The 72,089-nt window shown below is 46.1% G+C and overlaps 1 long non-coding RNA gene and 1 pseudogene across 1 annotated transcript; both read left to right on the top strand.

The window, feature by feature from the left end:
- Positions 1–2,886: 2,886 nt before the first annotated feature.
- LOC100057822 (large ribosomal subunit protein eL32-like) lies at positions 2,887–3,894 on the top strand (annotated as a pseudogene).
- Positions 3,895–29,159: 25,265 nt separating this feature from the next.
- Positions 29,160–56,567, top strand: LOC138918278 (uncharacterized). Its single transcript, XR_011427403.1, has 2 exons — positions 29,160–29,329; positions 52,179–56,567. It is a non-coding gene; the product is annotated as an uncharacterized lncRNA (long non-coding RNA).
- Positions 56,568–72,089: the final 15,522 nt, after the last annotated feature.

A 72,089-nucleotide genomic window follows, 5' to 3' on the forward strand; every position in this document is an offset into this window, starting at 1 on the left:
ATAATCAGTAGCCACGTGTAGCAGAAGAATGGCTGTATCAAGCGTTGGGTGACTTTTTGGCCCCTCCATCGGTTTGGTTGTGAGATAGAAGTTCCTCTCTCTGGTCTGGGAGCTCTGTGGTCTCTCCTTTGGGGTGAAAACTAACTCCATATATGGGGTCCAAAATGAAACTGATTTCCACAAGTGGGCAGAAAAACAGACGCCGTGATACTTCCTGTGAGGCTCAGTGGTTCGTCCTCTGCCCACTCTGCAGCCCCATGTGCAGCCCGCATTGTGGCAGGCGGGAATGGGGGTAGGGCGGAGGGGCTCTGGGTGAGTCAGCCGGAGGAGAGGGAGAGTGTCGTTTTGAGGGAGGCAGATTAGGACGATGGACTAGCAGTCATGCTCCGCGGCTAGTTAGCTTTGTGACCTTGGGCCGATGGAGTCACTCTGGCCCTTCGTTCCTCTCCAGGTAAGAGGAGGGGAGCTGAGTAGCTTCCTTCCAACACCAACATTCTGAGTCTATGCACCCCTCCCGGAGACCACATCCTCTGAAAAGACAGAAGAAACGCCGCAGGTCCTGATGGCCCTCAACTGACTCACATGCTCCTGGGCAGAACACCACGCCCCCCAAAGCCTTCCTCCACCAGTACAGCCCCACCGACTCAGGACTGAACCCAGGCTGCGCTGGGGTCGGGGAGCCGAGCTCCCCCGTGCAGGCTGGGGCTCTGCGCTTGGCGGTCGTCATTGCTGTCCTGGGCAGTTTTGCCTCATCTCTGAGAGCCCTTCACGGTGTTTACTCAGCCTCTTTTCCCAGCACCCGTTTGAAATGTGCTGGCTCATTTCTTCCTTTCCTTTGAGAAGTTCAGTTCCCCTTTGGCTTTAACTCAGAGCTTTGGTGATGAAAGAAAGGAGATCATATTTCCTCTAGTCAGAGCTATATTTTCAGGGCACAGCTGCCTAGACCCACCAGAAATAAAACAGGAGGAGATACGAGGTCATGGGCAAATCCCACCCAGCTCCCTCCTGGTGGGAGAAGAGCCCAGTGAGAACTTAGTCTCTGGAAGCTGGAGTCCAGACAGGCTTGTGGGGTGAGTGCTGTGTGCTGGTGTCTCGTTAGCTAATGGGTTGAAGGGAGGCTCTTTTCTGGGAGCTGGATGGAGCTGCCTTCAGCCCCTGCCCTACCCTCAAGCTCTCACGACTGCCCGAGGTCTGGAAGCTGCCTTAATCTCTGACTCATGGAACGTTGGAACTAGGGTGTCCCAGACAACTGTTGTCCAGTGTGACACCGAAGCCCCATTTGGTGCTGCCCTAAAAAGCCATAACACACAGGGCTGGTGTAGAATACACTGTGGGAGGCCTTCTGGGTGGATTGGGGCCTTGTCATTTCATATTTATGTTGTGCAACCAATACACACACACACACAGACTCATGCGCAAAGCAGGTGACTGGAGAATGAACGGCCCGTTTGCCAAGGCATTTGAAATATTCACTCTAGGACAGCAAAGAGCAGTAAGCGCGAGTCTTATGATCTGGTAATAATAGCTCTGTGTAGACAGTATTTATTGAGCTCCTATGAGATGCCAGGCACTTACCAAGGATTGCATCATTTAAAGTTCCCTGTGGTGTCCACATTTATGGATAGAGGCTTAGAAAATTTAAATAACTTTTCCAAATTCACACAGTGACTTCTCTGTTCACTCTGTGGTGAAAACAGAATTTGAATGGAAGTAGTCAGTCTACGGAGCCTGTGCACTTAGACTGTCCTACTTCGCTGCGTGTGGCCTCTGTCCCAACGGTGCGGTGAACACTTTTCATTCTGCATTGTGGGTTAAGAACCAGGCCTGCGGAGTTTTACTCTCTGGGTTCAAGTCCCAGTTCTGCCGTCTGTTGACTGTCGTAGTCGTAGGGGACCTGCTAACCTCTGTGCCTTGGTTTCCTGCCCTATAAAATGGGATAATAAGGGTAGCAAGCTCACGGGTTGTTGTGAGGATTAAATGGGATAACACATGGAAAGCTCTTAGAACACAGTGCTAGCCCTTCTTATCACATGCTAGCTATCATTAATGGCAAACATTTATTGATTGCCTACTGTATACCAGGCACTGGCAGGGAGGGACAGGGAGGACAGGATCTTGTGGTTAAAAAGATAAGTTATGGGGGGCGGGGAGGCAGATATTTAAACCAGTTATGATGTACAGTGTTACGATCCGTAGTGGATCACTAAGAAGGGAGTGACGGGCTGCAGAGGAAGGTTTGGGGCCAGACTTGGCAGGACAAGGATATTGTATGTGCTAAGGGGTGGGGATTTCATCCTGTGTAGGCAACAAAGGGGCTGGGGCATGTCATACATAGGGGGTGGCACAGTCCTTTAAGGGCTTCACTAACCTCCTGTCTGAACCGCGTTTAACCAGAGGTGAGTGTAAGAAAAGATCCAACAGGAAGGGAGTAATTCTTTCCAAAGTTTTTTGCCAGATTAAAAAAAATCTGTTTGGAAGCTGATCTCCTAGATTTTATATAATATAAAAAGATTCACTGTACAAAAAAAGGACTTCAAATCATTTTATATCCTGATCCCATATGCATCGTGCAAGTGACTCTCATTGACTTAACACATTTGGCACCATCTAGCATGTATAAAGCATGGTGTATAAATAGTAACATAGTCCATGCTGCCAGGGGCTCCTCTTGACTCAGGCAAGGATGACAGTGTGTTCTCCTAAGAATATGAGATTATGCGTGAGGCAGTTCCCTCACTCTGAGTGCCAGAGAGTGTTTGAGCGGGGGCATTATCTCCAGGGAATGGAATCATTTTCAGAGTCCAAGCTAGGGTTGGCTGGATTTTAGCGCAGTAAACCCAACCTGTCTCACCAGTTCCGATGTGCATGGCTGATTAAGTGACCAGCATGCCCAGCCAGGTGTTCTCTGCTTTGTATCCCCAGCTCCAACACAGAGAGCTGGAGGAAGTGGAAAAACCCAGGTAAATAACAAAAATAGGCAAGGCTGTGCAAAGGATTTAGCGTAAAACGTTCATTCAGGCTTGATTATAGGAGTAAGAATGTCCAACAATTGGTAATGTGTTTAAAAACATTGTAGCACGTGTGTAAGACTCACGACCATATAGTTACTATGAGTGAGGATGTGGAAGAGCTCGCCAACCAAGAGGGTTGTACTACATGACTATGTTCAAAAGCTTCCGAAATGGTGAGCACAATAAAATCTTATTTTTGTAAAAGAAAATAAAAGGCTCATATTTTAGTATTTTAATCTCTAGGTGGTGAGATTACAGGTGATTTTTGTTTTACTCTTTTGCTTATGTGTACTATATAATTTTTCTATAGTGGGGTGTCTATTAATTTTGTATCCAGTGTTATTTTTAAAAAAACAAACAAGAAAATCACCTTCCTCTCCTTCTTCCTGGATGCTGCCTGCAGAGGCGGCAGCCATCTCCTATGCAGCATCGTGATTGCCCTCAGAACTCTCGTGAAGCCCACGATCATCAACAAGGGACCAAGAAGTTCATCCAGCACCAGGCAGACCGATACGTCAACATTAAGTGTAACTGGCGGGGACCTGGAGGCTTGACCACAAGGTCCAGAGCAGATTCAAGGCTCGGATTGTGATGCCCAACGCTGGTCACCAGAACAATAAGAAAACAAAGGACAGGCTGCCCAGCGTTTTCCAGAAGTTCCTGATCCACAAAATCATGGAGCTGGAGATGCTGCCGACGTGCAACAGACCTTATTGTACTGAGATTACCCAAAAATGTTTCCTCCAAAAGGCCATCGTGGAAAGCAGCCCAGCTGGCTATCAGAGTCACCAATCTCCACACCAGGCTGCACGGCGAAGAAAATGAATAGACAGCTCATATGCATGTTTTATTTGTGGTCAATAAATCCATGAAAACTCTGCCATTTGGCATTTTCCTCCCTTAAAGCAAAAAAAACAAAACAAAAACAACGCAGAAAAGCTGGATAAAATGAAGTGAAAATAATTGTAGGTTCTTCCCACGCGTTGCTCATTTAGTCCTCAGGACAATCCTATGAGATGTTGAGGCTGAAACCATAGGTATTCCACCAAATCCGTGTGTTTCAGGGCAGTCCCCAGCCTCCTTGAAGTTGGGTTAATCATATAACCGACATCTGGCAGACGGAATATGGGCAGAAGTTATGTGTCCCCTTCCAGCCCGGCCTTTTTGCTCTCTCTTCTTCATCTACTCAACTGCTGTCAAAGGACTCCAAGTTGTGCCCAAAGAAAGGGACCCCGATGCTCAGAGAGCACTGCCCAGGAAAGCCATCCGTCTGCACCCACCTAGGGAACGAGAAGTCAATTTTGCCCACGTGAAGCCATCGAGACTTTGGGCTGTTTGTCGCAGCAGCAGAGCCCCGTCCTACCTTAATTAATACAGGTTCATTCTGTTGTCACCCAGTTTTACACACAAAACAAAGTAACTTTTCTAAAATTGCAGAGTTTTACTGAGTAGAACTGGGGTTTAAATCAACGCACATTGCACTCTAAAGCCACAGAATAAATGACCTCCCTATAGAGAGTTACACATTTCTCCTGTGCTCCCTGGGTGGGAAGGTGACAATGCTTCCAACAGATGCCGATTTTCAGAGTGTTACCAGGTGTCTCCATGAGCTGCTGGGGTATATATTAAAGTGTGAGCTACATAAAAATCACTCGAGGTGCTAAACCCGCCAGTTCCAGGCCACCCTTCTCATAGACTCTGATTCGGTAGCTCACAGGCAGGGACATGGAATCTGAATTTTGATTAGCTCTGAAGAAATAACCTCGTGCCGCTGTCAGGGCTTGTGAGGCAGTTGACCTCAGTGGTAGACAATGCTGACCTTCTGGCTCCCCAGCCTGTGACCTCCTCCAATGTCTGGAGAAATTCCTCCTCCTTTTGGGTCAAGGGGTCGGAGAGAGCCCACCACCCACCATGAAGCTGAAATGACAATTACGTGCTTTCCCAGATCTCAGGTGTGTGACCCACACATGACCTCTCAGACAACCTGCCCAGACTTGGAAGCAAAGTTAGTAACGGGAAGGAGACTGAGATGTGGCAAGGCTGTGAGGAGACCTGTGGCGAGATTCCAGGATCACTCTGCATATAGAGCCCCAAACCCAGTTCTTCTTCCCTGCAATTTCTTCTGAGAACCACCCCTTTAGTAAATGCCACTCGGCTTAATTCCACCCAAGCGGATGGCTTGCTGTTGCTTCCTATTAAGAACTCTGGCTGCTCTGTCGCTGTGATCCTGTGGGAACTGCAGGCAACAGGGGTACAGCCTCAGCCATCTGAAAGTGATTTCCAAATGTCTGGAGTTGTCTCAACTCCAACACAGTAAAGGCGAAACCCGTCCATAGCAATGATTTGCAAAGCTACCTTTTCCTCTCCGCCCATTTGCTTCGCTCCCTGCACATCTGCAAACTCTCCCTGCCTGCTCCGAACTCCTTCCCCAGGCCTCTCCGGAGATCCCCTCCCTCTTCTCCGATCCTTCCCCCTCACCTCTCAGACTCTGCTGCAGAAAGGCACCTGGGAACTGCCTGGTAGAGGCAGGTCTGGAATGGTTTGCCCTGGAATGGTTAATGCTGGGTGAGGAAAGGCGGAATCCTCTTTATCGAGCTTGGGAGAGGAAATCTGAGAATTTGTAGATGTTTCTACTAGTCCGTCGCCACAGGCGAGTGAGGCCGCCTTCCCCATCCTGCTGCTTCGCAGGCGCCCTGGAGCCAGGAGCAGAGCGCGATTTTGCACAGGGAGACCCAGAGTCGCCAGAGAAGTCTTGTGCTGCTTATGAGAGTGTGAGAAGCAGAGAATTAGAACACACCACAAATGGAAGCTTGCACTCTAGAAAACCCTGTGTACAGACCTCAGGACACACACCCACTTGTGCAAGAAACATAATTTTCTTTGTTTTTCTATAACTGTGTTCATAGTTTAGCTTTCACCCTGTCTGGTGGCAGACACTTACTCTCAGTCAATCCTTGCTTCTCTCCAAGGTTGAGTCTAAGTTCCAGGCAGCTTATTTTGTGTCACAGCTTTGGGAAGGGGCGTCTGGCTCTTGATCACCGTCTACCAGGCTGGCATCTCCTCAGATGCACAGCATCTCTTCTCCTCCTTGGGCCACATGCGTGCTGTCATCTCATCCCCATCTACCTCTGGGCCTCGCCAAGGGTAGCTCCTTTTGCTCCTCTTGGCTCAATCTTGGGTCCACTTTTTGGTGCAGCTCCCTCTTCTGCTTGGTAGCACGAGGGAATTCTCTGAGGCTGCTGCAGGCCTGTCAACCCGGACCCCCCACATAACCATCTCACGCACTGCTCCTGCTTCCTGCCCAGTGCAGGATAAACTGGGGACGCTGATCTCCCCTCAGGCTCCAGTTGGGCGGTAAGAATAGACACCTTCTACACTTGGATCCCGAGAACCCATCTGGGTTTCTACCATGCCCACCTCCACGGCCAGAGGCAGCCCAGGGAAGGCAGGCTCCGGGGACCTCTTCAGGGGCCAGCATTTACGCCCGCCCTCCAGTCCTCTTTGCCCATCAACCCCGGGAAATTTGTAAGGCTAGTTTTGAGGGTGGGAAAGCTGGCTCTGAGTTGCTATGCGCTCTTCAGAATCTATTGTCCTATGCCCTGTGCTCTTTCTGGTCCTGTGGTGGGTTAAGGCTTTTAGAACTACAAAGGCGTCTTTCCCTCTCCACTGTCATTCCAGCCTGAGGGGAAGTGCAATGAGCTTGAGCGGGAGGAAGGGCCGTGGGAAAACCCTGGGGCCGGGGTGGGGCCCCGTGGTTAATATCTCAAAATATTATTCCACCACAGGGGTCCGATATGTAATACATGCCGAGGGCTTTTTTTGGCTTTTTATGAATTTTTAAGAACATCGGCTCTTACTCAGTCACCCCCATCATCGAGTGATTAGATTAGCAAGCCCTGCATTCACACGGTCAGTAGAACTGATTCCCTGGATCCTGTCCCTTTATAGGAGGGCAGAGATTATTTCACGTCTATGTACTACACAAGTGCAACTTTTGTGTACATTCGCGATTAATTTCTATAGGAGGAAGTAAGCCATTTTCCCCTTCTTGAATTTCACGTAAATGGAGCCATAAAGTGTGTAATTTTTTTGTGTCTGGATTCTTTTGCTCGGCTTAATCATGTTGTTTTGTGTATTTTTTAAAAAATTACTGTATAGTATTCCATTGTATGGATAGGTCAGAATTTATTTACCTATTCTCTTGTTGATGGATATTTGGGTTGTTCCCAATTTTTGGTTATTATTTAAAAAGCTGCTATGAACATTCTCGTGCCCATCTTCCAGTAGACACAGGCTTCCTTCCTCCCGGGTATATACCCAGAGTGGGATTACTGGGACATAGGGTAGTTAGATAGTTAACTTTAGTTTATAATGCTAAATAGCTTTCAAGGAGTTGTGTAAATTTATACTCTCACCAACAATGCATGAGAATTCCAGTTGCTTGACATCCTAATCAGTAAGAATTGGTATCAGCAAACTTTGAATTTAGCCATTCTGATAGACGTAGAACCCATTCTGATGGGTTATATCATTGTGGTTTTAATTTGTATTTCCTCAAGAAGTAATGATACTGAGCACCTTATCATATGTTTATTAGCTATTTGGATATCCTCCTTTGTAAGGTGTCTGTTCAAATCTTTTGCCCATTTTTTATTTAGGCGTTTGTCTTTCTCATTGATTTGCAGGAGCCCTTTATATATTCGGACACAAGTCTTTGGTTGGATATGCATTGCAGACATTTTCCCCTAGGCTGTGGATCGCCTTTTCACTCCCTTATGGATGTCTGACTTTTGATGAGCAAAAGTTCTTAATTTTAATTGTGCCCAATTTATTAATTTTTTTTTTAAAGATTTTATTTTTTCCTTTTTCTCCCCAAAGCCCCCCCGGTACATAGTTGTGTATTCTTCGTTGTGGGTCCTTCTAGTTGTGGCATGTGGGACGCTGCCTCAGCGTGGTCTGATGAGCAGTGCCATGTCCGCGCCCAGGATTCGAACTAACGAAGCACTTGGGCCACCTGCAGCGGAGCACGCGAACTTAACCACTCGGCCATGGGGCCAGCCCCCCAATTTATTAATTTTTTATGGCTAGTTATTTTTGTGTCCTGTTTAGTAAATCTTCCCTCAATCCAAGCTCATGAAAATATTCTCCTATGTTTCTTCTAGAAGCTTTATTGTTTCACTCTTCACATAGAGGTCTACTACCAATCTCAAATTAATAATTTGTGTTTGATGTGAGGTAAGAGGCAACGTTCATTTTCTCTGTTTGGATATATAATCACTATAACACCATTATTGAAAAGATGATTCTTCTGCCGTCGTGCTGGTGGTGTGCGTCAGGAAAATGTGTACATGTGGGTATATCTCTGGACTGCTGAGTCATCTGCCTGTCCTCAGGCCAGTATCACACCGTCTGAATCACTGTAGCTTTATAGTAAGTCTTGAAATTTGGTAGTGTAAACCCTTCAACTTTGTGCTTTTTCTTCAAGATTATCTTGGCCGTACCAGGCCATTTGCATTTCCATATAAATATTACAAATTTCCACCAAAAAAATCAACTAGACTTTCGATTGGAATTGCATTGAATCTGTGGATCAATTTGGGAAGAACTGACATCTTAACAATGTTGAATGGTCTAATCCAATTTAGCAAGAATACTGGATAATTCTGTGTATATTTAATCATAGCATCTGTGAATAAAAAGTTTCACATCTTCATTTCCAATCTTTACTTTGTTTAATTTTTTTCTTTCCTCTCGCACCAGCTGGATCCTCCAACATAAGGTTTAATGAAGTGGTGATGGTGGCATCCTTGTCTTATGTCTGGTCTCAGGGGTAAGGAGTTCTGTATTTGAGCATTTGTTGAATGCTAGCTGAAGGTATTTTATAGATACCCTTTATAAGGTTAACAAAGTTCCCTTCGAATCCTAGTTTTCTAAGAGATTTTATCTTGAATGACTGCTGAGTTTTGTCAAATGCCCTTTCTGCGTGTATTGAGGTAATTGCACATTGTTAATTTGATGAATTACATTGATTTCTGAGTATAAATCAATTTTATAACTTTATAAAACTTGACTTGGTCATAATGTATAGTCTTTCTTATTTATCACTGGATCCATGTTACTAATATTATTTTGTCTAGGATTTTAGCATCTATGCTCTTAGGACATAATGGCGTGTGACATTCCTTTCTCATAATGTTCCTGGCAGTTTTTGGTATCAGGGTTATGCTGGTCTTGTAAAACTAGTTTGGAATTATTTCTTCTTTCTTCTCTAAAAGAGTAATCCTCCCTTGAATGCTCAGAAAAAATCTACCAACAAGGCCATCTGGGCCTGCAGGGTTTTCTTGGGGCACGGGAGAAGGAAGGCTTTTAATTACAGATTCAACTTATTTAATCAATATAGGACTACTTATTTTTCCTATTTCCTTTGTGTTAGTTTAAGTAATTTGTGTTTCTTGAGGAATTTGTCCCTTCCCACTATGTTGTCAAATCTTTTGGCATAGAGTTGCTATTTTATGTTTTCAAATTTTTTTTTAATGTTTACGATCTGTAGTTATGTCCCCTTTCTTATGCCTGACATTGGTAATTTGTTTTTTTCCTTCTTGATCCTATGCTAGAGGTTTATTAATTTTTTTGATCTTTTCAAAGAGCCAATTTTTCATTACATTTCTGCCTTTGTTTCCCTTTCATTAATTTCTGCTCTATATTTCCTGTCCTTTTTTTTTCTTCATTTGCTTTTCTTTTTCCAGCATTTTGGGATGGAAGCTTAGATCACTAGTTTTCAAACTTCTTCTTTTAAAGCTAGAAATTTCCCTTCAGGCACTGCTTTAACTGTGTTCCACAAATTTTGATGTATCATATTGTTATTTCTTTGATTTATTATTTTTTGCATTTTTTCAATAGCTAATGCAACACATGAAAACATATGTAAAATATAAATGCAGTGAAAATATGCAGTTTCCATCTGCATCACTTAGAATCTGGCAAAAAACAAAAATGTTCCCAATTTAGATGCTTCATGTGAAGATACTTTAATAAGAAATTATTCCCAAAGTGTTGATAGGACTGAGAGATCAGACAAGGAATGTCACATCATTGTTATCATTGTCACCTCTAGGCCTGACAGAGAAAGTGAGGAAAGAGCATTTGTGGAAGCTGGTAAGAACCAGAACGATGGGGCGAGGCCCCCTGCAGGTGCCACTGTTACGGAGGGTGAGGACACTGCCAGAGCTGCGTCACCAAGCAAGAAGGAAGTAGATGAGAAATATCCTGGCCACTCTCCTATGTGCCTCCATCTTCTGCTATTGCTTTTTTTGGGCTGAATCCAAGCCAGTCTTTTTTTTTTTTTTTTAATGGAATTTTACCCACTAAGTTCTTTTTTTTAAAGACTGGCGCCTGAGCTAACTACTGTTGCCAATCTTCTTCTTTTTTTTTTCCTGCTTTTTCTCCCCAAATCCCTCCAGTACACAGTTGTATATTTTAGTTGTGAGTCCTTCTAGTTGCGGCATGTGGGACGCCACCTCAGCGTGGTCTGACGAGCAGTGCCATGTCCGCGCCCAGGATCCGAACCAGCGAAACCCTGGGCCACTGAAGCGGAGCACGCGAGCCTAACCACTCAGCCACAGGGCTGGCCCCCCAAGCCAGTCTTTAGGTGGAAATCCCTCGGAGAGAGCACGGGGCAAAGAAGGGCGGAGAGTGTGGGGCTGGGGGAAACAGGTGGAGAATGTCAAGCACAGGGGATGCTCAGAGGTGAAGGACGGGGGTGGAGGTATGACAGGACCCTGCCCTGAATTGCTGGGGACAGTTGTAAGGAGAGGTACTCTGAACATCCGGACGACCAGGCGTCGAACTGCCCTTGACTCCATTCCAAAGAAAACTAGGATTTGGAGGATCACAGAAGATCTTCTCAGACAGCGTATTGAATAAACTCTGCCGGTGGTGATGTGTACCAGGGCGGTACACAGCACAGTACAAGGACGCAGTGTCGTACAGTGTTCAATCACATGCTGAGAAATTCATCCCCTTTTGAATTATGTTTCAATACTTTTGATTAAATCAAGAAGAAAGTTTCCACTTGAAAGTTTTAACAAATCTCTACTAAGAACAGGCCCAGGTCCAGACTTTTTTCAAACAACAGGATTGAGCTAGAAGTTAATAATATTGTTTGGTTTTCCTGGCACTTGTCTTTGAAGTTACTTTCAGTTAATAGCAAGTAATATTGGTTTTCCATTATGGGAATGATGTAAGATTTCTTTTGAAAATCTACATATTTAGGTAAAAACCAAATCAGTTTAAAGAAAAATATTAAGTAAACAGGAGCCCAGGAGTCATCAGCTATGCAAGCACCGTGACAGGAGACTCCAAAGGCTAAGTTTGAGGAGCGCCACTCAACACTATTGTGGGGTGTTTATTATTATCCACCAAGAAGGTTCTGCTTCAGACTAGAGTGTTCCAGAGCCTTCTCTTTCATTGATACAGAAAACATTGGCATCTCGGGGAGACAAACCTTTACTCGGTTTGAAGATCGTGTCTTTTCCTTGTGCACTTCTCCAGGAGCAGAGCACACAGTTCAAACCAATATTCAGGCCTGTTTAAATTTTTTTGTATTTCTTTTGTTCCTGTTTTATTTCAGGACTTCGAATAATAGACAAGTTTCTCTTTCCTTTTCCTTTCTTTTTTTTGAAAAAACACATCCTTACTCTTTGTTCGTGTCAATGATGCTTAAAACAAAAACGAAATTCTCAGGTTTTCTTCCGTTGTGTTCTTGCCTAAATATGAAAATGTGCTTGGGGAAACCAGATCATTAAGATACTTATGACTGGTTTTACCAAATATATCTTTTCTGTATCTTTTTTTCTTTTTTTGAAACAGATGAGACGAGTTGGCAGTCAAGGTTCTTAGACATAACAGGCCCAGTGTGGTGCCAAAAAAAGCCTTCTTTGGTTTCCTCCTTTGTACATGTTGGTTGCCAGATAAACTATCTTAATAAGTGGCATGCAAGGCAAACTCAATTTTAAATATAACCCTGAATAGATGGAGAGACGTGTGATAAAGCAAATGTAGTCAGATGTTCATTGTAGAATCTAGGTGGTGGGTACATGTGTGCTCACTGTAAATTTCTTTCAAGTTTTACATATGATTGAAAGTTTTCATAATAAGATACTGGGAAAAAAATCCTTAAAAGATCCATTTAGGAGCTGGTCCCATGGCCAAGTGGTAAGGTTCACGGGCTCTGCTTTGGTGGCCCAGGGTTCGCCGGTTCGGACCCTGGGCGCGGACATGGCACCACTCATCAAGTCACGCTGAGGCAGCATCCCACATGCCACTACTAGAAGGACCTACAACTAGAATATACAACTATATCCTGGGGGGGCTACAGGGAGAAGAAGAGAAAAAAAAAAAAAAAGATTGGCAATAGATGTTAGCTCAGGGCCAATCTTTAAAAAAAAAAAAAAAAAAAGACCCATTTAGTGTTTTGCACAGAAAGGATGTAGAAAATAGGACCATTCAGATCTGTGTGCAGTTGGTGATCTGTTTGGGCCCCGCTGCAGTGTCCAGCGCATCATGGCGGTTCAGGCAGTGCTGCATGTTGGCAAAGGCCTGTTTAGGGCTTGCCAAGCCCTGTCCCTTTCCCAGCCGCCCGGATCCCACCGCTGAGCTGTGAGGCTGGCAGCTGAGGTCACCGCCACCATTTGTCTCTCTTTACAAATAAGGAAACTGAGTCTCGGAAGAAAGTACCTGATGACCCGGGAAGCTCAGCCAGACCTTCTGACACCCATTCTGACTATGCCTCTTCATTCCCATTCAGAATTTCTCCCCTTTTATTCTGGGTGCTGCTCTGAGTTATCAGGGAGACAAAAGTGATCCAATGAGCAAATTCAGGGCATCAGGCCAGCCAAGGTATTGGTGATTCCAAAGTGCTAACCACGCTTCTCCTTCTGGGGGAGTTTGCATCTCCAAGAAAGACAAATGAGCAATAATAAGCCAGTGAACACAGGAAACCCGTAACTGTGGGACACAGGCAGAGTTGGTGGAGACCGTGTTGGGGAAGGGCCAGGAGTCCAGGGTTGGGAGGGCACACTGGCCCCTTGCCATCATGCCCTGTAAGTGACCAGCTTCTCCATCCACACATAAAGCCAACTTTGTCCCCAAAAATCCTCCAGCTAGGATTTTCCACTTTGTGGTAGAACAATTATATTGCAGGTACAAACTGTTCATTCTATTTACCTTTTAATATTTGTATTTGTGACAGAAAATTCATCTTTAAGCTAATGATATTGATATCCATCTAGACCTGACACAGATTTCCAAATCTTATTCAGCAGTAAATAATAGCTTGCCAGCTCCTTGAGAACAGATAGAGAGGAGTAGGTTCCCGTATTTATTAAGTGGAAGAAAACTATCGTTTGTCTACAAGCAAAGTTTGTGTAATCCTGTGGCTGGCTTGGCTTCCAGATGTCCGTGGGCTCTAAGTGAGAAGTGAATTGTTCAAAAGCAAAGCAGAAAATGCCCACTGACCTGAGCTCCCATAGCTTCTTTAACGCAAACATGGCAAGCTTGTCGTCACAACACTGGTAACACTAATCAAAGTGTGCTCGCTCACAACTTCAGATAGAATGCTTATTTAATTAGATTGCTCTGGAAATTTTTCTAAGGTTTCATAATCTGTGAAAAAACCCAATATATCAGCACAGTCAAAAATCTAGGATGAGATTTCTTTAAATATAGATATATTACCAAGACCTGAGGGAGAACATGACGACGTGTAGGGTTTCCAGCAGGAGGAGGAGGAAGCACGCCCCCTGAGGGGCAAGGTACCACCAACTGGATGGAGGGCTTGCTCAAGACATGCTCCTCACCGCTCCACCCTACAAGATTTCTACCAGGTTTATTGAGCCATAATTCACACGTCACAAAATTTACCCATTTAAAGTATACAATTCAGCGGTTTTTAGTATATTCACAGAGTTGTGCAACTGTGACTACAACCTAATTTTAGAACATTTTCATCACCCCAAAAAGAAACTCTCTACCCAGTAGTAGTCACTCCCCATTCTCTCTCTCCTCAGCTCCTGGCAACCATTAATCTATTTTCTGTCTTTATGGATTTGCTCATTTTGGGGATTCCTTAAAGATGGAATTGTACAATATGTGGCCTTTTGTGACTGACTTCTTGCAGTTAGCATAATGTTTTCAAGGTTCATCCATGTCGTGGCATTCCTTTTTATTGCCAAATAATACTCCTGCAATGGACTGAGTATTTATATCCCCCTAAAATTGACATGTTGAAATCCTAACCCTCAACGTGGTGGTATTAAGAGGTGGAGCATGTGGGAGGGAATTAGGTGATGAAGGTGGAACCCTCATGAGTGAAATTAGTGCCCTTATAAAAAAGACCCAGAGAACTCCTTGCCCCTTCCACCATATGAGGACACAGCGAAGAGATAGCCATCTATGAACCAGGAATCAGGCTCTCACAGATGCCAAATCTGCTGGTGCCGTGATCTTGGACCACCTAGCCTCTAGAACCGTGGGAAATAAATGTTTGTTGTTTGAGCCCCCCCCAGCCGATGGTATTTGGTTATGGCAGCCTGAATGGACGAGGACAATTCTCTTGTATGCATATTTTATATTTTTTTATCTATTCATCAGTTGGTGGACATTTGGGTTGTTCCCACTTTTCAGCTATTATGAATAATGCAGCTATACGCATTTGTATACAGGCTTTTTTGTGGGCATGTTGTTATCTCTCTTGGGAGCAGAATCGCTGGGTCATATGGTAACTCTATGTTTAACAGTCTGAGGAACTGCCAGACTGTTTTCCAAAGTGGCTGCACCATTTTACATTATCATCAGCAATGTATGCAGGTTGCAACTGCTCCACATTCTTGCCAACTTTCGATGCTCTCTTTTTTATTATAGCCATCTTGGTGGGTATGAAGTAGTGTCTCCCTGTGGTTTTGATTTGTATTTCCCTAAGAATCAATGGTGCTGAGCATCTTTTAACTTTGTTGTTGAGTTGTAAGAACTCTTTATATGTTCTGGATATACCCACCTCCAGAGGGTAGCCCTTGCCAGCTAACTTAGTAATTACAGGAAAGAAGGAGAAGGAGATGTGAACGCTAGTCCATTGAAGAGTTACCTTACCTTGTAAGGTCTAAGGGTAGCCTACCTAAGTAGGGGTAGGCTGGGCCAAAGTTGTTCTCAAGAAGCATTTCGGGGTCTGTGCAAATACTTGGAAAGGAATTGAGTTTAAGCCTCAAATATCTGCACCAGCAAGACTGGAAGAAATGACATTGCCCAGGAAGATCCCGAGTCCAGAGATCCCCAGCTGCCAGCTGCTGCCATAAAAATCCTGTCCATCTCTGCCATTCAAAGTGTAGACCTTGGACCAGCGGTACCTACATCCCCTGGGAGCTTGTTAAAAATACAGAATCTCATGCCCTGCCCCAAACCTACTGAATCAGAATCATTTTAATACAAACGCCAGCGATCTGTATATACTTTATAGTGTGAGAATCCCTGCTGTAGGACACTTAAAATAGATGTTAAAACTGCATGGCAGAAGGCCTGCCTGGATACCTGTGCCAGACGGGGCTGGCTGGTACTCAGGACTGGATTGGGGAAAAACAATGATGCAGGCAAATTTATCTCCAGCATCCCTAAACCAATGCCCTCAATTCCAGTGCTTTCCTTTTATATTTAGAATCTCCCTTTCTTCTCCTCTTTTTATAAGCAGTGCTTTCCCTGGGTTACCCTCTCCTATAGCACAGTGTGCTCTGTGCAACACTCCAAATGCCGTCAGACTGCAGAGAACAGTGTCAATGGCGTCCACAATTTATGTTTTCTCCCCAATTAAGAAACGAGAATACCTAAGCCTTTTGGAGAAAACTAAATGTGCTAGGATGCCCAGGGATTTTTCCAGATCCTGAAAGTGACACCAGAGATTATCTTTATTATTTATATCCTATATCCTGCATTGTGCTGAAAAGAATTGAAGAATTAAAATAAAGATAGGAAAAAAATATGAAAAAGCTACCAAGGGTAGGGTTTGGGTACTAAATCTAGGCCATAGTGAACAGTATACTTTGCTAGAAACAGGTTGCAAATTTGGTCCTGAGCTTCCTAGCAGCCAATGAGACAGGGAAAATACTGTGAATTATGTGTCCAGTGTCCAAAAGATAAAAAGCAATCAGCTGCTCAGAGTTGCCTGGCCATTCTTGGTGCTGACGTGCAAGGGAATTTTCTTCTTTAGGCCTCCGATTTCCAGGTAAGAGCAGACAAACTCACACAGAGGAACCCTCAGTGGGTCAACATCCTCTTAGGAAAAGCACTCTAACGTGAGCACAGGAGTGAACCAAGGATAGTGTGTCAGGCAGGGCCTGGAGCTGGGGCCTCCCTAACATACCCACCAGCAGTTAACTGAGGCCTGAAAGGTTTATGCCACAGACAAATGTACCTTATAGGAGGCCCCCTGGATCAGGCCAATCTGGTGAACTATCCTTTTTTCCCCTTTCTCTTTTTTCTTCCTCAACCACTATGCTACTGTGGAAAAGACTCTTAAGGAGTCTTATCTTGAGTCCAGAAAACTGGGTCAAAAGATTTATTCTCCTTTACTTAGCAGAGAAATTTGCCTTTGCTTTTTTAGCTCAAATCCTCTGAGAACACTGGCAGTGACAGGGACCTTGCAGATCGTGTAGGTTATTCTCCAAATGTCACCAAAGCCAGAAAGCCCTGGAAATTGGCTGTTTCCATGGGACAGTCATCGCACACTTTGCCAGGTTGGCTGCCAGGTGGTTATGATCAAAGGGGTCAGGCTAGCTGAAAGCACGTGGGAAGGTGGAAGGGAGGGCACTGTGTGACTTACAGGCCAGGGGGCTGACTTTGTGCAATGGAAAGAGTGCTAGGCTAGTATTAGCTGTGTGACCTCGGGCTTGTCCTTAATCTCCCTGGATTGTCCTTCCCTGTAATAAATAATTAAAGCAGTTAACACCTACTGGGTTCTTAGTACTTTACATGAAATATTAGGTCGAATTTTCACAACAATCTATAAGATAGATCCTGCTATTTTCTCCATTGTACAGATGAGGAAACTGAGGCATAAAGAGGGTTAATTGCCTAAGGCCATTCAGTTGAAGCCAGGTGGTCGGACCCCAGGGTCTGAGCTCTGTCAACTGAGAGAGTCAGATTAGAGGAATACTAAAACTCTCTCCACCTCTGTTATTCATTTCTCTCTGGGTAAACTGAGATAATGACAGAGTTGTGAAGATGCTGAGATAACACAGATTAAGTGGTTGGAACAGTGCCTGGGTCACAAGTGCTCAGCAAATGTCAGCCTCAACTATTGTTCACACTTTCACTATCCCCATTGCCATTTTATGGAACAAATCACTTCTGTCATCTCCTCAACAGCTGCCTGAGTGCACAGCTAGCCCAACTGAACTGACAGGATAAATTCAAACAACGGGTCAATTCAGTCATAAAATCAAGCAAGCCTGAATTGATGCTGAAGTGAATTGCCTAGCTACGTCGTCTTAAGCAGCATTATCCAATGGAACTTTCTGTGGTGATGGAAATGCTCTGTGTCTGCACTGTCCAGCCTGACAGCCACCAGCGGCAAGTGCTTATAGAACCCTGGAAATGTGGCTAGTGTGACTGAGGAACTGAATATTTCATTTCACTTAATTTTACCTACTTTAAATTTTTATCTTGATGGCCGCATGTGGCTGGTGGCTACCATATTGGACAGCTCAGGCTAAGGCCTATCTGGCAGCCAAGAACCTTGATGAAAGGACTGTAAAGTGCCAGGCACAAGACAGAAAGTCGAGAGTTCCTCTGGCCACAGCTCCGTTTCTTACAGCTGTGTTAAAGAATTGTGGATAACAGGATGCTCCGGCCTCAGAGGGCTCCGTCCACCTAATAGGTGGGGAGGTGTATTTCATGGATGGTGGGAGGAAAGAAGACAATTCCACTTTTCTCACTGGATGCCCCTGGTTGATCGTGGGTGGAGTTGCATTCCTTACTGTTGTTAAAATTTTTTTGTGGGGGTGGACAGTTTATATCTATGTTATATGACAGCATCAGGACATTCCATCTTTCAAATACCTTGTTTTACTAAGTGCAGAAACTAAAAAGTAATTTCAAGTCATGGCTTGAATGTTTAATTAGGAAAAAAGATGACCAAAATGCATGAGCAAAGAATCATGGACTTGGAGGGGCTGTCCCACAAGCACGTCCGTGACAAACTGGCGCCTTAGGGCACCGCACATCTGTCCCCAGGACTCAAGTGGGACACTGCACCTTGCTTTTCAGGCTCACTGGCTGTGGATCAGGAGAAGAGCACAGTCAGCCAGGTGATGACAGCATCATCTCAACCCCCACCCTGGTCCTCTGAGGATCCTGACAATTTTTTTTTTTAAATGAGGGAATTTCCTAATGATATGAAACACCAATGAGCTCATTTTGATCTAAGTATATAAGCACGTGACTGCTGCCCTCGTACAAATTACTAGGCCTTGTACCATGTTCTGGTTCTAAAAATTTTGAGCAATGAAGGTCCCCCAGCTCCTCCTCACTCCCCCTACCACCGGTATTGGTTGGGTGAATAATTCAATGGCTGCCAAAATTGGCAGAAAACAAAATTGAAGTCTAATGAGTCTTGCTTGTGTTAAACCAATTTTTAAATGATAGTAATTAAGAGAGCTTTTATATAGGAAAGGCTTTGTTTAGATCGCAGCATTAAAAGCTACCACCAGAAACACGAGGGTCTTATGCATAAAGGATTCTCTCTTCGCTGCCTCAAAATCGTGCCGGCTGGGGTTTGAGCAGTGAATGCTAACACAGTGGCCCGCCCTGGCGCTCGCCCCACTCCACCACTGTCCTGTTGAGTCCACCTCCGAGAGTGCCTTGCGCCAGGGCTGCAGCCTCTCAGGCTGTCTGCAAACAGACACCAGGCCATCTGCCCTCTCGCCTTCCACCCAAACACAGCTGCTGGGCTCCATCCCAGCTCCCGCCATCTGGAGGAGGAACAAAGGCCCCTCGCCTTACCCTCCTCCTGTCTGCTGAGAGGGGACTGGGGAGTCTTGGCACTCTCTTGGCCTCAGTGAGGAAGGGAAGATGGAAGCAGCGGCCAGATCCGCTGCTAGTGGCAGGCAGCTCCTCCTCTCTGGTTTTTGGAGTCAGTGAAACCCTTCATTCATTCCCCAAACATACGTTGATCTCTTGCAAGTGTCAGACCCTGGACCAGGCTCTGGGGACCTGGACCTGGCCTCGAGGAGCTCGCCTTCTGGTGAGAGTGATGGACATGTGCACAGCCAAGTTCACAGTAGGCAGAGGTAAAGGGCTTGGAGGAGCCCAGCAAAGGGATGCTTGATGCAGACGGAGAGGATCAGAGAAGTCTTCCCACAGGAGGGGACATCAGGCCTGATCTCTGAAACTGAGTCCACACTGGGCACCAGCAAATCAGAATGGGGAAAGACTGGCCCAAGTGGGAACTGTGTGGAGCCCTGCATGGTGGGGTGAGGCGTATGAAGAGGGGCTGGTGAAAGGAGAGGCCGGACAGGGAGAGCCAGATTCTAGCGGGCCCTGACGCCCATCCGAGGACGAGGGGTAGACACGGGGCAGATGAAGGGCTGTGAGTGTGGGAGGGTCACAGTCATATTTGAGATTTGGGATCTCGCAAGATTCTTTAAATAGTAGCGAAGAAGAGGCAACAAGACTAATTAAGAGCAGGCAGAGTGGTCCAGAGGAGAAATAATGGTGGCGGATGAAGTTGTGGTGGAGATGCAGAAATTAATTGAAGGGAGAAATCTTTACTAAAAATGTTAGCTCTAAACCCTCCAAACCGTTCCGAAATAATTCTGAAGTTCATAGAAAGCTCTGCAGAGGAGCAACTCAAAACTGCTCTCGGACTTCTTCTCAGATAGGAAAGAGCCTGACCCCACAGGGAAGGCTAATAGCCTGAATGGGCCCAAGGACCCCTGCAAGGACTGCAAGGACCACCTGGCAGCCACAGATGGTGCGAGATGGCATGTCAGGCTACTCTCAAAGAGGATGTTTACCAAGAGACATCTGACCTGCTGAAATGGCTTGAACCCCAAGCACAGCATTTACCTGCCATCTGCACTCCAGTGAGGTCCTCGGAGCCCGGGGGGAGACCTCCTTTCTGAATGTAGGTTGTTGGGCTCATTGCAGTCAGCTCTAGGGTGCCTTTGGCCTGATGGGGAGAAATCCAGGGCAGTGGAGGGCAGCCTGAGGGAGGAGCAGGACGCCAGCCACTGCCTCTTCCCATAGGTGCAGATGCTGCCACCAGGTCCTGCATGTCACAGGCCAGTGGACTGTTCAGTTTCTGTTTTTAATTAAAGGCAAAGAAGGCCAAGGCCCTTTCTGTCCCAGTGCCCTTCGTTCCCAGCCTCCTTGTAGGACACACAGTTCATAATTTCAGGAGCACCCACAGAGAAGCAGAAGCCAAAAGGCAGGGATGGAAACGGGCTCCTCCTAGAAAGGCAGGGGTGAAACGCGAGTGACAATCTGACTTAAGATAGAAGAGGAAGCAAAAGATGCTCCATCCCTGAGACCCAGGCAGCAGACTGGATGCTGCTCCAAGAGAGAGAGCCTGAGGCCTGGCTCGTGCTTACAACCTCGGTTTCTGGTCATAAGAAACACTTCCAAAGCTCTTTGTTATTTGTAGACTTTGCCATTTTTAAAAACGTGAGGCGCGGAGCACCGCAGTAGGTCAGAGACCCAGCAGCTAGATTAAAACATTCTAAATCACTGAAAATCCATACTATTATTTTTCTTTCTCAATGATGAATCTTAATTTCCACTCTGAGGAATTCTTTTTTACTTTTAACACAAAAAATTTAAAAATTGCCACTGCTAAAAATAACCCCGGGTGGATTTTCCATCCCTTTCTCTCCGTTTCTCAGGCTTCCTATCACTGCTGCGTTCTTTCCTCGAAGGAGGGTTGTTTGGGTTTGTTTGGTAGGTTTTTAAAAAACATGTTTTCTAGTGCTTTCACTCTTGCATTTTAGAGCATTTTCGGTTATTAGTGTTACTGTAAATTAGACATTATAAAAACAGTAGATAAGGTTGTTAATTCAGCTGATTCATAATTTCTTATGTTAAAAATCATATCAGCAGTTTTAGAAGACAAGATAAATTGATACTATAACCTTCAAAACAGATTGCTGAAGGGCCCGAGGATTGCCACTTAGTGCCTTTGTTGGGAAAGTTTTTTTTCTTCCTGGTGTTATTCCCATATTTTAAAAGAGTCTTCTTTGAGTGTCAGTCTTGTTTCTAAAATTCACGCTGTTTTTAATCCTGAACGCATCCATCCAGGAGCACTGATGTGTGTCAGTCCCTTCACTTCCCAGACCTCAGGGTTGGCGCAGTGAGAGGAAACAGGAGGAGCAATGAGGTCTCAAGAGTTTTCACGTCCTGCAGCCTCCCCATCGAAATGCTACCTCTTCCTTCCGTCTAATGGAGTCCACCCTCTGCCCCCAGGGCAGTCCCCACGCCCGCCCTCCCTGCGGTGTGCTCTCTATTATTGTGGCCCTTCAATCACATTCTTTCAGCCACAGAACCTCCGAGACGCTTTGCCCTCCGAGAACCCGCATACTTTTGTTGGACCAGAAGGGCCCGTCACGTGACTTCCCTCCACTTGTCTGGAAATTCCTCAGTCAAAAGATTTCTCAGCATTTCTTTCACTTCATTTATTCCAGATCCTTCAAATCCCACTGTGTTCTCATGCTCGGAATTTCAGCAGATGGTCTTCTAAAAGGAAAAATATGTTATGGTGTTCAACTCCCCTGTCTTATCGCTCTCACTTACCTAGCCTTGAAGCCTTTCTCACATCCTTTCCTCTTCTAAGCTTGCATTTTTCCTTTGAAATGGTGACCCCCTCAACCACAGTTTCTTGTGCTTTCTTGCTTGAAATGGAAACTCGTCACTCCCAAGATAAATTCTGCAGGCGACACCGTTCAGCACCTCAGACAAATGCTGAGTTTTTCATTATATAATAGTCTTACTTGTTTTCTGCTAAAAGAAAAAGTGTTTTAGAAATTCCAACATCCAGTTTTCTAGGAACAAAGTGTACCAGCACAAAATCAGTGTATTTTGGAGGAAGAGGAGTCCTTTGAGATGATGCGATGGAGGGTCCCCATTTTACAGATGAGAAACTGACAGTCCAGAACTGGGAGGCTCAAGGTCAGGTTACAAGCTGTGGCAGAGTCAAAACCAGAGACAGAGATGACAGCTGCCTTCCAAACAGTCATCTCCACCACCATGCCTTCAGCTGCGAAGTGCAAAGCGTGACGAAACTGTCAAGTGAAGTACCCGGCTCTCTAGAGGATGTTCAAAGGTGAATGAGTTAACCCGGGCAAGTGCTTAGAACAGCGCCTGGCGCAGAGTTCACGCTCCATAAAGGTTCATTCTTATCAGCACAGTTACTGAAGATCGACATGGTAGGGAATTTTGTTAAAACTATTGCAATTCTTTATTCTATGGAGTATCTGCCAGAAATTTGGAGGATAGTATTTGGCCCAAAATGATGATGCTGATAAACAAATTTACCAGCATAAAATATAATTATAATAAAATAAAAATAAAAATGTCTTAGTATTAAAACATGTTTTATAAGGTAGGTGGTGTTAATAAGTGCGTAGGGAAATCCTTCACAATCTGCTCTTTTTTTTTTACTGTATCTGTTAACTTTCAGTTTTATGGTGATTTTCTCCAAAAATATAGACTATATTTTTAAATATCATGTCTTCCTCTACTTTCATTCCTCGATATCTCTTCGCTTTCTTCTTTACCATCCTGATTATCCTCTGCTGAGAAGCAAATTTAGGGCCTTCTGGAGCTGTGAAACGGATGAGGGCAGGAGTGCATCCTCTGCAACCCAACACTGCTATCTGTTCACCAGACACGCAGCTCTGTTTTCAGTTACGCTATTTGCTCCCTTATCCCTCTCATATTTTCATTCTTAAGAGGGAGTAGACACTGGATGGTGGTGAGAGATCTTCAAAGAGGAACGGCTTGAAATGAAATGGCTTTAAAATGTCAGTGTGTCAATACACTTACAACGTAACGTTTGTGGGATATAAACAGAAGGATCAGGAGAGGGATGAAAATAACTAAGTTACTTGCAAAGTGGTTGAAAATGTGTTATACATTTAGAATTCCCTTTCAAGTGCAAGTTTGTGAAAATATTTTAAAATGTGTGGCTATTTTACATACTCATCATAATTTATATACATCCTTAAGAACACTGTACATGTGTGTTTATTTTCCTGTTGGTCATATAAGCTCATCATTTCTTCTGAATTTAGAGAAATCCACAGACACCCACGGACACACACATACACACACACGTGCTTCCAGCATGGGCGTTTCAGCAGTAACTGGTGTTTATTTCAGCACAGTTTTTATTTCAGGTCTTATTTGAGACTGGGTTCCCTTGGAAGCACTCCCTGAGATGAAGGTCAGTGCGCAGGATGTGCATTCAGTGGTGCCCTTGGGCTCAACATTTGTGAAAGGAGGGGATCTAAGCGCAGGGAGAAAGCAGGCCCACTGCGCACCTGACAGCTGCAGCCAACCCCACGGAGAGCTCGGGAGCAAACATGGCCCTTCAGGGTGTCCCACGTGAGGTCAAAAGGCTGGGCTCTTCTACTCGCGCCTCTGTCAGTCATGGATATGGGCTGTCCCAGGTAGGGCCCGGCCCTGGATGAGGCTGCTCTAGGCAGCTCAGTCGAACCCCAAAGAGGCTGAGAGTTAAAGGCTGTTTGCCAGTCCGCCAGCCCTCTCAGCAGCAGAGGCGACAGGTCCCTCCTTTAAGAGACATCTGGGTGGCCCATCCCCAAGACCGCCGTGGATCTGGTCCTAACTGTGTGTGCTTGGGCAGGTCACTTTGCCTCTCTGGGTTTCAGCTTTGTCTCCTGCAGAAGGGCTGGTTGAATTAGATAATCTCTAAGAACTGGAAGCAGTTCTAAAATTCTAGATTTTTAAAAATCGACATGATTTTTCATAGCCTGACTTCTACCTTGTCTTTAGCAAACGTAAAACATAATCGTATCTTACATATATATATATATAATGAAAAGATATACACATGCGTACTTATAAATGGAAAATCTTCCTGTTCCTTTTGTCACAACAGGAATTGGGCCAGAAAGTACAGGCGAGAGGAAAGTGGGAGTGATCAGAGAAGAGCTCCATTCTCGGGCAGCGCTGAAGAGCGACCAAGGCTGCCATGTCACGCGTGTCTCTAGAATGGAGAACACGAGAGCAGGGCTATTTTCTTAAGCCTTCAGACCTCTCTCCATAACAGTGTTAAGAGTTCTTTCTTTCTCAAATTATGTGATTAGGCCCAATTGTAGGAACATTAAGGGGGAAAAAGTACCCTTCTCATTTCTTCCTCTATCAGTCAGCCCACAGGCTCTTCCACCTCCTCCCCAGCTAGATTTTTCAGGCTCGTGTGGGCATCTGCAATGTGGAAACCAGATGGCAGTTTTCTTGAATCTGCCTGTTCTACTTTCACAGTCTCTTTGCAAAAAGCTCCCCAAAAACCGTGCGCTGCAGGTAGGGTCTGCATGAGAAATGGTGGATTCAGGTCATCCTAGAACACGGAATCCCCAAATACCAAGCAGATGTGAAGACAGTTTCAAGGCAAGACTCAATGTGGAGACCTTCAAGAGCCTATCGCTGGGTAAAATAGGCAACATGGGAAAACGTATCCCAGAAATCCTAGTGTTTTCTAGTGTTTTTATTTGAGCTGTAGAAATGGTCACCCATTTGTAGGTAGGGGCTGGCTGGTAAAGGAAAGTTTTGATGTCTACTGGAGTTTATCATATTCTAGACTTAGGGGCCTATCTTTGTCTCACGGTGAAAATCTCACCATGAGACAAGGATGGATCAACTTGGTTGCCAGTGTTTAGTTGCTCAAAGAAAATGGTTAGGCCCCATGGAGGGTGGAGGGAAGGGGAAATGTTATAGGATTCTGTGGTGAGGAAACGTAAAGTGCTCCACGGGTCTTCAAATGCCCCTCTGCAGGCTGGGATCAAGCTGACTGCTTCAGAATCATTTGGGGGGAACTTGCTGAAAATAGATATTTCTGAAACTCATCCTCAGAAATTTTCATATAGTAAGAAGTTCTCCTGTTTGATTCTAATATATTTCAAAATGTATGCAGTTAGGTTTAGGAACTACAGGAGTAGTTAGAACGTAACACTTAAATCAATGGAATCCGTCCATTATTCAACTATATGGTTATTAAGCATCTTCTAAGGAAAAGTTGCTGAGTTAAGTTCTGTGGGGTTTATAAATATGAATAAGACATAGGCTGCTTCAAATCCCTTTGAACATGAGCAGAGGACTAGATAGGTGGGCAGGAAGGTGACAGACAGGGATGCTCTCAGACATCAGCTGACAGTCCGGTGGGATGGAGAGAAGAGAACGGAACTGTGATGACAGAGGAAAGTAAGCAGATGTTTTAAACCAAGTAAGGAAATAAGAGGGAGACAGCTTGGCAGATTTCCCAGAAATGGAGCCTAGTTCAGATTTCCAAAGGTTGGAGAAGACAAATATTATCAACCTCTTAAGTTTACAGAAAAACTTCAATGAAAACATGTATGTAGAACTTAGCACAGTACATGATAGTCATCAATAAATGGTAGATATTAATAATTGGAGGAGATTTAAAGTGCTATGCCCAAGCACCTTTTTCGGAAATACCTCCCCCTCTCTGCCTGTCATGGTGCCTACAATTCCTTTGCTGAGTTTTGAAGTCCTTTTTTTTTGGGGGGGGGGGGGGGAAGATTAGCCCTGAGCTAACATCTGCCAGTCCTCCTTATTTTGCTGAGGAAGCCTGACCCTGAGCTAACATCCGTGCCCCTCTTCCTCTACTTTACATGTGGGACGCCTACCACAGCATGGCGTGCCAAGCAGTGCCATGTCTGCACCCAGGATCCGAACCAGCGAACCCCGGGCTGCCGAGAAGCGGAACAAGCGAACTTAACTGCTGCGCCACCGGGCCGGCCCTGAGTTTTGAAGTCTTATTGGAAAAAGACTTTCTTGAAGAAATTACTTTGAAAGGTTCATACCTTAAGATTTTAATAGTTAGTCTAGGAAGAAGCAGAAGAAAAACAGGGGACAGTGGCCACACAGGAGGACAGGGGTTGAGGTGGTGTCAGAAGCTGACTACCACATAACTGACATCATTGCTGGAGAAGCCGCCTTCCTGGAAGCGGGTCAGCAGTCCAAGGCCACCTGCCCTGTGATCCTTCAGGGCCCAGGCCGCTCCACCTAATGGCTCCTTTCTTCTCAGCAGCTGGCAGATGGAGAACGAGAGTGTGAGGAAGGTTCCTCTGTTTCTTAACCACTCGGGTCTTCAGAGAACTCTTGTGCTCACATTCCTTTGGTGAGAATCAGTCACTTGGCCCATCTAGACAAGGGGGTGGGTGGGTGGGGAGGCTGACAAAGGTAGCCCCTGCTGAGCGGGGCCCTCAGGATTCTCTGGACTCGGGACAGACTCGGACAGCAAGAGAAAAGCTAAAGTCAAGAAACAGGTCAATGTATAGATGGCCCCCAAATAAATGGACTTTTTCAGGGAGAAGAAAGGTTTAGCTAGGGTACCATTGTGAGACAAGAGGACAAGGGAAAGCATTTGGACAGCTTGCAAGGGATTGAGAGTAGAAGCTTTGGCTGAAAAGATGAGAAATTATGCTAGAAGAAGGAAGAGAGGACAAGTATACAAGACTAATCCCCAGATGGAAATTTGGTCTTCGGAGGTGTGACAAATATGGCGGGTGGAACTCCAAAGATCCATGCTCCCCCTGGCTGACTAGAGGCTTCGTTTCGTGGCCTCCCCATCCCTTACATGAAGATGGGTTGTGTGATTGATTTGCACCAATGGAATGTAAGCAGAAGACTTTTGTGAAAGATCAAATGAGCCAAAGGGCCAAGAAGCACATGTGTCTCTGTATAGTCTCTCTCTCTACCTGCCAGCTGCTAAGAGGATGCAGAGGAAGACGAAGCCACAATGTAAAAGGGCCTGGGTCTCTGAATGATCACACGGAAGGCAGGTTTGCACAGGACTGCAATGAGAAAGGGAGAGAAACCTTGTTGTTTTGAATCTCTGAGATTTCCTGGTTTCTCTGTTTCAGCTCCTAGCTTTACTTAACACAAATAAAAGGTCAGAGGATGCCTACGGGGAGCAGAGGCAATTCAAAAAGCAAAGCGTGACTCCTTGAACTCCTTCCCCTATGATAAAAGACCAAAGGCTGATGAGCCCAGCTCCCCAACACGCCTCCTTAGGCAGTCGCCAAGGCCGAGGGCAGGGGACCTTCCCTCCCTTCCCAACTTCTACACTAGGCTTCAGGCTCCGGACTTTGGGGGCATTTATTTCTCTTCCTTAAGGCCTCCATCTGTCATCTTTTAAGCCATTTTCTTCCTAGACATAAATGTTGGAGGCTAGGAAGGACAGTGGGTGGTTAGCCTAACTTTTTAGGGGAAGAGGGAGGGAAAGTAACGGAATCAGATAAACAGGTGAAAATCTTAATTGTAAAGAAGAAGACAGTGCTACCATAAGAGAACATCATCGTACCTCTGAGCTTTGGGAGGGCTAAGGGAGGCAGTTCTTTAGTTTGGCTAATTGTTGATGAGTTTTTATCTTTTTTTTTTTTTTGAGGAAGATTAGCCCTGAGCTAACATCCGCCACCAATACTCCTCTTTTTGCTGAGGAAGACTGGCCCCGAGCTAACACCCGTGCCCAACTTCTACACCTTATGTAGGATGCCTGTCACAGCATGGCTTGCCAAGTGGTGCATAGGTCTGCACCCAGGATCCAAACCAGCGAACCCCAGGCTGCCAGAGCAGAACGTGCAAATTTAACCACTGTGCCACCAGCCTGGCCCCTGTTGATGGGTTTTAGACGAGCAGAGCTGGGCTTGGAGCTCAGTTTTGGAGGAGGAACTGGAGATGAGTTGAGTCACTCTGTGTGAAAGTGTGAGAAAGAGCTGAAATAGGAAGAAAGGTGGAAAGAGAGAAGTAGAGCAAAACCCTGAGATACCAGGACAGTCTGTGGGGTAAGCGCACCAGGGACGCTCTCAGTTACGAGGACGGAGACGGTACATGCCGCATCCATGAGACACTGATGTTCAGTGTTAAACTCTCTGATCACTTCTATGTAAGTCCCTCTTTCTTCCCAAATTTCCAGTGAAGGCTTTCACACCAAAGCCACTGTCTGTGGGAGGTTTTTCAGGGGCACTCAAGGAAGAGCTAGAGTTCCACAAATGAGTTGACCAGCTGAGGGACAGGGACATCACTGTGCAGGGTTGGAGAAGACCTGGAAACTAAACTGATCCAGGTGGAGCTTGGAATCGGGTGGCTGTCCACACCACGAACATTGATTCAGTACCTAATACGCACCGAGCACTACTTTAGGACATGAGGACAAATGCCTTGAACAAAATGGACGATGTCTCTGGGCAGTCACAATCTGGTGGAATGACTGACAATAAATAAGTGAACAAACAAATAAATGAGAAAATAGAGCAGAGCACGTGACGGTGAATGAGACTCTGCTTGAGAATGGATTGTCACCTCGCAGAGCCAATATGGAAGCTGAGACTGTTCCCATCAGGACTTTGCAAACATCTTAGGGTGCAAGTCTAGTCCCCCAGGAGCAGGGTGACCCCAGCACACGTGGGCTACAGCCCAATCCTTTACTCATTTCTCTTGCTGATTCCCTCCCTCTTCCCCACAATGACGTAATGTTATTTTTCAACGGATAATAAACACATAGTGAAGCCTTCTATGCAAGCCGTGGAGAGAGATTTGCTACTCAGAAGGATGAAATCAAGGCTGTCACTGAAGACGAGGTTCACGGATTCTGCCTCACGCGGGTCCCTGTGGAAGAGCCAGTGATTGAAACTATTGCCGGATTGAAATTATGTGAGCTCATGCTTGCCTCGAGGCAGAAGGATAAAGCTGACTGGAAGACCTCTCAAGCTCCTTGGGTGTCCTGCGGGAAAGACGCCCTCCACCCTCCCCCAGGGTAAAGACGCCCTGGTTGCCAGAAGATGACATCCTTGTAAAGCTGGCTGTGCAAGGGCACCAGATCGGTTCTGGGAAACTGCTGAGCCCACGCTGGCTGCCAGAGAGCCAGGAGGGAAGGAAAAGAAGGAGCTCCATCTAGTGTTGTTATGAAACAAGACCGAAGGCATCCTGCGTGATTTGTCAGGTGGACAAACACACCCATCAGTGTCAGGAAAATTGTACCACTGAAAAAGCCAGACCTGCTGGCCGTGGGAGCTTAGCACAAAGTAAGTCGGACTTCACCTTTGTCTGATAATGGACCTGGGGACGGAAAGAAGGCTATGTTGTCTTAAGATCTTGCTTATCAGTGACTATGCATCAAAGGTTTCCTCCCAGAAGGGCAGACCCCACCGCTACAGGCAGGCTTGGTTGTTGTTATAAAATTAAATTCTGGGGACTGACAACATCCAGAGGAATCTGGGTTGACACGTAAACGGGGTCCTGTAAATACATGACTTTTGGAGTATTCGTACAGGTACTTGTGATTCATGGGTTAAAGGGTTTGCATGTCTTCAATTTTAGTAAATAATGACAAACTGTTTTCCAAAGTGGAATATAAAGATTTACGCTCTCATCAACACTATATGAGGGTTCCTTTTGCTCCTTATTGTCTCTGAAACCTGGTATTGTCAGCCACTTTCATTTGTCCTTCTGATGGGCATGGTTGTGACACCTCTTGGTGTTTTAATTTGCATGTTCCTAGTTAGTAGCAACTTTTAGTGACATCAAGTGCTTTCCATATATTTCTTGGCTATTTGGTTATCCTCCTTTGTGAATTACCTGTTCAAGTCTAACAGCCATTTCTCCATGATCTGTTTTTTTCTTAATCGTATGCACTAGTTCTTTCTATATTCTGGTTAAGAGGCTGTTATTGGTTATGTGTTGAGATAGATCCCCCCTCTCACGGCTTAATGGTCTCTCTGGATGAACAGAGGTTCTTAACTTTAATGGAATTCAATTTATAAATTTTTTTCTTTTATGGTTTATGTTTTCTGTGTCCTATTTTTAAAATATTTCCCTACTGTGAGAAGAAAAAGATACTGTCCTATATTATTTTTCAAGAAGTTTATTGTTTTGCCTTTTGCACTGAAGTCTGCAATCTCCTCACACTGAAACTTTGTTGGAAGGAGGCAGCACTCAAGCTTTGTTTTCTTCCGTGCGCATTTCCAGTTGTCCTAGGTCCATCGATCAGAACGACGGTGCTCTTCCACTCTCTGTAGTACCACCCTGGTCCTAGACCAAGTGTCTGTTTCTGTGTACGTTTTGGAATGATCTATTCTGTTCCATTGTTCTACCTTGCCCCAATATCAAACTGTCCAAATTACTAGAAATTTATAATATACCTTCATGTCCTGGAGAGCTAGCCCTCTCGTCTTGTTCTTCAAATGTCTTGCCCGTTCTTAAAGCTTTGTATTTCTGCATAAAATTTACAGTCATGGGATTGCATTAAATCTATAGGCTACTAGAGGAGAATTGACATCTTTATAATATTAAGTATGCAATCAATACACATGGCTATTTATATAGGTCTTCTTTCATTTCTCTCAATAACACTACATAGTTTTCCACAGAGAGGTCTTGGGCATCTTTTGCTTGACTTATTTATTTATAGGCATTTGTTTTGTTATGCTTCTATAAATGTTCTTTTTTTTAAAAATAGACTTTGTTAGAGCAGTTTCAGCTTCATAGCAAAACTGAGCAGGAAGTACAGAGAGTTCGCCCAATCCCTCTGCCCCACAGGCACAGCCTCCCCCACTATCGACATCGCTCTCCAAAGTGGCACATTTGTTACAATTGACGAACACGCGTGGCACATCATTATCACCTGAAGTCCGTAATTTACATTAGGGTTCACTCCTGGCGTTGCACATTGTATGGATTTTGACAAATGGATCTGTGTCACCATTGTGGTATCATACAGAGTAGTCGTTTCACTGCCCAACAGTCCTCTGTGCTCTGCCTGTTCACCCCTCCTCCACCCCAACCCCCGGCAACCACAGATCCTTTTACTATCTCCATAGCTTTTCCTTTTCCAGAATGTCATATAGTTGGAATCATACAACAGGTAGCCTTTCCAGATGGGCTTCTTTCACTTAGTAATATGCATTTAAAACTTCTCTATACCTTGTCATGTCTTGATAACTCATTTCCTTTGAGCTCTAAACAACATTCCATTGTCTAGATGTATCGGTTTATTTATCCACTCATCTACTGAAGGACATTTTGGTTGCTTCCATGTTTTGGCAACTTTGGATAGAGTTGCTATAAACATCGTTGTGCAAGATTTTGTGTAGACATAAGTTCATAACTCCTCTGGGTAAATAATGAGGAGTGCAATTGCTGAATCCTATGGTACGAGTATGTTTAGTTTTGTAAGAAACCACCAAATTGTTTTCCAAAGTGGCTGTGCTGTTTTCATTCCCATCAGCAATGGATGAGAGTTCCTGTTGCTCCACATCCTGGCCAGCATTTGGTGTTGTCAGAGTTCTGGATTTTGGCCATTCTAGTGGTATATCATTGTTGTTTTAATTTGTAATTCCTTGCTAACTATGATCTGGAGCATCTTTTCATTTGCTTATTTGCCACCTGTATATCTTTTTTGGTGAAGCGTCTGTTCAGGTTTTTTACGTAATTTTTAATCAGATTGTTCATTTTCTTATTGTGGCACTTTAAGAGTTATTTATATATTTTAGATGACAGCCATTTATCAGATGTATCTTTTTCTCCCAGTCTATTGCTGTCATTCATTTCATTTATACCTAATATAAGGTATAATATAAGGTATAAATATAATATAAGGTATAATATAAGGTATAAAATAATATAATATAATATATATAACATGTCTTTATATATATATACACACACACACCCACACACACACATAAGCATACATAATCAAATACACTATTGCTATTATTACTTTGACAAACTGTTATCTGTTTTGAGCAAGCTGTTATCAATTAAGAATAAGAAAAATAAGAGTTTTTATCTTCACTTGCCCCTTCTCTGATGCTCTTCTTTTTATAGATCTGAGTTTCTGGCCCAGAACATTTTCCTTCTCTCTGAACAACTTCTTTTAACATTTCTTGCAAGACAGGTCAACTAGCAACAAATTCCTTAGATTTTTGTTTGTCTCGGAAAGACTTTATTTCTTCTTTACTTTTGAAGGACAGTTTCAGACGGTACAAAATTCCAGGTGGTAGGCTTTTTTCTCTCAGTACTGTAAATATTTTACTCCACTCTCTTCTTGCTTGCACGGTTTCTGAGAGGTCAGATGTCATTCTTGCGTATTTGCTCCTCTATAGTTAAGTGTTTCCGTCCTCTGGCTTCTTTCAAGATTTTTTTTCTTTATCTTTGATTTTCTGCAGTTTGAATATAATCAGCTTTGGTGTAGTGTTTGTGTGTGATTTTTGGCATTTATCCTTTGGCAGTAAGCTTCCTAGATCTGTGGTTTGGTGTCTGACATTAATGTGGGGGAAATTCTCAGTCATTATTGCTTCAAATAATGCTACTCTTCCTTTCTCTCTTTCTTCTCCTTCTGGTGTTTCCCACTGTAAGTATGTTACATCTTTTGTAGTTGTCACACAGTTCTTGGATATTCTGTTCTGTTTTCAGCAGTCGTTTTCTCTTTGTTTTTCAATTTTGGAAGTTTCTGTTGAGACATCCTCAAGCTCAGAACTGACTCCTTTATCATTATATAATTCCCCTCTCCATCCCTGATAACTTTGCTCTGAAGTCTACTCTGTTTGGAGGCAAAACTCACAAAAATTTGGAGGTCCCTAGGGCTGGGTACTCTCAGAGTTTTTAACTCTCAGACTTGTCCACACTGGACCTCCAGCAATTTGTCAGTCGCAATTCAGGTTTTCCCACCCAGAGCTGGTTCCCAGGGAGGTTTCTGCTTCAGCGAGTTGTGATTCCCTGTATTCACCCACCTGTCTCTCCAATTTGGGGGTGCTGGTTTGTCCTGCAGCCTCAATTCTCCGACAGGTCAAAGAAGAGTTGTTGATTTTTCAATTTGCTCAGCTTTTTACTTGTTGTTAGGACAGAGTGATGATTTCCAAGCTCCTTACATGCTGGACTGGAAACTGATAGTCCCATTGTTTTTTAAAGCAATTTAACAATCTTAGTCATTTAATTTGAAGATTTAGTTTATTCATAGTTACTGTAATTGATAGATACATTTGGATTTTATCTCTGTTACTCTTTGTACTTATTTTTGTCATATAGTGCCTTTCCTTGACTTCATCAGGTTGACTCAGTATTCTCAGTAATCTACCTAAAATTTTCTCTCTGTTTTTGCTGGGTGTCTATATATGTATTTCCATGTATTTATCCTGCTTGGGGTTAACTTGGATTCTTGATTCTGTGGATTGGTATCTTTTATCAGTTTTGGAAAATTCTCAGTCAGTATCTTTTCAAATATTGCCTTTGCTCCATTTTCTCTTCTTCTCGTTCTAGCTCTAATTTACATAAATTAGATCTTCTTACTGTGTTCTTCTTTAAAAAAAAAAAAAGAGTTGCTCTTTTTTTTCTCCACTGGGAAAGATTTGCCCTGAGCTAACATCTGTGGCTGATCTTCCTCTTTCTCTCTTTTTTTCCCTCCCCAAAGCCCCAGTTACATAGCTGTGTATTCCAGTTGTAAGTCCTTCTCGTTCCTCTACGTGAGCCACTGCCACTGCATGACTGCTGACAGACGAGCGGTGTGGTTCCACACCCAGGAACCAAACCTGGGCTGCCAAAGTGGAGAGTGACAAACTCTAACTGCTAGGCCATCAGGGCTGGCTCTGCACTGCTTTCTTTATGTCTCTTATATTCTTTTCTCTTTACTGCATCCTTTTGTGTCTCTGTGCTTCATTCTGTATATTTTCTTCTGACCTATTTCCAGTTCACTAATTTTTCTTCAGCTGTGAATAATTGACTGTTAAATCCATCCATTACAATCTTAATTTTATTGTTGTATTTTTCAGTTCTAGAAGTTCTATTTGTTTTTGAATTGGCTATGCATTACGTTTTCAGTTCTCTAACAAGATTTTCAATGTTTTTTTTTAATCTTCTTTTGAATGTAGGAAGTATAGTTATTTTAATGTCTGTTTCTAATAACTCCAATATCTGGAGCCACCATAAACCTCTTTCTATCACCATTATTTCTGCTGATTATTGTCCATGTTGTCCTTTCTTCTTGTGTTCTCAGTTATCCTCACTTGTGTGCCAGACATTGTATTTGAAGAATTGTTCGTTGAAATCATTTGAGGCCAAGATGATATTATATTCTTTCAGAGAGAATTTTGGCTTGCTCTGCCAAGCACCCTGAGTCCCCAGCATGACTGGATCCCTTGTGTGAGGTCTGTAAGAGGTCTGTGAGAGACTTTTCTTTTAGATTCACCCTTAGCTCCAGGGGATAGCTCTTTGTGTCCCAAACCAAAATGTGGGAACTCACCGAAGCTCCATCTTGGAAGGTCATTTGCTCCAACTTTTATCTCTCTTGCTCCTCAAATCTAACAGAAGTACTGCTCAGCCTCCTGACATTTCAGCCTCTTCCAAGTCAACAAAAATTCCAAGGCATTATCATCGTCTATATGGGTTTTGATTTTCTCCCCATTCGGCCTTATAAGCTCTCTCATGTTTTCAAACGTATCTATTTATATATAGTTTATTCAGTTTTTACTCATTTTTCTCAGTGAGTGGGTTACTCTTGTTTATCTGGTTCCCCATTATCAGATGTTGGAAGGCCAGAGTTATGGATTTTTAAACTAATTGTTGTAAGCTATTTCTAAGGGGAGAAAAAAGGAAGAAATTCTGAAACTTCACTTAATTACAAAAAATAAGGATATCTATGGAAAATATAAGTTTGAAGAAATGCCCTAAAACAAGTAATTAGCCTTAGGTGTAGCAAATAAACAGAACCATTATCAGCTTTTCCTCACAGATACAATATTTGGTCCACTTACATATTACCACACTCAGATATAGTGGAATACCAAGAGGTCAGTTCTGGTTTAACAAGACTGACTTTCATCTGCCCCGAGTTTTAAGGTCTCAGGATCTACAGGCAGATCTGAATATACTCCCTTCCATTATCCACCTTACCCTCACTCAATTCATATCTTAGAGAAAAAGTATTCAGAGTATTTTTCTCTTCTTTAGAAAGCACTTAGCTGGAGATATGCGTAAGACAATCTATGAGATAACTCTTAAGTTCCCTTCTTTGGTCTTATCTTTCCCACCCACTGATTAATCCACAAACCATGTAATGTATAGTATATGTCGTTCTAATGACAAAATACAGCTTATTATCAACAGTTTCATTTGATATGGGGCCACTAATCTTTTATTAGATATAAAAGTGGATTTTCATGCTTTTCTTTTGTATACATACCTAATGCACATGGAAGAAAAAAAGTAGCTAATGGCATAATGAGAGGTGGCTAAAGTCTATATATTTTGGGAGTTATGCTTAAGATTTAAGAAATACATTACAGTATAGGGCAAGTCTTTATTATGCCCACTGTTGAGAACCTAGGATTCTGTACCTACATGCTGATAGTATTTTTTTTTCCTGAGGAAGATTCACCCTGAGCTAACATCTGTGCCAATCTTCCTCTATTTCTTATGTGGTTCCCCACCACAGCATGGCCACTGAGGAGCGGTGTAGGTTCGCACCAGGAACGGAACCAGGAACTGAAGTGCAGTGTGCTGACCTTAACCACTAGGCCACAGGGCTGGCCCCTTAATAGTATTTTTTAAAGGACAATTACATGCCTGGTAACACCAGACCATATTCCTATTTAGTGTACGCTCTGGATTTAAATCCATGTCGATAATAATGAAAATGAAAGAGAAACCATACACAATTTAAATTTAGATTAAATAAAATCTGTATTTTGGAATCTACAAAACAATTTCTGGAATTAACAAGCGAGTTGCGCGAGTCACTGGATACGAGATCAATGTGCAAAAATCAATTGCATTTCTATATACTCTAATGAATACGTGAAAATCAAAATTAAAAACAATTTATAATCACTAAAAAAATAAAATATTAGGTACAAATCTAATGAACCATGTACTGGATTTGTATGCTAAAAATGCAAAATGCTGATGAAAGAAATTAAAGACCTTAAAAAAACGGAGGAATGTACCATGCTCATGGACTAGAAGACTCAACATAGTAAAGATGTCAATTCTTGCCAAATTGAACTATAGTTTTAGTCCAATTCCTATCAAAATCCCACCAAGTTTTTTTGTAAACATGGGCAAGCTTATTCTAAAATTTACAGGGAGAGGCAAAGGCACTAGAATAATTGAAACAATTTTGAAAAAGAAGAAGAAAGTGGACTGAATTCCTCTGCCTGGTTTTTAGACTTAGTGTATAGCTGCAGCCGTCAAGACAGCGTGGAGCTGGCAAAGGGGTGCACACACAGATCAATGGGACACAAGAGGTAACTCAGAAATGGACCCTGTACACAGGTACGTCCAGCTCATTTCCGACAAAGGAGCAAAAGCAATTCAAAGGAGGAAGAATATTGTTTTCAGGAAATGATGCCGGAAAAATTGAACGTGTATAGGCAAAAATAATGGACCTTAACCTAAACCTCGTATCTCCTATAAAAATTATCTCAAAATAAATCATAGATTTAAATATAAAACCGCAGAACTTTTAGAAGAAAATAAAGGAGAAAATCTTCAGGTTCTAGGGCTAGATGAAGTCTTCTTAGATATGATACCAAAGCAGGACCCACCAAAGAAAACAACCGGCCACTTGGACTTCATGAAAATTAAGAACTTTGCTCTGTGAAGGACTTTGCTGACAAAAGGAATGGACTAGGTACAGACTGGGAGGAAATATTTACAAACCACATATCTGACAAAAGATTTATATTAAAATACATACATATTTAAAAATTCAATGGTAAAAAAAATCCAAATAATTCAGTTAAAAAATGGGCAAAAGGCATGAACAGATATTTCACCAAAATGGATCCCAGTGAAATTATGCTGAGTGAAAAAAGCCAATCTCAAAAGGTACAATATAAGTCCATTTGTCCAACTTTCTCAAAATGAGAAAATTATAGTGATGGAGAGTAGATTGGTGGTTGCCAAGCGTTAGTAGACAATGGGAGAGAATGGTGAGCGTGACCATAAAGAAGAAGTGTGAGGATTCTTTATGGTAATGAAGTAGTTCCGCGCCTTGATTGTGGTAGTGGGTTCACGAATCTATACGCGTGATAAAATTGCATAGAATGTGCACGCGTACACACACACACACAAATGATGCGTGTAAAACTGGTGACATCTGACTAAGGTCTGTGGATTGTACGAAGGTCACTCTGCTAGGTTTGGTATTGTGCTGGAGTTACACTAGCTCTTCTCATTGGGGAAAACCGGGTGAAGGGTACACAGGATCCCTCTATACTGCAACTTCCTCTGAACCTGTAATTATTTCAAAATAAACAGTTTCTTTAAAAACTGCTTTTTTGCCATTGGTATTACTCTCCTTTTTTCAAAATCTTTACAGAAAATGCCAACAAGCGATTTGTGGAGTGATTTATGTTTGCGCTGCCTACTCTTCACGACTTAGTGACAGACACCTTGAACTGAAATGACACATCTGCAGAGTCACCCAGCAGAGAAAGAGGAAGAAAATCAAGAATTTGGGCTAGGACAGGGAAGAAGTATGCGCAATCGTTGCTGAAAGTGATGTTTTTCTCCAGGTGTTTATTTTTTGATGATCTTAGGCAAGCAGGAGCCAGGGCAGCCAGCCAGTCTGAGAGATGGGCTGCTGCAAGTGAATAGGCAGGAGGGGAGCCCTGGGGCAACAGGAAGACTGAAGGTGCAAGGGAGAGTTTAGAAGAGAGGAATTCCCGCGAAAGACAAGGTGAGCAGAGGAGGCTATAAATTCAAAAATGAAAATGATCCGACGAGGCAGTACTTGATAAAATTATGGGACATTTTAACTTCCCACCCACCAGCCAGACGTAACTGTCTCTGTTGTGGTTTCCACAAAACTCTGAATAGCGTTTGTTGAAAAGACAGAGAGCTCCATAGGATCCGGAAATATTTGACAATTGGTATTTACCATATAAATCTTAAGGGGAAAACATCCTGTTTCAACAATGTAATTGCTGCCTGATTGTGTTGTCTTTCGTTTCCAAGTGAGTAAAATACAAATTGTTTGTTTGCAATCCTTCTATGGTGTTCTAACAATATTTGCATTCCCCCCAGTAGGATAATTGGATAAAGACAAAAGTGGAAAAAGCTCGGGCTTTGGCAACAGACAGACTGGGTTAGAACTGCAGCCCCACCGCTCACCAGCATGAGGTCTCAACCTCCCTGAACCCGGGTCCTTTCAGATGGATACAGTGAGAACTTCCAGGGTTACTGTGAGGATTGGAAACAATGTATGGAGAAGCTTCTGGCACACTGTCTGGCTACTGTTGGCATTAGTCACTGATGACTAGCTTGTTTATTACATTATTATTATTGAGTGAATCTTCGGTATAACTCTAGTCACTATGCAGTGTCATCTTGTGTGCATTGAATCTTTCTTGGGCCCATCCAAAGGAGACTAGTTGCTGACGAATCACAAAGACCCCTGCAGGGAGCCAGTTTCCTTTATAAGGCTGTCTCCTAGAATGGATGCCAAGGATCACATTACAGGAGGTCTTACAGAATTGATTCCCCAAACAAATTACAAACCTTACACAGTAATACATTGCATTAATATACTAGTAGAAAGCATATACTACAAATCGTTTTGTTTTTCTTCTAGAAATCCAAATAACATATCCGTAACATAATCATGAAATAACTAACAGATTTACCCAGAATACTGTAGGAAATCAAAGTAAAAGTCATACGTATTTTTGTTCCTCAGAGAGAAACCCAGGTTTTCCCACCTCTTGACAAAGATTCTTTATTTCACCAAACGTTAGCCAGGCTCCTTCACCTTCTCCCAGGCCCGTCTGCGCTCTTCCTCATAAAATCCAGTTTTGGCCAGAACCCTGCTAAGTCAGTTTCCCTTGAATCCCCATCCTTCAGATCTGATCCCTCTGGCTATCCGATCAGGTTCCTCCCCCCGCAGCCTCCCCCGGGGGGTGTCTGACCACCTGGCCTGCCTCCAGCAGGAGTCCTCTCAGGCCAGTTTGGCCGGAAGCCCCCTCACCCCTGGTGTCCCCTCTTAGTAATCTTGCACGCACTGACTCCACCTGCCCCCTGCTGATGCAGTCCCACTGCCCACGCTGTGGTCGGAGCCGAGCCCGGTTCCATACTGCGGACTCTTGCAATAGGTCTGAATAAAGTCGGTTTTTACTGCTTTAACTACCGTCCAGCTTTGGTTTTTCTCTGACCCTCTCAAATCCCCGAGAAGCCCCACAGTGCTCCGAATCACTTAGGGGTTCCATGAATTCACTAGACAGTCCCAAATTTTTATGAGACTAAATTACATATTATTACTGCAAATCTTTGAGGTGGGAAGAAAAGAATAAGTTGCCTGGAAGCGGTAGCTGTGGTCACTTGCTGGTTACCCTTCTAGGCGTTCATCTCCCAGTCATGAAGGGGTCTCCTTTTCTGAACTGAACCCCAAGTCGCTCCTCTGAGGCTCTTGTTCCCACATTTTGTTATTAGGACTTCTCAGCTTCCCTGTGGCTCAGGAACCCCATGAACCCTGGCACACTGGGCCGCACTGAGCCTGCTGTCGGGTTCCAATGACAATGGAAACATTTTATATTACAATTTTAAAAAAAGAACAGCAGGGAAAGTTTGGAAAGAACAAGTTCTCAGGGAAATCAAATTAGCTGGGAAGATCTAATTTTCACAAAAATATTGCCTTTGCCCGGAGTTCTCTCTGAGGTCTGCTCTATAAATGAACTAAGCCTGTGAGAGAAAAGTGCAGTGGAATTTGACGACAGAAAAAGCATGTTATTTTTAAGAATTAAAGAAAGAAATCAAGACTCCAGCTCTTTTCATGGTCCTAACGAGGGATTACCTAGACCCATAAAACCTGACAATGGGAGAGACCTCAGGGACTGCAGAATCCAGCCCATCATTTTACTGATGATGGAACTGAAGCCTGAAGTTACCACTGGACTTCGTCCTGGCCACACAGATCCTTAGCCCCGGGCTGAAGATGAACACCCAGGACTCCTCATCTGTGGGCCAGGAGCTGTGTATTATCGTAGCAGCCACCTTAGATCACTGTGTTAGTCAGGGTTCTCAGGAGAAACAGAACCAACAGGATATAGATAGAGATACAGAAAGAGACCTATGATGAGGGGTTGGCTCGCATGATTACGGAGGCTGAGAAGTCCCTCAGTCTGCTGACTGCAAGCTGGAGGCCCAGGAAAGCTCGTGGTGTAAGTCCAGTCCAAGCCTGAAGGTCTAAGGACCAGGGAGCCAACGGTGCAAGTTCCGGTTAGAGTCTGAAAGCTCGAGAACCGGGAGCACGGATGTCCAAGGGCAGGAGAGGAGGCATGCTCCAGCTCAAGCACAGGGAGCACATGCGTCCCGCCCGCACCCCTGCTGTTCTGTTCAGGTCCTCAACGGATCGGACAATGCCCACCCTCACTGATGCCCAGTAGACACTCTGTGTGCCCAACAGATACACAGGGAGTGACCCTTAGGTCTGCTCCCAGAGTACGCCTGTCTCTTCTAGTCCTGAGATCAAACCTCGTCAAGGTCATCTGGAAGTTCATCACCCCTGTGGTGGATTAAAGATGGCCACAAACTCTTTGACGCTGCTCCAACGGGCAGGAAGGTCTGGAGCCTGGAGAAGCTCTCTAACGCTTGGACCAATATAATTCAGGGCAAGGGATGCTGTGCCTGCTTCCAGGCCCAGGTTTGAGACCCTGGGAACTTCTGTCTGTTTGGGACTTTCTGGGTGCCCTGAGACCATCGCTGGAGAGGCCAAGGGTAAGTGCTGCAGCTGCGAGACCCCCTGAGCCCTGATCCACAGGCTTCCCTGCCCAGGTCCCAGACACACGGGTGAAGCTCAGACCCTCGAGACCAGCCCACGCACCAGCTGAGTACCACCCGGTGACCTCACTCAGTGCCAGAGGGAACAGAACAAATGCCCAGCCAGTGCTGCCTGGATTCCCGACCCCCAAAGCGGAGAGAGGATAAAATAGCTGTTGCTTTTTAAGCCATCAGTTTTGGACCAATTTGTTACACAGTAACAGACAACCAGGATAGGCCCCGACCAGAACACAAAAACTCTCTCTGTGCCCTTATGGAGGGTCTCAGTTAGGAATACGTCTGACTGCAAATAACAAAAAACCCTATTTTGAGGCTTAAATAGATAACAGAAGTCCAGAGCTGGGTGTCCTGGGGTGGTACAGTTTCTCCTGGCTGCATCAGGCCCCTGGGCTCCTTCTGTCTTCCTGCTCTCTCCAGGATGGCTGCTGTGTCTCCAGCCATTGTGGCAGTATTCAAGACAGTAACAAGAGGTAAGGGCAAGGCAGTGAGGGGACAAAGGCCAGTGAGATTGCCAGGCAAATCTGGTCCTTTCGAAAAGTTTTTCTAGAGGTTTCATTCAATGACTTTCCTTACATTTCATTGGCAAGATCTGAGTCACATGAGGCACCCCTAGGTGCAAGGAAGTCTGAGAAGGCAAGCACACCGTCACCCTCAAAATAACTGAAGTCAGCAAGGAAGAATGGATGGTGTCTGCCACAGGAATCCTTCGTGTCCTGGGGCCTCAAGCTCAGAGGGGCTGCATGCTGCCGCAGCTCCTGCGTGCCCACAGAGAAATGGCTTAGAGCACAGATCTCTCTGGAAGGGTAGGTGAGGGGCCTTATCTTGAAACTGTACTTTCACAGCAAGCTCACTGCTTTTTGCTTAAATCCATGTGCACTATCGTGTGGGACGGCTCGGGGAAGCCAGTGATTCTTCTAGGGGAGCTCCTCCCCACCCCCTGCACTCCTGGAACTGACACCGTCTTCTTGGGCGGCGCAGCTCCACGTCCCTCGCCGCTCTGAGGGATGGCTGGAGATTTGCTCTTCACAAGTATAAAAGGCCCTAATCACCCGGTCAGCCCATCACCATCATTTCTGTACATCTTTGCATGACAAATGAACAAAGATGCAAATCCACCCTCAAGAGCGCCCATGTACACAAAAACTCATTACAAAAATGGAGGCTTGTCGCGTTTGGAACAAGAACCAAAAAAAAAAAAAAAAGCCCTCATCTGAAATCCAAATACCCTACACCCACTTGGATGTGCAACGCGGCCCAAATGCTAATGAAGCAATTCGGCTCACTCAGCGGGATGGGCAACAAAGGAAATCCTTCTCCAGACGCAGCTGTCAACAATTACACTTGGGGGTGGAGCTGGCTCAGAGTCCGCATCTTCAGACTCATGGAAATGCGGAGCGCGTTCCAGACCCCAGGGAAGACAGTAATCCCTGTTTACTTGGCGGGCCGGAGAATGGGCCATGCTGGTTAGCTGGGCATCCTCACCCTGCTCAGAAACAAATGACAGATTCCTGCAAAGACTCAGAACGAGACAGAAAGCACTTTAAGTTCAGGACGACACGGGATCTACCCGCCTTTCTCCCGAAGTGGTGATTCAGCCAGCGGCTCAGGGTCTGGGTGCCTCGATGATTTCCTATTGTCAGGGAGAATGTTTATTTAATTTGAACTTCCTGATTATCTGTGTTTTTAGAAACTGAGGTTCATTTTACTGTATTATGGTGACTGACAGGAGACAGCCCCCATTCTGGCTGAGGAGCACTCTTTTGAGAATTACCCCCATTGCTCCAACACACAGACAAACACACACACACACACAAACATGCATACGTACACATACATGCATGCACACAGACCTAGCAGATGTGTTGTAATGAGCGGCTCTTTGACCACAGGTAGCTGGACCAGGAATAACCCCTGAGCAAAGGGAGCGACTCGGCTCCTCCTTCCCTGCAGGTGGGGAGTCAGGGTTCAGAGAAAGCCCTGCAGTGTCTGCCAGTTTCCCTGAGCAAGGACGTGGGGACCTGGGCTCCAGGCAGGGACTGTCTTCTGCCTCCCGCACAGAGCCTTGAAGAGACAGATGGGAGGGGAAGAAAAAGTAGGAGGTAATCAGGCAGAGTGAAGAACAGACTAGAAACCAGGAGCCCCAGAAAGAGCCCTCCATGTGGCCACGTGGGTTCCACGGCCCACAGTTCCTGGTTCTTGCTCCTGCCCCCGTGAGGCCTGACCACAGTTCTGCCCTCGGCTTCCTTGGGATTCCCCGAGCCTTCCCTTCAACATAAGCTGGTTTGAACGGTTTGCCAGAGGCTGTCAGTTTCCTCTCCAATCTTCCTTCTCCCCTTCTTCCTCACTAACTGAAACCAGTTTATTCAGAGCAATGAAAAAATCACAATCCCCAGCCTCTCTTACAGTGGGGGTAGTTAAAGAGAAGTCATTGGGTGGGACTTGCAGGAAGTTTCTTAGCAAGAGTGGACTCAGGGGGAATACTTTCTGCCCTTCCCTTTTCCTTCTTGTTACATGGAAAGCAGATGTGAGTGCTGGAGCTCCAGCAGCCACCTGTGATCACATGGCAAACGTGAGGATGGAAGCCAGTGCTAAGGATGGAGGAGCAGAGAAACAGAAGGAGCTGGGGCCCTGATGACAAGATGAAGCTTCATATGAACCCAAGACTGTCTCTCGTGAGGTTTTACATTAAGTGCAGAAAAACAAACTTCTAATCTGCCTACACCACTGCTATTTGGGGTTTTGATTAGTAGGAGCAGTAGGAAACTCTAAATGACACAGTGAACGTTAGCTCCTTGCAGCCAGCCTTGAAGAGAGTTTCACGCATCTTCCTGCACGTTTAGCAAAGGCTCCACAGGGAGTAGGCGCAGTGGCTGCGTCATCTACTGTGTATGAAGCGCTCTACAAAGGACCAACGGAGAAAATGCAGGAGGCACAGCTCCAGTACCATCCACGGCCTCGCAGTGCCAGGCTGGCGGATGGGAGCAGGAGGCTGTGAAGGGCTGAGTCCTCCTCCTCCTCTCCCATCCACCCTGGACAGAGTCAAGGGAGAAAGGATTTCCTCTCTCTGAAAGGAGGGAGGGCAGATCCTGGTGGCGGCGGTGGGCCAGGCCTAGCTTCACTCCTCGGGTTATCTCCAACACTTTTCATGCTGAAGCTTCAGAGAATGACGTTATACAGGGCTTAGAGCCCACACACTTGTTGTGTTGATGTAGCACACAGGCATTGCTTTGTCTGCCAGCACCACCACCCCCACCTCCGGCCTGCCCCGCCTCTCCTCCACCCCGTCCACGTGCGTGCAGTCAGGACACCCATAATTGCACCTCATGACCCTGCCCTGGCCACAGGTGATGGCCGGGGCGTGCAGTGGCAGCTCCTCCTCTGCCCCCAGCCACCCCGCCCGCTCCTTCGCTAGGTTCGTTTCGCTCAGGGGTTGGATACCTAACCCAAACTACGCCAGTCTAGTTTCCTTCCCCACAATTTGGAGTTTACGCCAAGAAATCACAGCTTCGTGTGCTGACTTGTCCTGTGGCCAATGCCAGTCCAGAGATGACGGCTGTCAGGACGATGCTTTGGATGTCGATTCGGCAGACGCGAAGGTGCGTTCGCGTAGGGTAAATCCAGAGGGCTCCCGTCACTTCCCTCCAGCCCACTAGTCGTTTGGACGACAGAAGCCGTGTGATTGTTTCAAGTTCCTTTTTTAAAAAATTGAGATGTAATTCACATAAAATTCAACATTTTAAAGTATACAATTCAGTGGTTTTTAGTGTATTACAGAATTATGAAACCAACACCATTATCTAAGTGTAGAATACTTCATCACCCCAAAAAGAAACCCTGTACCATCAGCAGTCACTCCCTGTTCTTCCCTCCCCCAAGGCTCTGCATCCACGAATCTATTTTCATAGAATGGATTTGCCATTCTCCACATTTCATATAAATGGGATTATACAAGGGCCGGCCCCGTGGCCAAGGGGTTAAGTTCACGTGCTCCGCTTCGGCGGCCCAGGGTTTTGCCGGTTCACTGGGTGCAGACATGGCACCGCTCATCAGGCCATGCTGAGGTGGCGTCCCACGTGCCACAACTAGAAGGACCTGCAACTAGGATATACAACTATGTAGTGGGGGCTTTGGGGAGAAGAAGGCAAAAAAAGAAGATTGACAACAGATGTTAGCTCAGGTGCCAATCTTTAAAAAAAAAAGGGATTATACAATATATGGCCTTTTGCGTCTGGCCTCTTTCACTCATCACAGTGTCTTCAAGTTTCATCCATGATGTAGCATGTGTCAGTGCTTCCTTCCTTTTTATTGCCAAGTAGTATTCCACTGTGTGGACACACCACATTTGGTTTATCCATTCATTCGTTGATGGACACTTGGGTTGCTTACAGCTTTTGGCTGTTGTGAATGATGCTGCCATGACCATGGGTGTGCAAATACCCGTTAGAGTTCCTGCTTTCAGTTCTTTTGGGTAGACACCCAGAAGTGGAATTGTTGGGTCATGTGATAATTCTATGCTTCATTCTTCTGAGGAACAGCCATACCATTTTCTTACGTTCTTTTTACCACCTTTGTTAATAGAATTATTTATTTAATTTCATTTTCAGGTCGTCTGTTGCTAGAGTATAGAAATAGAACCGATTCTTATACTGATTTTGTTACCAATTCCTTCCTAAACGGTGAGGTTCTGGCTTTGGGAGAGGGTCTTGCCGGGTCGTCCGTTTCTTCCTCTTCATGTGACGGCTCTGGGGAGCATGCCCTCGTCACTGACTGCCTCCTGTACGCCTCCCAAGCTGAAACCTAACTTTTACAGCTGAAAGAAGAGCCCCAGCTGACGTCACAGGTCCCCAGGAGTCGAGAGGCAAATGCCCGGTGAAGCCCCTTTGCTGCGGAGCCAGCAGGCGCCCCAGACTCTGTGGATTTGGGGTGAGATCAGGGTGTCCGCCGACTGCTCAGCATCCTCACATTCTAGGCTGGCCCAGAAGACTTGACTTTATGCTTTTGGGTGAGAAAATATGACATAACGACTCACAGAGTGTTAGCCCTTGGAGATCCTCTGGAGCAGTGAATAGTCTTAATAGTGAGCCTTAAACTGTTACATCTTGATCCTTACTAGACCCTACTGAAGCCCCCAACCCCAACCCCCGCCTCACATCGAAAGACCTACCTTTTCTACTCTGCCATAAAGATGAATGAAATCGTGCCATGTCTGACAACATGGACGGACCCTGAGGGTATTATGCTAAATGGAATAAGTCAGATGGAGAAAGCCAGATACTGTGTGATTTCATTTATATGCGGAATCTAACAAAAACAACTAACAAACAAAATAAAACAAAAACAAACTTATAGGTACAGAGAACAGATTAGTGGTTACAAGAGTGGAAGGGGCTTGGGGGGTCAACTCTAAGATGATGGATGGAAACTAGACCTGTGGTAGTGAACACTTTGTAGTGTATACAGATGTCCAGTTATGAAGCTGTACACCTGAAACCAACAAAAAAAAAGCCGCCTTAAACCAGACTTCAAAGCCTCAATAAATATCCTGACAGCCCTTCCTCCTCTGAGACACCATCAGGCTCGCCAGGCACCATCTCCTCTGCCACAGGAAGCAGCACACTCTCCTTTGTCTCATCAACACTTCGTTTGGGGATGTTATGTGGAATAGCATTCAACCAGATAAAGACTAAAAGGGAATAAGCAAAAATTAAATCTGTTATTGAGTGACAATAGCGTAATTTTTCTATAAAAAGCGTCAATTGGGTACAACCGGGAGACATTGATGTTAAATGATTTTATGGACTTGTGACTTTTCTTAAGAGCAATTATGGTGCTTGGAGACATGCGATGAAGCATTCAGAAGGTATGATGATGCCTGCGCCCTGCTTTCCAATCAACGAGAATAAACAAATATATAAAAATATTTCATGCCTACCCACGTATAGAAGAAAGAACTTAAATACGCACACACATATAGAGAGATGGAGAGAGTGAGTGTATATGTCTACACAGAGAGAGGGAGGGAGGAGAGCGCAACTAGGCAAGATGTTAACAATTGTTAAAGAATTAGATGGAGTGCCTCTGCTTGCTTTGTACTAGTTCATCTTTTCATCTTTGCGAAAATGTTGTGGGAATAAATGGTTGGGGGTGGGGTGGGGAATTGGCCTCATTCTTCAAACAGAAACCAAGTAATTTTGTTATTTATTTTTAGAGCCGAAAAACATTGACCTTTTCTCAAATAGAGCCCAAATAACCTTGTTATTTATTTCTCCAGGCTTTTCTCATTTGTGGAGGCAGGCACATGGCGTTAACCATAGCGAGTACAGAGATTTTTTAAAATAACGCTTTTCAGGACTGGTATGTAGTTACACAAACTGTGCGTCCCACAAGGGGGCGCCATTCACATAGGCAACTTTGGAAGATCATCCCTGGAGCTGTGCAAGTAGGATGACCACGTTGTCCCTGTTTGCCCTGGATGGTACCAGTTTTAGTACCGAAAAACCCACCCCGTGGTTGTCACTCCATGTGCAGTGCAGAGGTCCCTGTATAACACTGAACAATGGTGAAGAGGACAGCACAGATCCTTGACACATCACAGCCTGCCTGAAGATGTTGTTCTGTTGGTAGACGGTTCTGGCTCCATGCAGGATCCCACTAGGCAACACGTCTACCTGTCAGCAGGTGCTTTCCACCCACTGAGTCGAGCCTAAATGGGTGACATCAATGACAGGACACTCTTCAGAAACCAAGACATCAGCTAGGTTGGGTATGGACTGAAGACTCCTTGAAACCCCCAATACAGGCAGAACAAAAGGCCAACACCACCAGCCCAATACCTGAAGCTTATTTTTGACATTGTTGCCCTTCCCTCTTTGTGCTTATGAACTATTCCATTCTTCTCTCATCCTCTGTCTGCCTCCATCCCTGTAATCATGTAATAACTACTACTTTGCCAAGGAGAAAACTGAGACCTGGGGAAGTTAAGTGATTTGCCCAAGGTCCCAAAGCTTGTAAAGATGGGGCAGGATTTGAGAGCATGTTCGCCTGAGCCCAGAGCTGCTGGTCCTGATCATGTCATTCCTGCTGCGGACTGAATGTCTGTGTCCCCCTAAAATTCATGGACTGAAGTCCTAACCCCCAGTGTGATGGCGTTAGGAGGTAAGGGCTTTGGGAGGTGCTTGGGTCACGGGGTGGAGCCCTCATGAGAGGAATTAGCGCTCTTATAACAGAGGCCCCAGAGAACCAGCTGGCTCCGTCTCCACCACGTGAGGATACAAGAAGTCGGCTGTCTGCAACCCAGAAGAGGGCTCTCGCCAGAACCTGACTGTGCTGGCACCCTGATCTCAGACCTCCGTCCCCCAGAATCGTGAGAAATAAATTTCTGTTGTTTATAAGACACCCAGTGTGGGACATTGGTGAGCCGTGAATTCCTCTTGCCGGTTTTGCCCTTCCAGGTAGAGATTGCATTTCTACAGAAATTTATAAGGACAGAAACCCCTGTGGGACCCCCAGAAAGGAACATACACACATAGGGGTGGCATTTCCATCAGCACACAGCCCTGGAACTCCCCGTGCCTATCAGATGGGCATCCCACCCACGGCTGGGGATCCACAGCCTGCCAACAGTGAGTGTGGAGGAGCGGTTGTGAGCCCACTTTGGAAAGAGAAAGGCCTGGGGTCAAGAACTGGCTCTGCCCCCAAAGGCAGTAAGTTGGACAAGACGTTTAACCCTCCCTAAGCCGTAGTTTCGCCATCTGTAACGCGGGAACAATAATAGCCCCTGTATCCTAAAGCTATTGGGAATGCAAACAGGATGGTGCTTGGGAAGCACCAAGAGCAGGGCCTGGCCCATGTGAGGGGGTCTACAGAAAAACACTCTTTCTAAGATGTCTACACTGTTGAGTGAAAATCGTGTGCTCCTATTTCTCCGTAAGATAAACCAACACATTTACTGTGCGCACACCTTGGTGCAGCCACGTTCCACGTGATTCAACTGAGAAGAGAGTTATATTTTTAACACAAGTATGAAAAAAGTAGGTTTTTAAGATTCCGTCTTCTCTCAAGTCTTTCGAAGGGATCTAAGTGTGATCAAATATAACCCATGTAGTCTTTCCAGCATCCCTGTCTCTTCTTCCTGTTCTGAGGAGCCTCGGTCTCCCCACCTCCTCGGCTAGCTTGCCCCTCGTCATCTCAGTCCAGCAGCCCTCGATCAGGCAGATTGTGACAATTCCTCCTGTCTCCTCTCCCCACTGTTCTTCTTCCTCACCTCCACCAGTGCTTTTCAGCTCCATCCTTCACTGTCCAGCCTGATTTTACAGCCTAAAAGTCTTGAACTTATACATATTTTTGAGAAACACACTGAAGTATGGGAGAGTGAAATAACACGATGTTTGAGATCTGTTTTAAAATGCTTCAGGAAAGAAAAAGGGATAAATGAAATAAATATGGCAAAATCTTGACAATTGTTAAATCTGAGTGATGGGAATATGGGTGCTTTTTGTTTTTAATTATTCTCTCCTCTTCTGTGTAGGTTGGCAAATTTTCAGAATTGAAAAAAAAATTAAGTCTTGGACCAGTGTGGCAGAAAGACTCTCCACAAGGTGGGAGGGAGAAAGGGGAGGTGCAGGAGAAAGCAGGTGACTTGGCCATTTCATGCCCTCTTTAGGAAGCCAGAGACGGAGGACATTAGTGAAGACTCCAACGTTAGTCCATTTCACCTGAGCCTGCCTGGGGAAGCTCCCCCAGCTGGTACCTGTGGTTAGCCCTGGAGTGAACTGGTAAAGAGAGAAGCTCTGGCTTTTTATTTTGTACGCTAATGTAATATTTGGTTTGTTTCTAAGAGCAACTGAAAGAAAAGCTTTCACTGAATCCTGAAATCTAGCCCCTGTCACCCTCCATGCCCTTGGTCTATCCCATCTTCAGTCAAGAGCTCTCCAAATGATTGGAGATTATTAAGAAAGCCCCTGTTGAATGAGGAGTATTTAATGGACACTCGAAGCCCAAGGGCTTTGCTCTTAAATGCTCCTTATCAACATGTGCTTTGTGTGTTGTGCGTGTTCAGTAAATGCAGTAACGTAATTGTTGCCCTTCTCAGGGCATGATTTTCTAGCTTGGCTGTTACCCTCTTAAACTGTGATTCCAAAAATAGAATATAGTACTTTATATCAGCGGTTGTCATCTGAGGGTGATTTGCCTCCCAGAGGACTCTGGGCAAAGTCTGGAGACATCTTTGATGGTCATGAATTGGGAGGTGAGGAGAGCAGGTGGCTGCTACTGGCATCCAGTGAGTAGAGGCCAGGGATGCTGCTAAACATCCTACAGTGAACAGGTCGGCCTCCACCACAGGGAATTATCTGGCCCAAAGGGTCAACAGTGCTGAGGTTGAGAAACTCTGCTTTATATTAATCTGTGTCCAGAGTCCAGTAGAACCATTATATTTTAAGGTAAGGACACTTCCTAAAATGTAATTCATTTTGCTACCCATTCTCATGACACCATCACAGGCTTGCTTCACATCAGCCTTGGTGTTGAGTAAACATCACATTTTCCTCCACGAGGAGTGACCCCACCCCACCTCCCTCGTCTTATACATGCGCCATTGCTTCTTTGAACCCAAACGAAAACTTCTTTTTTCCACATAGGATATAAAGTTGTCCCTCCTTGCTTTGAGTAAGCTATAAATAGCTAGATGAACAACTTCGTGATAGCTTTGTTAAAATTATTGACAGAAAATCATTGACCAGAAAAAGGCCAAGGTTGTGTGTTTTGTGGCACGTCAAAAATAACCCTCAGCTGGACACAGACATGAATCACTGCATGGTATGCGCCCTGTTCACCCAGAAACGACTGAGGAAGCCGGTCTTCCGAATGGCCGCACCGTCTCACTCGCAGTGGTCTCTGCTACAACTCAGTGTTATCCTCCCCTCAGAATTCATGTGTTGAAGCCCAGACACCACCGTGGAGACATTTGTAGATGAAGCCTGTTGGAGCTGCTATGGACTGAATGCTTGAGTTCCCCCCAAATCCATATGTTGAAATTCTAACCCCCAGGGTGATGGCGTCAGGAGTCAGGGCCTTTGGGAGGAGATTAGGTCAGGAGGGCAGAGCCCTTGGGCGTAGGATCCATGCGCTTGTAAATGAGGCCCCAGAGAGTTCCCTTGCCCCTTCCGCCATGTGAGGAGACATGAATAAGTCGCCATGTGAGGAGACATGAATAAGTCAGCAGTCTGCACCCCAGAAAAGGGCCCTCACAGAACCTGACCGTGTTAGCACCCTGGTCCTGGCCTTCCAGCCTCCAGAACTGTGAGCGGTAAATTTCGGCTGTTCATAAGCCACCCAGGTTATGGTCATTTTGTTACAGCAGCTGGAACAGACTAAAAGAGGAAGCGATCGGGTTTAGAAGAGGTCATGAGGGTGGGGTCCTCGCGATGGAACTGGTGCCCTTATGAGAAGAGACCAGAGAGCTCTCTCTGTCCCCTGTCCTGTGCCATGTGAGGACACAGTGTCTACAAGCCGGGAAGAGAGCCCTCACCAAGAACCAGGTCTGCTGGCACCTTGATCTTGGACTTCCAGCCTCCAGAACTATGAGAAATGAATATTTATTATTTAGACCACGCAGTCTGCAGTGTTCTGTTATTACAGCCTGAGCTGGCTAAGAGGGTAGCCTTTGGCAGTCTGAAAATATTTTGCTATTTCTATGTCGTTTGTCATCTGATAACCCCATCCAAAGGGGCAACCTAGGATTTCTCCAATGTGCATTTCCCACTGACTTGAATTTCAGGAAAGATTCTCTCCGTGGCTGCCTCGTCTATTTGTTGTACCTCCTAGAATCCACGATATTATTAATTATAAGACACACTATTGCTTTGTGTACTATCGGATTTAAAAATATACTACCCAGTATCATAATATGAAGACATGCAGAAGGCACATCCAATTTTAAGGATGTTGAAATGTGAAATAAAATGTGTGTTTTGTACCTGAGGACCATAGTGGCCCTGGGTACAAGGTATGGCTCTAGGAGGGAGATGGAACCAAGCATTTTCAGACCAAGGTGCTGGTCCAAAAGCTGAAAGGCCCAGGCTTACTCTGTGTTTCTTTCCCAAGGTCCTCATTTAGAGAGAAGCTCTTTCCTCCGTGGTGCTGATGGAAGCAGAGGTCTCTTTGCTCTCCCCATCTGCTGGGGACAAGGTCGTTGCCCAGCAGCGAAGGTACTGCCCACGGAAGTTCCGACAAGGGGGCTCCTTCTGCTGCCTGAGTAAAAAGATGCTATGGATATGTGTCTGACCAGCGAAATGAATGAAGCAGGGCCCTTCCCGTTCCAGGCTTGAAGCAGAAATGTTTCCTTGTAGGTAAACTACAAAAAAACAGCCTGGAAGGAGGGGAGACGAGGTGATTCATGATGAATGGGAACCAGCACAGGAATTGAATGTGGGGCATCCTTTCCAGAAAAAGCCCACACCAGAACTGAGTTCTGAAGCAGCATTACCCCAGATGCTCTGAGGCAGCCACTTACAGGAAAATCCAGCATTCCACTCAGGGAGCGTCAGAGGCTCCCCGCCCTGGGGCAGCGCATTCTCAGGCAGTGGTTCTGGGGAAGCCATGAGGTCTCCTGCGCTGTTTTCCTCTGACACCTAGTTAAGAACCAGCTCGTGATTCTGAGGTGCCCAGGGAGCCTCTGGGCTTGCTGGCCAGCTGTTCTGTTCTCCATCTCCCTGCAGAGGCCTGAGGAGCTGGGGTTCCCGGGAGCAAACCCTCCTTCGACTGCTCTGGGGTTGCCGGGTCCACGGCCTGGAAGCAGGTGACTGCGAGCATTTCTCCTTCCAGGGTCTCTCACAGAAGGACCCAGTTGGCTCTGTTTTGTGGTGCCCAGGTTGAACCCGAGGGCCTACCTTCCCGACGCTCAGGCTCCTGGGGTCGGGGGAAGAAGATCCCGCCTGCAGCAAGTCGGGGCAGCTGCCCTTCTCAGACCCTCCACTGGGGCCAGGCGCTCTCTCCCTGTGCCTTTTGCTTTTTGGCTGGGAAGCAGCTGCACTTGCCCAGTTCAGCCTTGAGGGTGGCAGAAATGAGCACCAGAGGCCCCCAAGCCAAGCCTGGCATCTAGCAGAATAGCCAGAGCAACCTGTCACGAACGACGCCGGAAGCTGCAGGATCCGAGGAGAGGCAGCTCCATTGCTCGCTTGTGCTTCCAGAGCTCCGTGCGCCCCTCTGGGTGGCACAGCTTTGCCTACACACACACACACACTCACACACCCCTCTGCTGGGAAGCTGCCCACAGTAAGGCGAGGGGACACTCTGCAGTGGCTTGTCTCTCGCCATCACCACTGGGGGGGTTGTATTTTTAATTTCAATATTGTCATCTTGCCAAACAAGCAAAAAAAAATACCTTTACCCCAAGTATTTTAAATGTTTAACAATGTACCTTTCCTCACCATGACACCCCCAAAAGACAAACCCAGGAGGGCATGGGGGGCACCACAAAGTAGTCACATCACTTGAATGTTACACGGCGGCAGTTCCCTCCATGGCGCATTTTGGAAATTTGCAGGGAAGTTTTGAATTTTACCCTCACGGGAGATGGGGTTCCTGGCATTTAATGGGTGGGCTCCCGTCCCAAACAAGAATTTTTCTGCATCCTGAGTGACTCGTAAATGTCCCACTGGACAGTCTTGTGAATGAGAGACTTGTTTATAGTGATATGTGAGTGAAACCTAACTGGATCACAAACTATTTTATGCAAGATTCTAATGTACACTGACATTTTGGGGCATGTAACTAGCATAACAATGGACAGAAGATTGTACAGAATTTTACCAGGGATTGTTCACTATTGTGGGAAAATCACATGCAGTGTTTGCACGCGGGTCAGTCTGCATTCGCACCTGTGACAGTCTCGGTGTTTCCACGTACAGGTGCAGACATCTGGCCCTTTCACTTGTCGTCTTGTGTGGTTGTGGCTGGGCACTCACTTGTCAATACATCTATTTTATTCTCCTCTTAGAAATTACCTTCCTTTTACTTCTCCTTAAGATATAGTTAGGACATTACACTGAAATTTTAAAATTATATGTATAAATAGACTATATTATCCATGAATTTTATTTCAAGATGGAAAAGTGGATATTAGTTTTCTATTGAGGTGTGACAAATTACCACAAATTTAGTGGCTTAAAAACACACATACTTATTCCCTCCAGTTTCCGTAGGCAGGGGTCCAGCACAGCTTCAGCTGGGCCCTCTGCTCCGGACCTCACAAGGCTGAAATCAAAGGAGGTGTTCACTGGCTGAGTTCCCATCTGGAGGGTCAACCAGGACAAGACCCATTCCAAGACCCATCCACTTGGGCTGTTGGCAAAATTCAGTCCTCTGAGGTTGTAGGACTGAGGTCCCTGTGTCGTTGCTGACCTCGGCCAGGTTGCTCTCAGCATCTGGAAATGGTGCTCAGTGCTTGCCTGCCTTCCACAGACCCTCCAACAACGTGGCAGTTGGTTTGAGAACATTTAACATTTCACCATCTTCTGAAGACAATCTCCTTTTGCATTAACTTCCCATCATATCCTCTGGCCCTGCCCACCCACTGGGGGCGAATTATACAAGGTGTGTCCCCTGGGGCGGGGGTGAGGGATCCTAGAACTCTGCCTGCCACTGCTGTAAACAAATATCTGTTATCAAAAGGGGGCATTGGTTCTCCTAGGGCCCAGGAACACCGCGTGCTATGAAAGTGAGTTTTTCACACTACATTTATCTTAGTTAAGCCTCAAAATCACCTCTTGAGGTGGTGGTTATTTTTCTGGTGACTCTCCCCACAGTTAAGAGAACTACTTCTTAGGCTGACTGATAAAACGCTTAGGGCACCAGCATAGCGGGATCGAAAAAGAAAGAAAAGGAAAATCTAAGCTTTGATAAACTTAATCTGGAATTTGCAAAATCTAAAACTTTAGGGGGAATAAGAGCTATTATAATGCTAGTGTGCATGAAAGTTTTTGTTTTCGTATTTTACAATTTTTTACTTTTAATATAAAAAATAATTTCATTGCTTAGAACCTCTAAGTAATTCTACCCCCACCCCATCCCCGGAGATTCTGGAGATCACTTGGCTGACCATTGTTAATCCTCAGCCATTCGCCTGTCAGATGGTCTCAGAGATCCAGATGGAGACAAGCACGCCTTTAAAAGGAGGGATGAAGCTGGATGCGGAAGGAGTAGGGATGAGGAGGGGCTGAAGTTCATCTGGCCCGCCATGCCCGCCCAGCTGCTCTAAAGCCAGACCCCCTCCACCATCGAGTCAAATCTGTGCATTCTGCTTCTGAGTGCTTGTTACTCTCATCCATAGCAGCTCTGCCCACCTGCCCGGCACGAGGGGGAGGGGCCCCATCCACGCCCCCTGCCCTCCGTCCTCAACCACAGCTGCAGCAAAGGAGCGGGGACTGGAGGAAGCAGGGTCTGTGGATGGGAGAAGGGAGACCAGAGCACCCGTGATGTCAGGGTTACTTCTTCTCAGACGGAAGATCCGAGGGTGAGGTGGTGAGACCTGCAAGGAGGACATGAGCTTCTGGGAGAAATGACAGCGGGGGGTGGGGGGTGAGGGGATAAGGAAGAAAGTCATGAAAGGACGAGGGGCAAATACCAGAAAGGGGAGGGCAATTGTAGCCAGATCAAGGGAGAAAGGCTTCCTGAAGCCCACCCGCCCATGAGAGAGCTGCAGACCTCTATGCTTTAATGCCAACACTTCCAAATTCCCCCCAGGCCGTCTCTCATGCCCCGCCCGCTCCTCGGCTCATGGAGATCTTGGCTTGTGGTGAGCAATAAGCATTCCGACTTCCTTAATTGTTTATTCATCAGGCCACAGATGGGGGCGAAGATGAGAATGCAGGCACTTACTTCTGCCACAAGAAGTGAGGCAGGCCAACAGACCCAAATTCTCAGCAGCCAGGGACACGGCCGGGCAGCAGTGACAGGGCAGGTTTCCCTACATCCAAGCCGCCCCTGCTTGTGGAGGGGAGCCCCACTGCTGACGGAGGCCTGGGGCTGATCTAACGTTAGCCGCCTGTGTGATCTGGGAGGAGAGGCTTGGAACATGGGGCGGGCCAGGCCGGGCTCTACAATTCCTTCCAGGGACCTCTTCCTTCCTTAAAGGTCACCAACATCTCAAGGAGGGGGACTCCAACTTTGACACAGTCACTGGCTTCTGTGCAACCTTTTCCAAACAGCTGGTGTGCAATTTGCCACGTGGCGTATATAGACAGGCTACCCTTGTGAGCTGGAAAATGAAGTCTTGGCCCAAATCTTCCTGCCCACAGCACCCTGCAGCCAAGGGAGCCACGACAGGTTGGATGGGCTCCAGCCAGGTGGGGTGGGAGCCTAGGATGGGGGAGCCGGCAGTGCCACTGACCACCACTGCTCATCCTGCAGCTTTTGCCCTGAGCAGGCAAGTGGAGGCAGTACAGGAACCTCTGTAAAAGGTAAAAAGAAAAGAAGCAGTGTGAGCGAGAAAAAGCTCAGTTTTCCATGGTGAAATCAGACGTGCTTTTAGGAAAAGAGCTTCCGAGCGATGATCAAGTTGGAGGAAACCAGGATAAGCTTTCTATCAGCATTCCCATTCGCACTGCCGTATGGGCACGATTCCCTGGCGATGTGACTAACTTTGCAGCTGCCTGAACAGGTGTGCAGGATAACAACGGTATTGGGAAGGAGGTAGCTTGAAGGTTTATTATTGCCAGACACTGTCCTAAGGGCTTTCCTACATTAGCTCAGTTCACGACACAAGTCACTACCTCGTGTGGAAACTGAGGCATGGAGAAGCTCCATCGCTCAGAGGGCAGCAGAATGAGCTGAGCTGGGAATGTTCCAGATGGAGAAACAAAGTCTGGCTGCTGGGAAGAGGGGGAGGTGACCAGGCTGGTGGTGGAGCATGGTGCCCCGGAGGGAGGCAGCCTCAGGACGAGGCCCTGTCAGCAGACAAGTGGCAGCATCTCTGACCTGGCCAATCCATGGAGGTCATCCAGGCACTAGCTGGCCTCTGAGAGGCCTACAATAGGCCACAGGGTTCTGGGTAAGTGCGAGGTCAAAAAGAAAGAAACTCTGTGCATACAGATGGCGCCTCTTTTCCACTGGCACCCCCGTGCCTAGCACGGACCGTGGCACATAGTAGGTCTCAATATATACTTGTTGAAATGAAGGAGCCAATGAATGAATCTGAAGGAGATGTGAATAAGAATCAAGCGATGCTCCTATCTCAAAAGGATGGGAAAACCAACGTATAACTCAGATAGAGCCTCAGAGAAAGGGAGCAAGTGTGGACATTCGGGGGAGTGTGGTGGGCAGCTTCTATGATGACCAACACTGACCTCTGCTCCTGTTATGCCTCCTGTAATCTCCTCCTCTTCAGTGAGGGCTGGACTTATTGACCTGTTTCTAAGAAACAGATTATGGCTAAAGTAATGTGGTATCACTCCCAAGATTAGGTTATGAATCTATTGGCTCCTGTCTTAGGGGCCTTTTCTGTCTCTCGTTTGCTCACCCTGGGGGAAGCCAGCTGCCATATTGTATAAGCTGCCCTACAGAAAGACACATGTGGGAGGGAACTGAGGGAAGGCTCCAGCCAAGAGCCAGCCAGGAACTGAGGTGCTCAGTCCCACAGCCCACAAGGAACTAAATCCTTCCAACAGCCATGTGAGTAAACTTAGAAGCTGATTCTCCCCAGCCGAGTCCTCTGATGAGACCACAGCCCCCAGTCAACAGTTTGCGTGCAACTTCATGAGGGATCTGAAGCCAGAGGCACCCACTTGATTCCTGATCAACAGAAACTATGAAATAATAAACATGTGTTGTTTCCAGCTGCTAAGTTTTAGGGTAATTTGTTACTTAGTGAAGGACTACAAACAAATGAGGGGTAGAAAGCTACAACTGATTACAACGAGAAGCCCCCTCACAAAGCTAATTCCATTCTGTTTCACCTGACCATGAACTAGTGCTTCTGATGTGAGCAGAATTCTTGAGCTATGGATAGAAGAGGACCATGCCCAGGCTTGGAAGAGGCAGGCTGTTCCAACATGAGAGCCTTAATATCCAAATGAGTGCTGTTTCTTCAAAAGTGGTCACCTCGGGTGAGTGCACACTTATTCCGATAACACGACTGTTGCATCACACCTGGAACAACTCTTAGCTATTCCACCTTGAACAGCAAAGGATTTGTTGGTCACATCTCAATAGCAACAGATATCCCAAGGCAGGAACCCTAAAACATCTTCCTCCTGTTGCTGTGGCTAACCCTGGTGACCCCAAGAGTGCTTGCGCCAGGTGCAAAGTCAGCTGGGTGCACTTTGACACCTGTAGAGCTGTGGCCAGAAATCCCCTCTGCCCTATCCCTGGGGAGCCGGCTGAGCAGGACGTGAGTGGAGAAGACTCCCTGGGTCTGAAGTAGAAGAGCGCAGTAGCGGTTTGTAGTGGGTGCTCCAAACGGGCTACTAGTGTGCCCCAAGAACCTGGTTTCCTGAGCCCTCCAGGCTGGAGAGCCTGGGGCATCACTAGTGACATCTGTGCTGGTTGCTGCACGGGGATGAGCTGAGGGCAGTGGAGGAGGCACCCTCCCACCTAGGCGGCTTCATCCCCTCTAGCGGACAGCGGTGCCGGTCTGGACGGGCCTATGTAGCTGCCAGAAGAGTCTGGCTTCAGGGACCCAAGAAGCAAGAATTAAGCTCCTGGCCCTCACAGCTCCCTCACCTCTGTCTTCAAATCCCTGGGATACTGCTGGCTACTTGCTGAAAGGTAAGCACTCGAGTGAGGCGTGCACCCTCTGCAAATTAGAGCCCCTTAGTTTGAAATGCAGACATGCACCGCATGTACAACGGTGAACCCATAATTAGGACCATAGAGCATGCGTGTATAGTACGCTGTACCATCTAGGTTGTGTAAGTACATTCTATGATGTTTGTACAATGATGAAATCACCCAACGACACATTTCTCAGAAAGTGTCCCTCAGTTCTTCCCCATCTATAAGCACTGAGTGGCTGTACTTGATCTGAAACATTCCATTGAATTCAAAATCTATTCTGCTTATCCAGGAAATGCCAACATTCCCTTTGTTAATGAAAGCAGAGGAAGAACAGTTGGGTTCTCTTTTGCTATGATTTCAAATGTTGCAAATTTTTGAATGTTTGTAACGTGGGTCTTAAAAATTTTATCACCTTCTTTTGCAAACAAAATCATTGATGATGACTGTCAAAACTCTGACGAGGTTATTATTAAAAAGTCTGGAGGAACTGTTGCAAGGAGCTATTTTAAACGTAAAACCTGATTTTAAAAACTTATGTTGATAGAAGCAAACTCAAGCTTCTCATTAAAAATGTTAAAAGATTTTATTTGGAAGTTTCATACAAATTTAATACTTATCATCACATAACATAAGGAAAATGTAATGAATCTTTTCATCCACCCCCATATGGAAGTTTCCAGATAACCTCTGGTTCTAATTTTTTGTTCTGCCTTTTTATATAAATATTAGCGCTCTCTGTGTATTTGTGAAGTGCAGATGGGTGGGAGCCCTGCGACAATATAGGCCCCGCTGCCCCAGGGTCCCTAGCAGCGCAGACCCACCTTCAGAGGTGTGGAGGGTGAGCAGAGCTACCCCAGGCTTCTCTGGGCTGTGCGGGAGCCGGGGCGAGGCTAAGAGGGCATTCTATGCAGACAGCTAGAGCGCGCAGCCTCCTCTCCCGTCCCGCGGGCAGCTCCAGCCCCAACACCAAGGCCAGCTTCCGCTTATCCCTCCCTCCCTCTCCTGGGACACAGCCGCCAATGGAGGTGGCGAGTCTTCATCCTCGGAGGGTAGATTAATTTCCAGAAAAGCTTTGAGTCACCTGCTGCTAAATGCAAATGAATAACACATTTTAAGATGGCTAATAACATTTGGAGTCCCAAAGAGGCATGACATAAATCGATTCTGTGTGTGTGTGTGTGTGTGCGTATTTTTCCTAAATGGACTCATAGGGCAGTTTCCTAACCCAAATGCTTTGATGCCTGTAATAATCATATTGGTTCCCGTGGTTTGCAGGAAGACTGTCAATTACATACATGAGGTCTAAGAGGTTTAATTAAAATCGTTCTCATTGCTTTATAGCTATGCCTCTTAGGATACACACAGAAAATTCTCTAAATAGAGGCTTCCAAGAAGCAACTAAAATAGTTTTGCTATTGTTTCTAACGAAGTTCTAACAATGGAATTTATAGCTCATTAATGGCATCAATCATTTGGGAGTTTATCTTCATAAAGATGTGGAAATAGCTTTGGTTAACAATCATTGCAGAACACTGATGCGATCTGTGATAATTTATTTCTATTAATTTCTGCACACTAGAGGCAGTGTGCTCAGAAGGCACTCACAACCCCTAAGAGAACTAGCCGAGGAAAGGAGATGGCAGGCAGGGCCTCGCAGCAAGGCAAAGGAACCACATTGATTTCTCCCAGAACCCCGGAGCAACGTCGGGATTTTTCCATCATTTTGCTCCCTGCTCCTTATGTTATTCCCATTTGTTTAAAACATGTGTTTACTTATTCGCTGTTCATTATGAAAATTACGTATGCTTGTTCTGAGAAAAATCAGAATAGTGCAAAGTAAAAGACGAAAGTCCCCCCATTTGTTTTTATATAAAATATGAGTCATTAAAATGTTGACACCCTCCCCCCTGTTTTTCTCTACAGTTCTGTTTTTTTGTCACGTTCCCTCTTTCTGCACCCCCACCCCACCCCGGGGGCGCCTCCTTCTCCCGCTGGGGCTCTGGGTCCAGCCTCTGCGGAGTCCTTCTCGCTGCCGGCAGCTCCTGTAAGCCGGGCTCCCGCGCCACCGGCTCCCTCTTGTGGCTCCAGCGGGTCACTGCGAACCCCTGAACTCCGGCCTCTCCCGGAGCGCGGATGCCGCGGGGCCTGAAGGATCCCGACCCTCCTCAGGAGTCAGTCAGCATCCTGCCCTCCATCTGTAAAGGTATTCCCAGAGAGCAGCCCGGGCCCCCCAATAAACGCGAGGGCTCCTCTGAGCCCGGCTCCACCCTTAGAGGTCTCAGGCCGTCCCCTTTGTGAGGGTTTACAAGAAGCATGAAAAGAGCATGGTCTGAACACTGATCGTTTAATTGAAATCTGCTAAGAACTCAAATGTTCTCACACACACACGAAAGATAAATCTGTGAGGCGATGGATGCGTTAATTAACTAGATGGGGGCTCCTTTCACAACGTATACCGATGTCAGATCCCCACCATGTACACTTCACATTTCTTACAATCAGGCTGGGGGAGAAAGAGCATAGCCTGCAGGGTTGAAGTTTGTGTGTCAGTGTGAGAGTGTGTATGTGTGAGAGAAGGGGTGTGTGTGTGTACATGTGTGCAAGCGTTGCTGCGGGGAGAGACAAGGAAGGCGAGCTGACACAGGCTGCTGCGTTGCTCTCCAGGCTTCTGAGGGATTTGAAAATCCACTTGCTTGAAGTACAGCTGTGAGCACTGAGAACACACCACCCGGGGGACTCCCAAACGAGCCAGCCCGGTTTGTGCTACCAAGGCACTCGCCTCCTGCACCCGGGAGGGAGAGCTCGAGGGAGACGCTGGTCCGTCCAGGAGCAGGCCCCGGTGGCGCAGCACCAGATCTGAGGCTGAGCCCCCCTCCGCTGCCCGGCTCTGCAGCCTCCGACCAGTCCCCTCACCTCACTGAGACGCTCTCATCTGTAGAATGAGGACGGAACATCCCCCTCATTTGTCGTCCTTGGGTGGTCGTGAGGGTTCGCTGAACTAAATGTGAAAGTGCTCTGAAACCCCACGCCAACATGTGTAGATGATGTCGGTATTTTTAATATAATTTGAGGACCTGACAAAAAAACTGTATATCTCAAAATAACTTTCCTGCAACTGTGCCTGAAATTGTCACCCATGGAGTCATCTTTAAGGGGCCTTCTTAGCTGGGGTAAGGCACTGTCAGCTGGAGGGCACAGGGCGGATCTGCGGCAGCTAGTCTGTCCCATTAATCCGCCCACGGATCACATCTCCGGGCACCCCAGGGGAAAGTCTCAGGCAGGAGCTGGCCTGGGGACTTGTCCCACACAGCAGGGTGCTGCCTCTCCAGCAGGAACCAAGGCTCCTGACCACTGTGTCACCCACTGTCTCCACCACCCGGATGACCGGCCTCAACCTTGTCTGTCTTTCCCCAAGAGTTCCCAAGCACCACCCCCATTTGGGCTGAGTCTACTCTGGGTTTTTTTGCCATTGCCGCTGCCGCCGTGGTGGGTGACCCTCAGCCCAGCTCTATGAGGCAAGGTTGTAGCAGAGGCTGACATGCCTGCCCACAGCCTCTAAATACCAACGGCCACTTTGATGAAGACCTGATTTTTCTCCACTGAGGGCTGTTTGGGGCCAGTGAGTTAATGCCCCCAGATGCAGCCCTCAAGCAATGACTGCTGGGGTGTGGGTGAGTAAATACATCAGCTTCCTCATCCCTCAGGTCAGTGGGTAACTCTGATGAATGTTCCAGAGTGTTTCCCAGTGGGATTAAGCCCCGGTGTCGCCCAGAGGGCTCCTGCTGGATAACACACCTCTGCTCAGCTGCCTGCCCCTCCCCGTCTCCACCAGTGCTTTGGGGATCCCCTTGCAGGTAAACCACTTGCACTAAAATCCTCGTGTCAGGGTCTGATCCGGGAGCACACACCCTAAGACAGGGGTGCTGGAAGTTGTCCTGGGAAGCGGACCCTCGGGATGGAATTGTGGAATCTGATCATGTACCAGCCCGATGGTAACAAGACCCCACTGTTGGTGTCAGACGGAGCTGTGAGAGGTTCTGTAGGATTCTCCTCTACTCAGCCTGTGCACGCGTGCTGCAGGATCCTCGTCAGCAGTGAACTGCGATGCGTCTGCTGGGAGGAGATGCCCCGGGTTCTGGAACAGCCCTGGTGCCTCCAAGCTCTGGTGGCCACAGATGGCAGAGCTGCTTAGCTGTTCTTAACTACAACCACAACCCTGGAAGAAGGAAAGGACAGGCTCAGATCAGCCAACCACCAACTTAGAACATCGTGTGAAAGCCAGAGGCTCCATGGCAGCATTTTAATCCCCCATCCCCTGCAGCTGGAGGGCTGATTGTGCGCAAAACCAGGTCTAGGACTGGATTGTCAGTGCCGCAGTCAGAAGGAAGTTAGAGTTACAGCCTTGGCATGTCTCCTGCTGGGGAGTCAGCGCCTGGGAAGAAACGAGTGGGACTCTGACCCTGAGACGGGCGCCTGAGAAGCTGGAAGCCTCGCATCCCCTAGAACTTCTGGGCTGGCGGAAGTCGCCCATTCCATTTGGAGGAGAGCAGCCTCCCTGACTGGAGATTAGACAAAGGCCACCCCAAGCCGGAGATGGTGCTCGACAGTGCTCACTGGCCTCCAGGTCAGTGCTCACTGGCCTCCAGCTCTGCTCCTGCGGCCTCCTTGCTGCCAGAGCAATCATTATGGTCAAGTCTCGGTAGGCTTGGGTAGAGGGTAGTGTCCCTGCTGTGGGAGGAGAGGGGTCGTTCACCCTGACAGCCACAGGATCTGGCCCGGTGCTAACCGACTTCCGGGGAGTTCTGCCCCTGCTCAGTACATCCATCCTGTTTATACGCTGAGGGACCAAAGCATCTTTTCCCCTCTTCATGTTCAATGACTTCATGTTGGTGGCTTGGAACTGGCCACAGAGGGAGTACGTACAACATAAAAATCAGTGAATGCTACATGTCCAACTCAGGGCTTTTTTCCTTTCCTTCTCTTTCTCCTCCTCCCACCCGCTACCCCCTTCTCCTCCTCCTTTGTGGAGAGCTGGCTTACTAGCATACCACTGGAATGGAAGAAAGACCACAGGGTGGTCCACAAGCCTACTGGTCCCATTTTGAGACTGACTTTGGTCACTGATCACATGGTTCTGTGCTCCACTCTGACAGGGCCCTGTTATCAGCGCCAACTCCAGTCCTCGAAAGCCCTGGGTATTCTCCTTTCTCCATGGAGAATTACTGGGGTAAGTGGCTATGGGAACCTTTGGGGAGGGATTAGGGGACAAGCTGCCAAATGAATCTGATGTGTATGTTTGGGGTCCTCCTCTAGCGGCCCGGCCTCCCCTTCAGTCAACATGCTCTGGGTCTGAGGACAGACTCTCGTCTGGAAACTGGGTGATGGTCTGCGATTTTTCACTGCGGTAGCTGACTCCAGCCTTCTGCTCATTTGCTCTTGACCATTTTGGTTACACAGGTTAAGCAGCACCCACACTAGCCGCCCATGACCTCACCCCCAGGCACACCATGGTCTGTCAGTCGTTACCAGACGCCCTGGCAGGGCAAGGCCCCAGGTTGCTTTCCGCCTTGCTTCCTATTGTGCCAGTTACTTCCTCCTTGCCTCTGATGGTCAAGTGCCTCCATTTGGCCTTTGGTACCCAGAACAGTATCATCCCCACTGACTATGGAGCCTAAGTCCAACATGGCGTCTCGTACAGTCTGTCTTAGCCTGCAGAAGATACCGCTGCCAAGCTTCTGAGGGATGTTGGTGCTCCCCCCTCCTCAACTAATGGATTCCTTATTATTTCAGTAAAGAGAGTGCCCTGTGTGCCCTCACCAGGACACGAATTCCGAGTTGGGAGAGAGTGCCCCCGTGTCAATAGCTCTGCTTTATTTTCTGTCCCCAACCCTGACTCAACACTCAAGCTCCGTTCCCACACAAGTTCTCCCGCTCGGTGCATAAGAGGGACAGAGATATTGATTGGCTGGCAGAACTCACCTGGGCGCTCATTAGAAATGCAGACTCTTGGGCGCATCCCAGACTCACCGAATCAGAATCTGCATTTTAATGAGACCCCACGTGATTCAAATGCATAGATATTTTTTTCCCAAGGAAGATGGACCCTGAGCTAACATCCATGCCCATCTTCCTCTATTTTATATGTGGGACGCCTGCCACAGCATAGCTTGATAAGCTGTGCATACGTCCGCACCTGGGATCCGAACAGGCAAACCCCGGGCCCCTGAAGTGGAGCACGTGAACTTAACCGCTTTGCCACCAGGCCAGCCCCCAAATACATATTTAAGAATGAGAAGCACTGCTTCAGAACTATCCAGAGACCCCCAGCAGAAAGAGTCTGCAGTGTCTTAAGCCTGAATAAAATATCTGTGACTTTCTCCAACACCACCATCACTGTCCTCATCACGGACTGTCGTCATTATCACCATTGAGCAGTATCCATTAGCAGCAGCAGGTAATCGTTTTTATAATAGCACTCACGGAGCAGACAATGCCTTGCCCCGGCTGACCCCATTTCAGCAGATATTTTTCCAAAGTGATCAGGGTGCTTGTCGTCCTCTGACAGGGTTCTATAATTCACCTTCCCCAGCAATCCCCACCTTCTGCGACCTCACACTTCACTGCTGCTCATTGCCCAGCGCGGCCAGCTCCGCCTCCTCGCTCCTCCGCCTCTGTCCACTCACTTGAAGGCTTCTGCTATTGTCAGGACAGCCAAAGACAACAATGCTTCTACTGGCAGGAAACGGTCTTCACACTCTCAGGATTTCCTATTATGTGCTGTGCAGCCTTTTCCAGAAACACAATTGCATCTAAAAATAGAAACTGCCTGGATTTACCTTTATCCCAACACAATGACTCCATGGCCGCTGGGACTGGCCTTGAATGAGGGCCAAACCCTTTGAAAGGCAGAGACTATCGATGAAGGTGAAGGAAGCTGCTTCCAGGGCCTTCCAAGGGAGGCTGGGCAGCTGTTGACTTACTCCCCATTCTTTTGTGACTTTGTTTGATTTTGCCAGTAAAGCTTGGGTAGGAGGAAGGAAAGAGAGGAAGAGAGGCGGCCAGGGACCAAAAGGAAGGAATGGAGGGGAGGGGGCTAAGGAAGACCAGGACGTGAAGTGATAACGATGGAGTGGAGGGGATGACTCAGGAGCCAAGGAAAGGGGCAGATGAGCTGTGGAAGGAGGAACCAGAGCAGGAAGAGAGGAAGAGAGAGATTTCAATATGATTTACAGCTGTCTCTACCCGGCTGGATGGTCAGGACTCCACAGCTGGCCCACGGTTTCCTAAGAGTGGAGAATGAAGATAGCCACCTCCAAAGTCAGTGCCAGGTCCGGCACTGTTTATTTCCTTCTGCACGATCCCCTCAGTAGCATAACTGCCTCTGGGGAGAGTTCTCACCTCTATCCTCATTCCCTTCTCTCTCTCTTTCTGTGTGTGTGTGTATTGAGGTTGGGGTGGGGGGGGGGAATGCGTGGCGCTGTTGATGGGGAGGTGAAAACAGCATCTTCAAAACCAGAGAGGGTTTAGGTGTCTGTCCCATCAACCTGAGACCAGAGAAAATAGACCGCACTTAAATTCTGTCTAGCTAAATGCAATTAAATGGTATTAGGCTACTGTTGGAGAAGAAATCCCAGCCTGGAAATAGGGCCCTGGGTTGGACAGTGGAGGAAGTGATCCTAGAAAAGAATTTTCAGTGATGATTCTGGGAGAACATGGCCTGGATTCAGAAGAAAATAGAGAACTGGTGAGAAGCCAGGAGACACATGAATCTGAAGCTACCTCAACAGAAACAAGCAGAAGGCCCAGCAAGCGCTCACCATGCAGAGTCAAGCAGACTTGGGTTCGAATCCCACTTCTGCCCGTTACCAGTGGGGACCAGGAAGCTGGAAGTACTTGCTTCACTTCTCTAACCTCAGGTTCCCCATCTGTGAAACCAGGACAATGACCCCCATTTCACAAGATTTGTGAATGAAAAGTTCCACTTCCCAGACGTTCTGTTCAGGAGACTTACGGGCAGAGTCAAGATTCAGAAAATAGCTTTGACAAGTCAGACTTTGGACCAGAGGAAAGAGGAGATGCCAGGGGCCAAAAGCAGAGAAAGTTCAGATTGGACCTGGTGAATGAGCAAGAAGTGCTGGGACCCTAAGGACCCAGATTATGTGCAAAGAGGAAAAACAGTGGAGATGCAGAAAGAGCCAGGTCCTTGTCCACACTGTGTCCCAGGTCTTCCAAAGTGACGAGGGCAGTTCTCCCTCTAGGGCGGTGCCAGCTAACAGATGCAGAGAGCTCAAATTGGAACACACCATTTCACAGCCCCTGGTGGGACAGTGCACCTAGCCCTTGATTAAGTGACCCAGGCCACCCTTCAGTACCTGCTCTGTGGGATGGACGCCTGAGGCCTCTCACAACGAGGCAATGTTGAGCTTTGACGGTAGAGGGCGCCGGAGGGACACTGCAGGAGGAAGGGGCTTTTCTTCTTGGTCCCCGCGTATTGAGCTTTGTTTTCGTGCTGCAGCTACGTGGCCTGTCCGCAGTGCGTGCTCCGCCCCAGTCAAACGCTTCGAATGTGCAGTCCCTTGGAGACCTCAGAGCCCGAGCCTGGGCCCAGTGACCACCTTCGCCTCAGCAACTGTGAGATGGACACTGACCCCCAGGCCTCACACCTGCAGCGGAGTCCCAGATCCTCCTGTGCATTGTTCTCCGGCGTCAGCGGGCCTGCGCCCCAGGACGTTGTTTCCTACATCCTCCTAAAGGGAAGGCTGCACACCAGGCCTTTCACCCACCGCGGTACCCACTGGGCTCAGCTCGCCTGCATCCGTGGATTCTCTCTTGTTTGCCTGGGGACTGAGGACAGCTCTGGCAGAGAAGTCCAGGGAGGTTAACTGCCATCATCTGGTGTGCTGCAGCGTACCTTCGACTAGGTGGGAGCCCCAGCCTTGCAGGGAGCCCCCCTCTCCCAGCTTGTTTTCCCTGAGCATTCACCTTTATGTATAGGATACCCTTTAGAGTTCTCTTTACATCTTCATAGTTACTCTCCTATCATAGTTAATAACTCTTTATGTTAAATGCCCCCTATTTGAATTACTATGTGGTTTCTGTTTCCTGAGTGGACCCAGATGGACACAATCATGAATGGCTGCTAACCTCACAAAGAGACAGCCAGAATTTCATGGCCTTGTTGGAAGTACACAACACACCTATGACGTATTCTTGTGGAAACATCAATCCTGAATCTGATCAAGCCTTAGATCTAACTATGTACAAGTATTCAAGAAACATATAGGAACATGTTAAATGAAACCATCAGATACAATCAGGAAAAGCCCAGCTGTGGGAAATTCCATAGGAAAAATAAACAGAATTCCTCAACAAATGAGAGAAAGAACCTATAAATTAAAAGAGACTTAAAAGGCTTATTAACCAATTAAATTAAAATGCATAGACCTTCTTTGGATCTGGATTCAAACAAATTGCTAAAAAAGATTTACGAGACAATGAAAGAAATTTAAACACTTGCTGGATATTTGATGACATTGAGGTAGTTATTTTTAAAAATATAAGAGCTAATGGGGGAAATGTGAACACTGAATATTTAATGATATTAAGGGAATTATTTCTTTTTTAGATCTGATGATAATATTGTGGATATTTTTAAGAGCTTTGATGTCTTAGATTTACTTACTAAAATATTAACAAGGGAAATGGTATGATGTTGAGGATTGCATGGGGTAGAAGTAGATAGGAGAATATATTGGCCATGAACTCATAATACTGGAGTTAGGTGATGAGTATGTGAGTTCATTTTAAAAATTCTAATACTCCTAAAAACTGATAAGCAAAGAGACAACTTAACTGAAGCAAAAAGTATAAATAGGCAGTCCATGGAAGAATTCTACATGGCCCGAAACACGTGTAAATGTGCTCAACCTTGCTGGTAATGAAGAAAATGCAAATATTAAAAAAATGAAAGATCAATGAGTGTGGGGGGGAATGGGTATTCCCATTGGTACTACCATATCGAATGACAATTTGGCAGAATTTTCAAATGTAAAATGTACATTTCTGTAAACCCAGGACTTTTACCTCTACATACCCCTGTCTTAGAGAAATGGTCAAATACGTGGACGAGAATATTAGTTCATTGCAATATTCTTTTTGAAATAGCAATACTCTAGAAGAAGCAAACTAAATGTCCATCAGCGGAGAAGTGGTTAACAAAAGGAAGCAGGTAAAACACGGCATGTCCACACGTGGACCCTCTGCAGCAGTTAAAAAGAAAGACTGCGAGGGGGGCTGGCCCCGTGGCCGAGTGGTTAAGTTCGCGTGCTCCGCAGCAGGCGGCCCAGTGTTTCGTTGGTTCAAATCCTGGGCGCGGACATGACACTGCTCATCAAACCACGCTGAGGCAGCGTCCCACATGCCACAACTAGAAGGACCCACAACGAAGAATATACAACTATGTACCGGGGGGCTTTGGGAAGAAAAAGGAAAAAATAAAATCTTAAAAAAAAAAAAAAAAAAGAAAGAAAGACTGCGAGGGCTGACGTGGTAAACAACTCCAGGACAAAGCGTTAGGTGAAAAAAGCATATTACAGAGTAATGTGTTCCAGTTGATCCCTTTTCTATGAAGATAAAAGTAAACTAAAACACCTAGACTAAGTCCCTCTAAGAGCGAGCATATTTGTAAATGTTCACATATACACATATGACTTCGTATATATACATATCTTGCTTTGTTGACTTTTCATAATACGTTCATAGCACTTGTATAATTTACTTTTCTTTTACTTAACGGTATTCACTGAATTTGGCAACAAATAAATCGTGAGTGATCTGAGCAAGCGCAGTTTCCACGGTGCGATGGGAGACCGACTGCGTGGACTACGTGGAGTGCGTGGACGGCGAGCGGGGTGGGTCGAGGCCACGCCTGCCCCAGGCCCTGCCCCACCCTACCGCCCTGTCCCATTAGTACCAAGGGAACCAGCCAAGTTTTAAGATGTAGAAAACTCAGATAAGTTTTTCCTGTTTAAAAGGGCTCCCTCAAATGTGTCTTGTCATAGGATTTTAGGGCCAGAAGCCATCTTCAAGACCAGCTACTCCAATCCCTGATTTTGAAGGATGAGAAAGCAGAGGTCTAGAGAAGCTGAGGGAGTGGCCCGGGGCACCCAGACTATTCGGCATTTTAAAAGGGTCTCTTGCTAAATCCCCAGAGGGCAGCCGGGAAAGCGTGCCCAGGAAAGCGCTGAATGTTTGGGAACCAGGAGGAAGTAACGAGGGAATTGTGTGTTCAGGACGAGCATCCAGATTAGAATTCCTGCAAAGCTGCTGACAGCCGGTGTGAGTGACCAGCATCCAGCGATAAATCACCAGGATCAGGAGAATGAATCACCCAGGCTTTGTTCTTTGTGGACAGCACATTTTTCTCCAGCTCTCTCTGTTCTATATCAAGGGATTGTTTCCACCGGGGTCACCGGGCTGAAGGACCCACTAAATTTGGCCTCGTTCCTATCTTGGCAAGCAGCCGAGGCCAGGGTGATGGAGGAGTGTTTACACGTGTCAGATCCCGGGAACATTTTCTCTGTTCCGTCTGATAAAGCCCAGAGTCAGATAGGCAGAGTGGTGAGGAGCACTGGACAGAGAGTCAGCCAGCCTGGGGCTGATCCCTGTGCCATCACGAACCCGGCTGTGTCAGCTTGAGCCAGTTGAGGTTTTCTAAGCGTGCAAAATAATCGGCTTAGACCTGACTCCCCAGCTCTTGTGTTTTGGGATGAATGTAGCTCCTAGCCTGAGTGCCCACTTTCAAAATACGTTCTCTTAAGCAGAGTGAGAAAGAAGTGCAAGGTCATAGCTCTATTGGTATAGAACCAAAGCCAGATCCTAAAGAAGAGAAAGAAAGGATCGATGTTGACGTCACTGCTCCATCTGGGGGGGCAGGTCGGTTCATCCTTGGAGCCAACTGTCTGAGCAGCTGCCTGGAGCACTGTGTTCAGAGGGGTCTGAAGGGAAGCTGGGCTCAGGGAGGAGAGTTCCCTGATCCATCAGTGACATCCGCCACGGGCCAAGGGGCATAGAACCGGGCAAGGGTACACCACGTCCTTGCCACCTCCTGCACCTATCACTATATTTATGTTCTTATGGCCATGGACCCAACGCAAAGTAGGAAAATGCACATGATGAAGTCTCTTTGGAAAGAAAGTTTCAGGAAGCTGGCTCATTTGGGAGATAATTAGCAGATAAGGTAGGAGAGAATCAGGAAGCCTGGGTTCTCTTCTTTGCCTGTCACTAAATAAATCTTGGAGGAAAACAGTAATATGTTGGGATCCCTGTGTTCTGGCTCTTCTGTGGTCTGAGGCGTGAGAAGGAAGAATGCTGAAGGGGGTGACATATGGACCAGCCTGCGGTCCTGCAGCCACAGAAGTGTTTCTTATGGGCAGTTTGACGCAGGTTTGCTTGTTTTAATTAATGGTGTAATTGTACATTAAAAAAAATAAGGTGCATTATATATTTTTCTTTTGTGATATGTAAAAAAGGGCAGAAAAGAGAGACCAAAAGAAAATTACCCGTATTCCTATCACTCGGTTCCAACATTTGACATCTTATTTTATTTCCTTGATATGGAGAGAATTTTATATAAATGTCTTCTTTACTAAGTATTAGATTTTAGTAGGTTTACTTCTTTTTTTTTTTTTTTTTGCTTATGTTCAGGAAAGTAAACCACAACCCAGGAGAATGGGATACGTTAAAAATTAATTAAATAACAATAACAGTAAAATTAATTGGTAATAGTCACGTCATGGTGTTATATCATCATGAATGACTAGCCAGGTCAGGTGAGAGTGGCCGTCTTCATGCCGTCATCACTTCTAAGTCTGCATATAAAATTGGGACACACCAGGGCCCTTTGGGAAAGTACATGTAAAAGTGAATGAGGACCCAGAAAGTAACACATAAAAATAGTAAACTATTTTTTAAAAATTTTATTTGATGTTGCTAAGTTACCTTAGTCAATAAAATAAAATGAAAATCCCTTGCCAATGTGAGGGGCAGCCGTGGGATCGTTTCCCAGGCGGGTGGAGCAGTGGGGTGGACCGTCCTGTGCTGTGCCTGCACCTACTGGCCCTGAAGTCAGACTGGCTGAGCTCTGGCTCCCCCGAGTAATGAGGGTGACAGTGCTCCCTCCCTCTTAGCGTTGTTGTGGGGATTAATTGAATTGACACATGTGCGATGGTTAATTTTATGTGT

Source organism: Equus caballus, chromosome 16, assembly GCF_041296265.1.
Source record: "Equus caballus isolate H_3958 breed thoroughbred chromosome 16, TB-T2T, whole genome shotgun sequence".
Taxonomy (NCBI): Eukaryota; Metazoa; Chordata; class Mammalia; order Perissodactyla; family Equidae; genus Equus; species Equus caballus.